General features: G+C 40.8%; 1 protein-coding gene across 2 annotated transcripts; it reads left to right on the top strand.

Moving 5' to 3' along the window:
- Positions 1 to 1,963: 1,963 nt before the first annotated feature.
- Positions 1,964 to 56,096, top strand: CA8 (carbonic anhydrase 8). 2 transcript variants are annotated; one of them, XM_074847320.1, is made up of 9 exons: positions 1,966 to 2,208; positions 2,622 to 2,813; positions 6,743 to 6,867; positions 26,069 to 26,164; positions 28,603 to 28,665; positions 30,045 to 30,093; positions 32,681 to 32,793; positions 40,879 to 41,045; positions 53,805 to 56,096. In XM_074847320.1, the coding sequence occupies exons 1-8, from the start codon at positions 2,130 to 2,132 to the stop codon at positions 41,011 to 41,013; spliced, it is 852 nt and encodes a 283-aa protein (XP_074703421.1). In that variant the 5' UTR covers positions 1,966 to 2,129; the 3' UTR covers positions 41,014 to 41,045; positions 53,805 to 56,096. The 2 variants fall into 2 exon arrangements, with proteins under 2 accessions (XP_074703429.1, XP_074703421.1); XM_074847328.1 differs by lacking the exon at positions 26,069 to 26,164 and having other exon boundaries at positions 1,964 to 2,208.
- Positions 56,097 to 72,089: the final 15,993 nt, after the last annotated feature.

Raw genomic sequence — 72,089 nt, forward strand, 5'->3', positions numbered from 1 at the left:
GTCCTATTTTCTTTTCACCTTGCACAGAGCTCACAAACGAGTACTTTCTTGTTTCATTAATGAAGTTCCAGCTCAGTCCTTCTCCTTTCACCTCACTTTCACACTGATGATAATTCCTGCTCCCATGTCAGCCCTGCACAGGAACCACAGGTACTACTGCTGAGTTGGGGAACACTGAAGCACCGTGCGATCCACACCTAGATCAAACCTTGTGGATCAACAACACAGGATCAGGCTGTTATCCTGTTGAGATACCAGAATGCAGGGAGGTCTGCTCACTGCCTTTAAGGGGCCAAGGATGGTAAGCAGAGGGCACTTCCACTGATCATGACAGCAACTCTATTTGACCGCCTCTGTTAGCTTTGCTGGTTGGTGTCAGGGATTGCGGACTGTCAGTGCTGGGTTCCCATTCCCCTTGCTATCACTGATGCAAGTGTCTGGGCCACTGCCTAGAGGAGATCTCTAATAGAGAGGTCCCTTCTGTCCTTTTTTCCCTTGACAGAATGAATGCTCTCTAGGTCCATACATGGCTGTTGGCAGAAGGAGAAGGAAGAGTCCTTTTGTATCCTTGAATTGAGGCATCCTTGTGTTGGGGAGAGACTTTAGACTTTCCTCAAACCCTACATCCTGTATATTCTGCAGGAGGAGTTGAAGCCACACTCCTGGATGTGGCCTAAATGAAGGGGTCACTGGAAAGAGTACAGAGGCCTCAGCCCTCCTTAAGAATGGAAGGGACAGAGCTGGGCTCCCTTGCTTATTCAGTGGCCCCCTTGTCCTCACTGAAGGCCTCCATCCCTCCATAGGAGTGGCACAGTGCTGTGTGGTGAGGAGGAACCACAGAATGGCTGATATTGGAAGGGACTTCTGGAGATCACCTTGTCCAAATCCGCTGCTCAAGCAGGGCCACCCACAGCAAGTTCCCCAAGACCATGTTCAGATGAGTATCTCCAGGAATGGAGACTCCACAACCTCCCTGGGCAACCTGTGCCAGGGCTTAGTTAGTCGCTTTTACAGTAAAAAGTGTTTCCCAATGTTCAGAGGGAACCTCCTGTGTTTCAGTTTGGGTCCATTGCCTCTGGTCCTGGCACTGGGCACCACAGAAGAGAGCCTGGCTGTCTCTTGTCTGCATCTTCCCTTCAGTTATTTGTACACACTGATGAGATCCCCCTGAGCTTGCTCTTCTCCAGGCTGTACAGTCCCAGCTCTCAGCCTTTCCTCAGAGAGATGCTCCAGCCTCTTAATGATCTTCGTGACCCTTCATTGGACTCTCTCCAGTATGTCCATGTCTCTCTTGTACTGGGGAGCCCAGACCTGGACCCAGCACCCCTGGTGTGGCCTCACCAGCGCTGAGGGGCAGGATCACCTCCCTCAGCTTGCTGGCATTGCTTTGCCTAATGGAGCCCAAAGCATCATTCACTTTCCTCGCAGCAAGGGCACACGGCTGGCTCATGTACAGCCGGGTGCCCGCCTGGACCCCATTCTCGGCCAAGATGCTTTCCGTCCTGGTGGCCCCCAGCCCGGAGCAGTGCCTGGGTGTTCCTCCCCAGGGGCAGGGCTTTGCCCTTGCCCTTGTTGAAGCTGCTCTCCGCGGTGTCCCCGGGCGCACAGACCGCCTGTGCCCGGCTCGGGGGGCGGCGGGAGCTGCGGGGACACCCAGGCGCCCAAGTGCGGGGAGCGGCCTGCGGGGGAAGGCGCGGACGACGCGAGGGAGGACGGGGCAGCGGCGGCCCGCGGGGGACACCAGACTGGGCCGCCGGCTGCCTCCTCCCCGCTCCGCCGCCTGCCCCGCTACCCCTCGCTGGGACAGCGACCGGCTCCCGGGCCCGCCCGGCGGCAGCGCCGCGCCCCCGGCCCCTGCCCCGCCACAGGACGACACCCGCCGGCGGGGGCGGGAGGGCGGAGGGAGGGCCGAGGCACGGCGGGGAGCGGCGCCAGCCCGCCTCGCCCCCTCACACCCGCTCACACACCCGCTCACACACACCCTCACACCCGCTCACACACACCCTCACACCCGCTCACAGCCGCTCACACACACTGACACCCGCTCACACACCCCCTCACACTCGCACACCCGCTCCCGCCGCCCGCCCGGCCGAGGGGAGCCGGGGCCGCTCGCAGGGCGCCCGCCCATGGCTGACAGGAGCCTGATCGAGGGCGCCGAGCCCTTCCCGCGCCGGGAGGAGGCTCCGGAGTGGGGCTACGAGGAAGGTGAGGAGCGGGCGGCGGCTCCGGCGGGGAGAAACTTTCGCCGCGGCCGGAGGAGGAGGAGGAGGATGGAGGAGGGGGTGGCGGTGGGAGGATTTCAGTGGCGGAGCGGAGGGAAAATCGCCCCCCGGCCGCCCGAGCCGCGGGGAGCCGGGAGGTGCCGGCCCGCAGCGGGCGGCGGGTCGGTCGCGGCCGGCGGGGGCGGCGCGGGGCGGCGGCGGCCGCGGGGCCGCCCGGCAGCGGTGGCCGGGGCCGGCGGGCCGAGGCGGCGCGGAGCTGCAGCCCCCCGCTTCCCGCGGCGGTGGGCGGCAGCGCGCGGGCGGTGAGGGCCGGGGGGAGGGTCGGGGTTGCCCGGGAAGCCGCGGCGCAGCGCGGGGTGCCGGGTGTGCCCGTGACGGCTCTCCCCTGTGTCTCAGGAGTGGAGTGGGGGCTGATTTTTCCTGATGCTAACGGGGAGTACCAGTCGCCTATTAACTTGAACTCGAGAGAAGCTAAATACGACCCCTCGCTCCTGGAAGTGCGTTTGTCGCCAAACTACGTAGTGTGTCGTGACTGTGAAGTGATCAACGACGGGCATTCAATTCAGATTGCCCTGAAGTCCAAATCAGGTATGCTGAAACACGGCCCTTGCTTTACCCCCTAAAGCTGGCGTTGGCCTGAGACTCGCTGTACGTGTGTCCCGGAGCGTGGGAACAGCAGCTGCTCCCAGCAGCGAGCGGGTGTGCTCGCTCGGCATCGGCTGCGGCCGGTGAGAGTCTTGCAGTTGACTCCGGTAGGAAAAAGGAGCAAGCTTTGCAATGGGAGCTGCAAGGGTCAACGCCAAACTGTGTGGTCAGTCAGATTGCTTCACAGCAAGTCCAGAATTTCCTCTTGTGGTGTGTCATCCAATTCACCGGCACTGACTGCTGTCTGCATTCAGAAGCAGTCCAGCCTATCGCTAAGACAGTGTGATGCCAAACTATTTTGTACAGCTGGCAAAATTTGTCCTTGATCCAAAGACCGTGTAAGTTAAAAGAGCTTTTTTCATTAATTTGAGTGGGTTCTGAATACTAACTACAGAATTGGGCAGCTTAAGAGAGAAACTCCAGTTACACATGCTTACAAAAGTGATGAAGAGCAGGTAGCAAAGCAGTCCTAATTTCTTAAAGGAGGTGTTTTGTGTCATTCATCAAATCAGAATCAGCCCCCCGAGCAAATAATAAAAGAAACAATTCCAACTTAAGTGAAATCACAGTATCTCATGCTGACCTTTCATCTGGGTAAACTATTTTGTATGAAGGAGACAACTGTCAAGAAAGTAGGGAGAGAAAATTCCACTGTGCTTCCCAGCACTGTGGTAGTTCTTACCATGTGTTTGGAAGAGCATTCATGTTATTCTAACCAATCTTAGCTAGTAACAGCTTTTGGGGGCATTTAAACAGCTGAACATTGTCAAACCGTGAGACATTCCAACTTTTGTTTTCTTCTGAGATCCCAGTAGTCCTGGGAGCTACAGCTGTGCTGAGAGTGAGGGAGTCAGTTCAGTTTTACACTGAATTTTTTAAAAAGGAAAGGTTTGTTATTTTAATAATGATGCTTTCCTTTATAATTTCCTTTCCATGATAAATTCCATGTATTATTGCAACACAGAACATTTCTGTCCACAGAATTTTTCGGATTTGCAATAGAATAGAAATTTTGTACTTCCAGCCAGTTTTACTGCCTGTATTAGAAGCAGAGCTCATTTCCCAAGGAGTAAAGTTCTCTCTGCAGGATCAGGAAGGTTCTTGAATTCTCCTGTGGAGGATGTGAGTGTGACCGCAAGCGATGTCATCGCTTGCGTGCCAGAATGCAACTCCTTCAACCCTACCTTTCCCAAGAGCAGTTTGTAACTTCGTAGCAATAATTAGTAAGATGGGACCAACACACCTGAATGCATGTGCAAAAAACCATTGAAGACTTAAGAGAAGGAAAGACTTCTTTTTAAACTTGAAGGCAGTGTGATGCCAGACTGACGAGTCTTGAAATATAAGCAAATGTGAAATAGAATAAGTTTATGCCTGAGGCCTGGAATTATGATCTAGGAAGTCTTAACTCTGGTTTCAGCTTTTCCTTAGATTTCGTATGATATCACTTCCCATTCTCAATTTATAAACTGGGGATAATTTTTCCATATTTGGGAGGGGGAAGAAAACGTCTGTTATCCCCACCGAGAGGAGAAAAGAGTTAACAAGCTGTGTATGACCTAGTATTCTGGCCAATTTTCAGGGATTGCGGAAACTCCTGCAGCTTCTTTTCCTCACAGGGGATCTCTGATGACAAATCCATTTAGCCAGATTATTTTAATGGGAACTGTTGAGCACTAAATGCTTTTGAAACTCTGTTCAGTGAATGTGGAAGAGATCCTCATCTACTGTAATATTAACAGTCAAAGAAAAACTTCTTTGTGCAAAAAAGTAAACTGATTAAGAGATATTAAAAATCAATTTGTCATTACTGGTGATTGATTTTATCCTTTAATTCAGGACATGCAGTCCATCTGGAATTCCTAAATCCTTCTCATTATTTAATTGCAAACATTTTCACAGGCTGCTTCCAGTTTGATCATTGTACATGTGTTATGCGTTAGGTGGAAGAAGCATGACCAACTGTGTAATGGAATTGTATATTGAAAAATGCTTTAGAGGATATCCTGCTAACAGAGGGACTTCTCTTAAGCCAGCAGTGGATTGCACAGTGGATGGTGGTTTCAGAATAATATTCTAATGAGGATCAAAAATTGCTGAAAGGCAAAGCAAAGTTAAACATGTTTCATGCATTGACAAGGATCAAGATTTCATGAAAGGCAAAGGAAAGATAAACGTGCTTCATGCATTGAAATACTTTTATCACGGGATCAGTGTTATAATTTAAGCTTCAGAAATAAACTCTTCGAAGCTCCTGGAGACCCAGAACTACATCATGTAGAGAACATTTGTTCTAGTTACACTTTCTCCAGGAACAATATTTTAAAACAGAGGAAATGCTTCATTTTCCTAAGAAATAGTACTAATTGAGTATCATGGGTTTATTTGAGTAGATTTCCCTAAACACTTCAATTGGTTGTTTCCCCCGGTGTCCACCAGATTTGTAGATTTTCCCTGTGGGATACAGGTGTAGATAGAATACAGATAAAGCAAGTTTAAGAAGAAAATCTGAATCTATAACTAAATTTAGGACATTTAATTTTAGAAACCTTAGTTAGGGTTAGCTTAGTTGTGAAGAATTATTAAAGGAGGCTTAATTTGAATATTTTGCCTTTTTCTGCAATGTAACTGCTTATGAAAACCATAACTGATGAGTTTTCTTTCAGGTTTTTTATAGTTCTGTACTTTTGTTTTTGTGTTTGTACAGTTACAATATGATTCAGGTGCTAAATCATGTTTTAGTATTACACTATGTCCTGTGCTCCAAACTAAGGCCATTTAGTTTGTGTGTCAAAATAACTTTATATTATGGAACTTTAATTCCCTAAAGCTGTAGGTTATACAATTAAATAATCCTTATCAAGTATCAGAGATTGTAAAAGATTCATTCAAAGTCTATGAAATGTAAGCTAGAATTTAATGGATTCTGGGGAAGACTCTGAATGCTCTTAAGTAAAAACCAGCCCTGCCTAGAAGCCAATATTCAGTGATTTCAGTGGGAAGTTACCTACAGCTTGTGGAGTAATATTTGATCCGAAGCAGATTCAGAAATCCCTGGGCAAAATGTTTCCATTGATTAATTTCAAAGTAGATTTGGCCTCATAAGGTACAATTGCTTGCTTTTACTACTTATGGTGGAAGTCTCTATTAATGCAAAAGTATCAAGCTACTATATAAATTTTTTTGTGTATGTGTTGCAATTGTGGACAGATGCTTTTAAGAAATTCTGGATGTTTAAAAAACTGAAGTAAAAAAACAAGCCATGGCTGCCTACAAGCTGTTTTTAAGTAAACAAAGTATGTTGTTGCTCCTGTGTGTAGGTTTGATTATATTTGGATATGGAGGCATTCTGTATCTCAGAAGCCTGACAGGTGGTATATGATCGAACACCTTTACCTGGCAAAATATTGGCAATCAAAAGTTTTCTATCAGTTTCTGTGACTCATAGCAAATATAGGTGATGGAGATTAAGCATTCGGACAAGTTGGAGGTAGTCACCAGTTCAATTCAGAACCCTCACCATCTGTTTAGAGCACATAGCTACTGTCTTGATAAGAGCAATAAATATATTCACTCTTCCGACTGATAAAGGTACAATGTTTTTATTTTGTGTTATGACCGGCTGTTCTGCCTCATAAAACAGAGAGTGCAGCATGACAGCAGTTTCACTGTTGTTTGCCTGACTTCGCATTCTGTACCTGTGTGGTACTTCAAAAGTAAAGATGTCAAGTTTGTCAACTTTACTCTTCTCCTCTCTAGTACTGCTGATAATAACGAAGCTTGCAACAATCTCCTTATTCTATTTGGAGGATGTATTCAGTGGCTTGTCTGCTTTGAAAGCCAAGTTCTTTACCATTTGTCTTCTTTCACAGTGTTAATAGGGGGGCCATTACCTCGAGGACATGAGTTTGAACTACACGATGTTCGATTTCACTGGGGGAGAGAAAACCAGCGTGGTTCTGAACACACGGTTAATTTTAAGGCCTTTCCCATGGAGGTAAGAGTAACACTGCATTGCATAACACCTGCTGAATGCAAAAGATTTGATTTCATAGCCTGAATTCTTGGTAGTTCAAAAGAGAGTTTCTTTTAACTCAGCATTTTATTGCTTTATATTTCAACCACAAAGTTATCTTGTTGAGGTGTGCTTTACTGCAGGTAAATTAGGATATGCATCTGGAATAGAATGCCTCCAGCACTCATCACATTGTGTGATTAATTGGTCGTAAAGTTAACTTGCAGAATTATTAACTTCTGCCTTAATAATGTTAGTGTTCTAACAGGATCTGTCGTTTCAACACTTTCTGTGTCACCTTGACTAATAGCTATAGATGGGGAGAACTAGCCACTGGAAATATTTCAATGGTGAACAACTTCCGTAAATTTGGAGTAAGTGTAGAGCAATTTGTTCATGAAATAGCTTTAGATACCTGAAAATTGAAGACTATGTGATATTCTCGGGTATGTTCTGTAATATCTCAATGAATTGCAAAATGATGAAACACAAGGAAAGTGATAATGCAGTCTGAAAAAAATCAACTGTTCATGGGGTGTCAGTTTGAGCTCCTAGGCAACCCAAAATGGACCTATTTCTCCTGCCCTCCAGCAGCCATTCATCATATTATTTCACTTCCCACTGTCCCGGTGCTTACACTTGTCAAGGGGTGGCTTGGAGTATTCCTTTAGACTCTGGACTGCAAGACTAATTTTAACAGAAACCAACCCTGATGTTTGGTGACTTCAGCTTTGCATCTTTTATTTCATCTGTTGTGCACTATTTTTTTAAAGAAATTCAAGACTTTTTCAGAGTTGAGTTATTTTTGCCTTACTTATCTACCATAATCCCTCATGAGCCTGAAACTCTGTTTCCTTTTTCTCTGTGTTGTTCAGTGATAGCAAATTTGTTATTGTAGCATTACATTCATGAGTGCCAGACTACTGGAACAGAACTGCTTTATGGAAAAGGATATAAAATGTATTAGAGCAACTCCTGCACAGCTAAGTGTAAAAAGCTGGTGGACTTACACCATCAGTCTAATTCTTAGGGTTGTTCAGGTACTTTCTTTAAGAGTTGTGGGTCAGATTTTGGTCTCTGCTGTTTGCTATTTTGCACTGGTCCATCAAAAAAACATATACAAAAAAATATATAAAGTCACGCAAAAGGGCTTTGAAAGTTGAGTTGAGGCAGATCATAAAATCATAGAATCATTTAGTTTAGAAAAGACCTTTAAGGTCATTGAACCCAACTGTAAACCGAACACTGCTAAGTCCACCACTCAACCATGTCCCTAAGTGCCACAGCTACATGTAGATCCTCTTTGGAGGTTGATTTCAGGCAGTGCCTGGCAGTGCAAGAGAATTACTTGAATTGGCAAGGCTCATCAAGCAAAGGGAAAGCAGAGGAATCACCTCTGCATCCTGGTTACCTGGCATAATATATATAACATGATTTATATGGGCAGTAAGACCTTCAGGATACTGCAGTGTTCCTCTGAGGCAGGAAGTAGCTTGTTCTTTATGAAACAGCTCGCTTAGTGCTTTTCCTTAGAGCTGATCTAGCATGTGGTGATCAAGAAATATTGACATGAACTATGTCAAGAACTGTGCTTAGGAGTCTATCAGGATCTCCTTCTTTAATTAGGATCACTTTGCAAACAGACTTGATGGTATGTGGCAACAGTCTATCTGCAGAAACCCCAGAATTCTCAATTCCAAATCAGTCCAGAGAAAAATATACTTGACCCAGAGATTCAAAACAACAAACTTAAATCAGTCATGAAGGGATTTCCTTCTTCACCTGCTTTAAAAGCAGCACAGCAGCTGCACAAACAGAATTCTGGCACAGTTGAAGAACATCACCTGGAGGTGAGCAAGCTGGTGTTATGCTGTCTCTGCATCTGAGCAGCTTTCTGGAAGACCCTGATCTCCAAGAAATAACTACTGATGCAAAAATTCTGTAGCAGACAAAAAATGACTCATAATACACTTTAAATACAGTGTGAATGTTTGATTTTGCAAACAGATCCTGATGCAGATTAATTCTTCTGGCAGAAAATGACAGCATAGCTTGTGGTATCCAAGGTCAGTTGCACACAGGTGTATTGGCTGAGCCAATTCATCATCTTCTGCCCCATGTTGCAAGAAAGTGCAGGGCAGTTTGTTTGACAGACGAGCTGCATTTCCTTCTGCTATATGCACAAAGAGCTGCTATATTAACTCCATCTCAAATTGTCTAAATCAAATATACTTGAGCAATAATAAAACAGGTGCTTGTGATGACTATAAATGTTTATGAGTTAGTACACCTGAGACTCCACAGTGGAAGATTTTCTGTTTCCATTCCAGGGATGGCCCCATCTAATTTTTTTTTGTTTTGTTTTGGTGGAGAACAATAATTTTGATCAAGAGACTGGGAAATCTTATTTTCTTAACTTTTAACATTAACACTGGTTTACACAGTTGTTGGAAATCACCATATTCTGAACGCATATTGGGTTTGATTTTCACTGGGTTTGTTAGTTACTGAACAAAAATGGCGATGGGTGCCTATTTTGGCTATATACAAGCAGTCTGGTGTAGTTTATGCTTTCGTCCTGTACTAATACAAAATAAGCTGACAGTTGTTTCTGCACAAATGCATGCCTAGAAATGTGTTGAGCACCAAGTGCATAAGTTTTGATCTTCTGCCAGCGGAGCAAATCTAGTAGGATATTTTCCTAAGAAACTAGAAATGATTTACAAAGCAAGTGGTAAGGATTTTAAGTTCTCCTCTCTTTGTGGGAAGAAGACAAGTCAAAGGGACAAGCAGTAGTGTGAAAACATAAGTGCTTGGTTTAAGTGTGTACATTAACAACACAACAAACTAGGCCCAGATTAAATATTCCATTGCACTGTTATAAAACCTGAGCAGTTCTACAGAAACCAACTTTTGAGTTTGAAGAGATCTATCTGAGATGACTATCTAAGACTGTTTTTTGACTGGAGCAGCAGTCTGGTTTTTTAAGACTGAAGACTGTAAGGCTTCATTTTATTACATTGGACCAAATAGTTGTGGAACAGCTTCAGATTATCAGTGTAATGATCATTGTAAAGGATGACTAAAAAAGAGTGTTATTTTTCAAAGTTTGGAAGAGCACTCTTCAGTTACTTCCTTAGTCTCTTCACCTTTGATACTGTAACTGCTTTTATAGACATTGGGCAATATCCTGTATTAGTTGAGTAATATCCCATGTCTCTTAGTGCAAAAATCTATTATTTCTTAGTAGACAGCTGGGGCCTTTGCATGTGGTTAGGATATATAGGTTCATGGTAAAATGGGTTAGACTACTAAGCATATGGAACAGCTGGAACAGCTTCTTGAAATAATTTGCACTGTCGAAAAGCTTTGTTCATGTGGCTTGGAGGCTGAGTTCGTTGTTATTTTTATTATTATGTGAAGTTCAGCAAAGGTGTTTTTTCGATCCTTCCTTGACTGAAGAAACGAGAATGTTGACAGTAATACGCCAGTGTTACCATTTTCACCAAAACATCTGTGTTTGCAATCAGTCAGGAAAGCAGGAGAAAACAATAAATAGTTGTCAAAGGTAAATACTGTAACATGTCTTTTTAAACAAAGGAAAAACAGATGGCTGTGCATATCAGTACAATACTCCGCTCTCTGTTCCATTAAAACAAGAGCATGAAGGCTGTTCTTGTCTTTTGGCCAGAAATTGGAAGGAGACATTTGTGCAGCTTTCTCCAGAAATCTTTCTCACCAAGTACTGCTACTGCACGTAAACGGTGTTGCTTTGTCTTTTGGCCAAAGTAACTTTGGCCACCACTTGTGCTAAATACGTTCATGATCTGAACACTGAGACACTATTTCTTGCCAGCAAATGGAACAGGGTACCAAAGATTAGTTTGTGCTTTACAGTACACATTTCCACAGAACAGTAAAATCCACACCTATATATGTGACTTACCTGAGCCTATTTTAGGTGTAAGAAAGAGAGGAACTATTTGACACCTTTATTCCTCTCATTCAGGCCAAGAGTATGGATTGGGGAAGGAAGAAGAACAAATGAAGATCTAGTGAATCTCTGATTTTCTCCCTTACCATTGATGTGTAACAGGGAGATAGAAGGGAACAGGAATAGCAAATTACTGCTATTTATTTTTGTTGTTAACAAAGTTAAGATAGAGGCAGCTAAAAATGGAGTCCATCGTACCTAATATCTGTATAAACACAGCATACTGTAGTGCCAGGCTGAATCAATTTACAGTCAAAAAAGACAGGAAAGACAGCAGTAGAAAGTGAACCATATGATGGCATTAATGCTGTTTTATGGAAAAAAAAAAGTTTTCACTGCTTCTGAAGTGAAGGAAAACAAGGAAAATTATGCCTTCAGTGTGTCTCTTTCTCTTAGTTACAGAATCACAGAATCACAGAATCATCAAGGTTGGAAAAGACCTTGAAGATCATCTAGTCCAACCATTAACCTAACACTGACAGTTCCCAACTACACCATATCCCTAAGTGCTAGTTACTCAAGAGGTGGTGTGACCAAAGGGACAATCTGACTATAAGGGGACAGTTGTTTCCAGGCCGCTGCTCTGAAACTGTATCTGAGAAAATAAAAAGGTTCCTTTCACCACTTTTAATACACAGGAGGATAATTCTCTGTAATCCATCCTCTTTAAAATGTAGGATTATATTAGCTGTGAACCATGTGAAAGCTCTCAGTAGAAGAGGATTGGCAGAAAATAATTTAAAAAGTGTTGCCAAGGTGTGCAGGAAGATTAAAAGCTGTATTATTGTCTGTCCTACAGTTTTTGAGTGAAACAGAAGAAAATCCAGTTGCCTGAGGACCAGAATCAGTTCTGTACAGGGAAAAAAAGATGTTCCTTTCTGTTGTGTAGTAATAGAGCAGACTAATTCATTCTGTAGACTATTTCAGAGTTACTGAAATACCTACTGCAGTGAAGTTAAAGATAATGCAGAAAACATATCCTACCCTCAATCTATTTAAACCATTAAGTTTTCCTTTGTTCACGTGAAATGGTACCTGCCTAAGGACCTCATCAAACAGGTTTACAGCTTTAGGGCTTCAGGTTAGGCTGTCAACATTACACTTACCTACTCAAGTCCATACAGTCTTTGGTGTGGGGATTTCTCTGTGCCCGGCTCTGAAATCGGATACCTGCACACTGTGCATCCGCTTTCTGGCATTTCTTAGAGGAGGTGTCATGCTTTCAACATGGAAATTTATTCTTTGCCAACTTTTTAATAATCTTTGCCAACGTTATTTAATCTTGCCGCTGGTTTTAATCAGTTTCTTATTACCTTATTGGGTTACAAAAATAAAACAGAGTATTTGTAATTGTAATAGAAGGCCTGGGAGATAGATAGTGTGCATGCAAGCATGTTTTTCCTTTTTTACGCAGAGACTTAAGAACTGCAGAGAGACTGAGTAGGTGTGAATGGCAAACAGGATTTAATCCGTAATGACAGTAGTTTCTAGTATGTGAGCTCATTTCTGATATCTGTGGATTTTTGCCAGTAGCTTTAATGGGACTATGATCCCAGTCATAAACCCTAGAATAAAAAATTTTAAACCAAGGAGTAAATACTGTTGCCTTATCTGACTTCATTGATTACCTGCTTGTGAAAAAAAAATTAATACATTCTGCTCACTTTGGCAGCACAAGACCTATCAATGACAAATATCTTGCTTAGGCAGTTGTGAATTTAAGAGGAGGCAAAAAGAACAGATTCCCGAAGGGTTTACATAGCTTCATGCTGAGGTCTGGAACTCTGCTCAGGAATTATCCAGGTTTTCTGGTGGAAAATTAACTTGTTACTCAAAGGCTTGGATGATTTTCTAAATTTTTGGATCATTGCAGATGAATACTGTGAGCCATGATTAAAACAGTGTGTCTTATATGAAAATGATGACATTCATGTAATACCTATATCCTTGGCAGGTTATGAATAACAGATTAATAATAGTTTAAAGTAGACATGCCTATTGGACATTATCTAATTTTTGAGGACAGAATTGTGGAAAAACACAGGAAAATCAAGTTAATATCTAAGCAGATGTTTTCAGTTTTGTTTTCCAAATTGGCAATGATTTATACATAAACGATTTTTTACACGTTATGTAGATGCCATCTATGAACATAACAATAATACTTAGCTTTACACAGCACTTCATGGGCAAAATTGGTCATAGCACCAATTCCAGGGCTGTCAGTGAATTGTATTATGTGGGGTCCTAGCCCCATATGTGCAGGTGTTTAAATATTTTTCTGCATTTTTCTATGTACCGTACACTCTGTGGTCCCCTAATTGAGGTGACTTCTCTTTGTTCTTTTTGTAGTGGTACAACGCTGGGAGGTCTCCATCCCTTCCCAGTATACTGGGAAACAGAAATCCAGCAACAAGATAAAAACAAAATTACAGTCATTGTAAAAGCACATGTGAGCAGCTTATGACTCTTGAGATTGCTAGTTGCTAAGGTCTTTCAGTATTATATTTTTATTGTGGTTGAGGGTTAATTTGACCTAAATAGGCACATGCAGTCTCTGAAGTATACTTTGTTTCTAGGTAATTTGTCAGTATGAGCTCGGATTGGCCCTTGTTTTGCTCAGTCACATATAGTTTGAATTTCTCAGGGAATGCATTTATGTGCTTTGTATTGTGTGGATTTGTGAAAGCAGGTGCAAAAATGGGCTGATGTGCTAGCACAAACATGCTTCTAGCTTGGCTAGTGCCTGAGAAATGCTCAGTTAAGCTCTGTGGAAGAACAGTACGCATCTTCAGAGGTAGCAAATGTGATTTACGTTCTGTGCAAAATCTGCAATTTATTTATTGGATTGTGGAAGATGTACAAGCTGCCAGACACCAGGTCAAAGAAGAGTGGCATTAACAGTCTATACTGAAGCTTCTTTATCTTTTTGTCTCTCTTTAAGAGTTATCTTATTTACAGCCAGTTATGTGTGGAGAAGCTTTGTGGCTCATATACACTTAAAATTCTTTTAGGTGGCAGTTGCAATAGTCTGTGATTTGTAACTTCTACCAGGATGGAGAATTTCAGTATCCTTTTAAGAAATAAATGGTCCAAACTACAAATGACTTAGCAGAATAGGAAGAACTCTTCTAAGGAAAAATGTTGCAGATGGAGAGAAGTTGGGTGAAGGAAATGAGAATGAGAAGAAAATGAGTGACTCAAGAGGGGAGCCCTCTTGGCTAAGTTCCATCTTACCTGGCCTATTGGTTTAGTACTGCCAGAAGTTGCAGACAGTCTTTGTGCTTTACCTGTAGTAGACATTTTACACCAAATTTTCTTGCAGTTGTGTTGGGCTAAGATGCAATGTTAAGTTGCAGCCTGTAGTAACAGGTTTGGTGGCACTGCATCCTCGTGGAGGCAGGCAAGTAACCTTAAATAAATGGCTCTTAGCAATCCCTGTCTACAGTGGAAGCAATATAGCCTCTGATACTTTTTAAAAAGATGTGAATCTTTTCTACTCCTTGAGCAGAATGACAGCTTTGCCTTCTACTTACTTTACTTTCTCACACAAGTGTCTTGCTGACAGTGCTTGTACTCATGTATATAGAGGCTGCTGTCATGACATCCCTTATTGCAAACCACATTCCCAACTCTAACAAGATGGCTACTTATGTTTTCTCTCTGCTGTGGGAGAGGAGCTTGTGTAGTCACTTAGAAGATGGGACTTTCGAAGAGGATTTAAACCTAGGTTTGAGTGCAATGAGATGGCTGCTCAGGTCTTTTCCTTGCCATTTTTCTTGGGCTGTGTGCCCTTGACATGGTTTGCTTCAGTTGTACATAATTTTCTAATTTCTGCCATGATCATTGCTGGCACTCTGCTCGCATCTTGCTTCAGCTTCGTGGTGCCTTAGTTCTCCTGTTCGGTTTTCCTTGGCACGTTGCCCTAACCACTAGGCCTGAATGTTTTTCTAAGACCTGTCACTTGTGGAAGAAGCTGGGAAAGGAGATTCTTGATTTTGTTGTTTTCCGTGCTGCATATGCTTGAGTCAGGTCCAGTTCAATGGTGCACGCATGGCTCTTAAGAGGTAAAGGATGAAACTTGTAGATCATCTAAGAGCTGAAAGCCGTTGAAGGCTTCCACAAGTATTTGCTGTCATGCCTGAGTGCTTCACAAGCACAAATAATGTAGTCTTTAAAACGTCAGTGAGAGGGAGAAAAGTTCTGCTATTGCCAACGAACCAGTAGAAGACAAGTTCAAAGGGATGAAATTGTTTGGCTGTGGTCACACATGATGCCTTTTTCAGAACCAACAGAGAACTCACTCATGATTCCTAGATGCTTGAATTCTAGTAAGACTTTCAGACACTGTAGTACCAAAATATCTAGTTTAGGTTGTAAATCTCAGTTCAGCAGTTTAACCACAGGGCTATCTGATGCCCTAATCCATAGACAGCACTGTTGTCAATTAGATAGCCTCACCAGTCATTCATGCCTTCTTGCTGTGCCAGCATTAAGCCACGTAATGAACTGGACTGGGAAACAGTTAAAAAGTTTAACAAAATTTGGGGAGTTTATGGAGCTATGGGAGAGAAGTATTAACACCATTATGCAGTCTGCAAACTTGCAATTCAACAGAAAAGTGTTGGAGATGCATAACAAGGTTTATTATTTCAATGGAAGCTTAGCCAACATTACAGGAAAAAACCTGACTGAGTTTCCTAGAGGAGTGTAGTGTGGAAGAGCAACTGGTCACTGGAGAACTGTCAGGATTATGTTTTAAGAAGATAATACGCAAGCTGCAGATTCTCATCTCTTTAGAGAGACCCTTAGCTTTGAAACAGAACTGTGGGATTCAGATCAGTTCTTAATAAAACTTAGTAAATTAGAAGGGAAGGAGTGTTTTTTATTCTGCCCTCATTAGAGAATCTATTGTTGAAAATTAAATCAGTGATTTAAATCCTTCTACATATGAACAGTCTGTTTTTAAATCCAAGACAACAGATTGCAGCCAACACTCTGTGGAATTGGACATGCTTATATTAAATGCTTAGTCATATAAATACACTTCCAGAATTAAATACTTAACCCATAGCATTTTGTGTTTTCTGTCTTCCTGATGGCATTGCTAGTCTGTAATACCATCAACTATTCATCAGGGGTCAGTTTTCCAAGCTTCACTCTTTCTAACTGTGGAGCTATAAAAGCACATGCAGACACACACATACACCCACTCAGGTTGGCAAGAATCCAGAGTAAAAGTAGGCTGGAGAGTCCTGCACTGAAATTCTTGCTTTTTCCTTCCTGGCCTTCATAGTTGAAGGGAAGGAAAAAGAAAGGCTTGTTCCTGATAGCATAGGTAAGGGCAGACCCAGGGCACCTCAGCCTACATGTTTGCTGGGGCCAGACCTAGTATCAGGGAACAATAACCTGCTCTGTGGTGCTCCTTGCTTCACACACTGAGCAGAAACTTGGCACAGTGAAGAGCCTGATCTATGAATCTGACAGTAATAACTGTGTAGGTTTTCATTTTCTTACTGGTTAGGTTGATACCGCAAGTCAGCAATCTAGAAACAACGGTGTTTTGTCTTTTTCCTTCCTTTTCTTAGCCTGTATACTTTTTATTACAGTTGGAAAAATGTTAATTTTTGATTAATTCCTGTTTTCATCTCCTGTCCATGCCAGTAGAAATAAGCAATGTTTGTGCTTTCAAATGGGAAGAAACAATAAATACATACAAATTATAAATTGCAGCATCCTCAGCTTCCCCTATACCCTTTGATGTTTTGCCAGTGATTTTCCTACGAAACAGGCAAAGCTCATGTTATGTGTCAGCAGCTTCTGTGGGCAAACGAGGAGGTATTTTGATCTTCTGTTCAAGGCCTGAACAAAAGGGGTGGGGTTTGCAAAGCTTTCTGCTGATTGGTGTCCCTCACAGAAACTTAAGATAGGTAGGCATTGGTGTTTCAGTTGCATTAGCCATAAAGGTAGTTTATGCCCGTGTCTTGCCCACTCGTGAGGGCTGAGAGAACTGCTGCGGTGTTTGGCTTTGTGTCATCTTCCTTGTGTCCCCTTCCTGTTTCCTGACCTTGTATACAGTGGAAATGAAGCCTCTCTCTGAAGCATTAGTTCATCTCTGGTTAGAAGAGGGACACAAGATTTGACCTGTTTTTCCTTTTTTTATTAAATTTAAATTAATATTCTTTTTTTTAAACCTTTTTGCTTCTTTTGCCAGAACAGAAAGAAGAGCACTCAGTTGGATTTGTTATGGTTCTTTTTATGGTACTTTTCTTTTTAGCTTATTGTTCATAGCTGTAGTCTTTTGAGTCTTTCCATATACATCAGTACTTCCTGCTGTTTATTTCATTTTTTCAATGGACTAGTAGTTCTTTGTCTTATATGACATGAGGCTACTGCATGTGATTAGACTGTTCAAAGGGAACACAGATTTGTGTTTAATATTAGCTGTTGCCATGTTTTTATTACTCTTTTTTAGTATGGCTTACCAATGTAGATACTTCTTTAGCACAAGTGTATTTCAGTAGTCCCACTAGTCCTTATCTTTTCAGTGGCATACCTGAGGGTATGCCACACAATTGCCTAGACTACTTGTGCTGTTGCTTGGCTAGCTTTTTGGAAAGAGAATAGATTTTGGAAGATGGCTTTGCAACCCTTCCTTTTATAATCCAGCTAAAATAATTTTATTTACAGCCATGTTACTGTTCCATCATTGAGAGGAGAGCACCACTCAGCAAGGGTTCTGGACTACGCTGATGTCCCAATCAAGCATTTGTTCTGCATGTTTTAGCTGTGAATTTAGCTTTTGACCTGAGACATATAGTGTCTCATACTGTGACTGCAAAGCTGTTTGTTTAAGCAGTATGTCCAGGATACCTTGTACTCTGCTCCAACTTGATTTGTTTGCACCTAATTTCTCTGATTTTAGATTACAGACTTCTTTGTTCAGGGAATGTCATCTTGTTCTGTACATACTTGGAGCCTGATGGTTAACCCACAGTCTAGACCTGCTATATCTTTAATGATTTCAGTAAATTGTAACAAGCAGAAGTGCAGCAGAAGCTGTGCTTTCCCTTCTCCCATGTTACATTAATCAGGAGGTTTTTAACTCTAACAGTGTTGTCATCTGTGTTTCTTGGCACTGCTTTCAGCTTGTCTCTCTTAGTGCTGAAATTAATGTTGCTTTCAAAGATAGGCAGAGTTCTCTATGTCATTATTTTATGACAATGATCTGTGTATGAAATTTTAAAGAATATTTAATTTCTACTGAAATTCGGTGGCATTTTGGCACATATCCACAACAGAAGCATTGAAAAATTCAAGTCTACAAGCATAAACCAAGTACAATGATTAATAATCTAACTCCCTTGGCTACTTCCTCATCCTCTTCTTCTTCTTGATTGTGCCCAGAGTTCATGATCTAGTAATTTGCTTTTGTTTGCATTTGCATTTTCAAAGGAAGCATATTTACCTTGACTGAACTGTAATGTTTAACCATGCTGGCTTTGTTACTTTAGGGGTTTTTGTTTCTTTTTTCATGGCATGGAGTACGTACATGTACTCCTGCTTCTCCTAAGACGTATTCAAACAGCCTCTGTATTAATTCCATTAACTTTAATTTCCTAAACCTCTCCTTCAGGCTGTTAATAACTAACTTTCTATTTTTTAAATCACTTTTCTTGAAGCTGTATGCCCTGGTCATATCCTTGGTTTGGTCCCCTCGTGAGGATTTGGAACTTAATTACTGTATGTTATGGTCACTGCCAGCAGCTTACTCAATTGCTTCCTGAAACAATTCAGTGCCAAGTCAAGTATCAACTCATAAATTCTTGTTCAGGTATATAAAAGTAAGACACAATTTTTTCACATTTTGTCCTCCTGAGATGTTTATGCAATATTTGTATTGTTGAAATTACACATCATTATTGTACGACTAGGCTGTGTTGCCTTCCATTATTACTAGCTGAAATCCTCAGCTCCATTTCATCCCTCTCAAACCAGGAAAAAGGCTTTTTGCTGGCCCTAGTTAGGTAGCCAGAGTTTCCTATTTGTACTGTTCCCTCCTCAGCTTTTATGGCATGTTGTGAATGGCATATTGGAATATACTGATCTCTGACAAACTTGGGTGAGTCCAGGAGAAGAGTTCTTAGCTCTACAATCTTTAGCAGAGCAGCTCTAAAGCTGCTTTAATTTACCTTAAGGGAATAGATTCATCCTCAGATGGCATTTACGTGGAATCAAAACAGTTTCAGCTCCACTCTCCTTCTCAGCAGTGACAGAAATATGACAAAAAGGAATATGCTCAAAATTTCCAGACTAACATGTTTTAGATGCAACTCTGGTTAGGATGTGGTGATGCAGTATTCACTTATTAGTCTTTTGAGTTACAGCCTATATGAATTGAAATAAAAGTTGGGAAGATGTGAGAGCAGTAACATATCTGTCATCCTTAGATGCCTTCTTGTTCTGTAATACTACAAGACTAAATAGACTTTTCTGGACCTTGTAATTGCTAGTTGCACAGCTAACAAGAAATAGCTGTATAACCTAGTTCTGACCAAGAAACAAAGCTTTCCAGAAGATTAATTTACACATGATGCAGCATGTACTGAAGAAAGAAGCTTTTGTAATAATTAGCTTCTTAGTAAAGAGTAAGAGGGTAGAGAATGAAAAAAGTACAATGGGCAACTGCAACAGCAGCATAGGTTCAAGCAAGCCTAGTGACAATAGCGTCACAGTCTAATGTTCTCAGAGTTTAACGTGCAGATCTGAAGAGGAATTATTTAAAAATGACAGTCTTCTACTGTGCGTAGAGCAGGAGCAGGAGGATCCCCCATGTCATAATGTCTTGCAATATGGGCTATGGTTGCCAATTAGGTTGAGGCAGGACCTACACCTAGGCTAGGCAGGTGCTTCATGTTGCCTGCTGCTGCCTCAGCTGCGAGTGGTTTTATCAGGCATAAGTCCCCTGTAGGGCCTGGTTCAGGGAGGTCAGGAGTTCTGCTGTTGTCACGTTTCCCCTTGACTCCAGTGGGGTGTGGGCTTGGTGCCTTGTTCCAAACTGCCTGGCTTAGCCAGTGGAAACACTGTACATTGAACAGTGTTTTATAGGGTTTCCCGTAACAAATGAGGGTTTCAGTAGTTGAGCAGTAAGTACTCATAAAGAAAGCAGTTGCAGTATATGGACTTCTTTTTATGGTAGCAAGTAATTCCAGATCGTGCAGGTTTATAGAAAATTTGTAACATTAAGGTTATGTGAGAGTGCAGAAATGTTGGAACAGAGTCCTTCTTCTCCCCTTACCGTTAATCAGATGTGTCGTTACAAAAGATGAGCTGTAATTTATTTCATAGTGTATTTTCTATGAGGAATGAACCTGTCTCATATTTGATCTGGCACTTGGGTGACAGAGGCACACCAGCATGTCTCAGCAGGGGACAGAGCTAGTAGCAACTTTCTTGACATTGCAAGAGTTGGGTAAGCTTAGGTGAGAGTAAGCTTAGGTGAAACACGGTCATTCACATAGGTGGATGACTGAGAGGGTCTGAGAAAGAGGTGTCATTCGGGAGTCAATCAAGAGGCATCACTCTGGCAGTCATGGACAATTCGTGCCTGGGCTCCTGAGCAGAGACACCTGGGGAGTGTGTAAGGGTGAGAGGCAAGGGACACAGGCTGCAACAAGAGAGATTCTGATTAGGTACAAGGAGAAAAAATTCTTCACTGTGGAGGAGGTCAAACACAGAACAAGTTGCTCAGAGAGGTTGTGAGATCTCCATCATTGGAGATATGCAAAACTTAGTCCAACAAGGCCCTAAGCAACCTGATCTGACTTTGAATTAGTAGCTAACTTTGAAGTTGGTGCTGCTGTGAATGTGGGAAGGAGGAGGTTGAACTTCAGAGGCCACTTCCAACACAAATTACCCTGTCATTATATGTTTTTATGTGTGAGCTGGGTATAAAGTAAGGTCAGCAACAGAGCTTAAAAGATCATTTTTGTTCTCAGTGAGCTTAGGACCCTGCAGATTTCCACAGAGCAGACAGTGCCCCAGACAGGGGAAAATGTACATGTTTTTGTGACTCTGTTTTTTATTGAGAGAAACTGGCTTCCAGAACTGATAAATGTGCTAGGTCATATACAGTGACCCCGATCCTTGCCAGAATCTGCCACCCCAGGGAATCTGTGTAAAAATCTACCATCCCAGGCCTTTTCTTTTTGTATTGACATAAAAGGTATTTCTGTGGTAGAGAAAGGAATGAATTTAAGTGGAGGGTTTTAATTTCTGTATTGATTTTAAAGCCAGAATCTCACGTCCTTACTCAGTTTTGAGAAAGTCTTGATTTGAGACAGTCCCCTTGTTAATGTCAGTGTCAGCTTTTCCTGAGCAAGAACAGCAGGGCTGGGATCAGTAGGCTTTTGGTGGAATGGGGACTGGATGAAAATGGAGAAGATTCTTAGCATATGTTCCATACAGAATAATCCTTCTGTGGGGTTTGCTCTGCTACCTGGAATAATTTCTTAATCTTGCCTGTGAAGGAGAGTCTCTCCAGCTCTTTACAGAACAAATCAACTTTATCAGCACTTTATTATCATTTGCCTTCATGAGTTTTCAGTTTATCTGATTTTAAGAAAGTCACTGCTACAATTCTTTCATTTACATCTAGAATGTTAAAAGGCTCCAAATTATTTTTTTTAATCCAAGAAAAAAATGTATTTTTGTGAGTGCTAAGGAGTTTCTCACAGCTTTCTGATTATTTTGTAAAAATATACTGTCTGGCATGCCAGGTCAGCCAACGATAATCAGTAACAACATAGCTGACTCATTTTTGGTTGAATGGAACCATCATAACTACTGAGTATCAAAACATTAGCTAACAAGTTGAGCAGAGCCTCTCCTGCCATACTGACACGTGCAGCTTGTTTGTGCTCTGAAAACCACACAATGGTAAGCTGCCAATATGCTGCAGCTGATTATTGAAAAAAACCCACATGGCTATGTTCATATTGGAGGCTGGCACCCCTTGTGAGTATGCACTTTTTATATAGCTGTCTCAAATCAATATAAAACTGAAGGTTACCAAAATACGGAACATTAATAAGCCTCTCTGCCTGTTGCTACTTGTAAGATACAGATGCATGGGTATGAAGTTGTCACTGTGCATGGGCGTTACATTGACAGTTTCAAGATTTGTAAAAGCCCTGGAGTCTTTCCTATGTGCACATCTGATTCCTATAAATATTAACAAGAGTTACAGGCCATGTTGTTTGTGGACTGTATTCTCTAGAGTTCAAATTTTGTAATATTTGTAGTCTTTTGCCATTTTTTTTCTAAATGATTATCTGATGTTTTCATCTGATGTCATATTACAAATAAAAAAAGAGCAAAGGGCAGAGCAGCTCCAGAAAACCACCCAAATACACAGGATCAACCATGATTTGAAAGCAACACTTTGCTACAAACACTCAGGCCTTGCTAACATTTCCCTTTCTGAATCACCTTTTCATGTACTTACCCAGCCCCCATCTGAGCTACATTTTCCCTGCTCTGTAGAAGAATTAATTTGATTTGACTTCCATTTATTTAAGTGCATGTTGACACCCATTTATTTATTTCAGTGTGCATGCATGTGCTTATCAGAGTTAGAGCAAAAAGTGTGAGGCCTGTTGGCCTGTTGTTAAGAAATATTATGGTATTAATTATTATTTTCCATTAGGTTGCCTGTCTAATTTCAGTTTGCAAATCCCTAATGACAGAACCTTTTCTGTGAATAGCTATTCCGAATATCACCTTGATTCAGAACATGGGAACATAATAAATACGCTGCTGGATCAGGACAGTGGTCCATCCAGTGTGCTTCTTTAGCAGTGTCAGCAAGGGATGCTGTGTAGGGAGAGCACATGAGCCTGATCACCTTTTGTTGTACACCCCAGTCATCTACCGTCGTAGGACTAGGAGTGCTAGAGGTGGCATCTCCACCTGTTCTCCTTAGTGTCTGTTTTTGGACTTGCCCATAATTTGTCTAATCCATTTATGAACCTGCTGATACTATTTGGCACCACAGTGTTTATGACACCAACTTTACAACCTTCTGTGTTAAAAATAGATCACTAATCCACTGTAATTATCACCACCTCTAAGGAAGTAACACAGTAGCACCTCAAACACAGACCAGAAATCCATTCTACCTTAGGCTTTAGCAATCCAGTACAAAATGATGATTCTTGTTCCAAGGAGCCTACTATGTATTTTAAACATCTTTGAGCAAAACCTCAAAGTTACAGAAACCTTTGGACCAGAAAGTGCTAACTGCCTACTTCAGTACCTTTAGTAACATTGATTACTAAGCCTGAACATAGTTTAGGGGTGTCTACATTAGCCTTAAGTACATCCCTTTTTTGTCTTTGTGTTATGTTTTGGTTTTTTTTTTAGTAGACCATCCTGACTTCTGTTGAGCTGATGTAAAGGAATGAGGCCCGGAGGGGATGCAGAGACCTAAAGATACTCTTAAAATGTGTAGCTAATACTTAACTTACTCTCCCCATGACCCCTGGAGATGTGGGAAGAGGTGCTGGCCAATAGGTATTTTCCTTGTAAAACAGTTCCAGCTGCAGGGTGTTGTGCACTGTGGTCCCCCTTTCATGCAGCAGCTAAGTGTATTTTGCAGCATGTCTTCCTGTCAGGCTGCTTATGCTGCTGCACAGACTAATTCTAGACCTCAATGTTTTTTAGTATTAAACAGAGGTTTTGGTGTAATTTTTCTAGCTGATATATAGCCTTATCATAGGAATGTCTCTGCCTGGATGAGCCTGCTGCCCAAGATGGGACAACAGTTTCTGAATGAACTGGGGTCATTGCTGGTACAGTCTGACGAATGTCAGATTAGACTTCACCTCCAAAGGAGCATAACACACTGCTGAATGCCATGGCAGCTTTAGCCAAGACCCGCCTGTTGACACAGTTAAAGTCATGGTCTCTTTACATTTGGCGATCACCCTCAGCGCTATTGTTCCAGCCAGCAAAGGACAAGCTTGCTTTGACATTTCCAACCAACCGAGTCGTGGTGCCCCCTGTTCCTGCTGCACCAAGGACATTGCCATCCCGACAGCAGTCACCCCAACCCTTTTGCTTTCATGTTTCCTTCTTAACGTCAAGGTTTTGGTGAGGCTCGTGGGACTCCGTGGGCCCCCTCTAGTGGGTAGCTGCTGTAAACACCAGGCTCGACTCTGGGCGAGCTTTGACTTTTATCTTGAGTGGGGACAGTTCTGTGTCTGCCAACGTGAACTTTGGAGACTGAAATCTCATTATTTGATCCTGTGGTTTTGTTCCTTTAACAGCAAATCAGATGTGTAACGAACCTTTTTATAGATGATAAAATACATGACACGAAGTAAATCCATGGACAATAGATAGCTTAGTTCTAACAGGGAGCATTTCTATGTGTAGAAGTTTTGTAGCTGTGGGCAAGTACATTTGTATTAAGTGTTATCATGTGCAAATGAATTATTATATTTTTTTAAGAAAAAGGTTTCATGTTTTAGCATAGCAGATGCCTTTGATCAGCATGAGTAGAATTATTTGTATGATAATTTGGAATTTAATTCAATTTAGAATATGTTCACTTAAAATTTTATATTGACTTTTGAAATGCTGAACATCAAGAGTAATGCCCAAAATTCTCATGCGGGATGAAATAAAGGGAGAGTGATTGCTTGAGGAACTGGTCTTCTGAAATGCTGAGATGCCCAGGTGAACTGTTGTCTAAGGGGCAATAAGTATTTCACAGAGGCTCTTACTGTGCAAAAATAAAACACAAAATAGGAAGACACACTGTCTGTTTTAAAAGCTAATTTTGCTGAAGATAGAAACAATGTTAGAGACCAGGGTGACATTTTAACTTCTTAGAGACATGACTGAGCAAAACACTGATCATGATTTTACAACAGGAATTAAATCTAAGAGTTTGTATTTTTTTAGCTGTTTTATCTATGTGAAATGTGCAAAAGTTGTTAGCAGATAAACTTCAAAGCAGCTGTGCTTAGGATGTTGAAACTCTGCAATGTTATCAGACCCAGCCACAGAGATTACATTTTAGCATTAGTGCTGGAAACACTCGTGTTTGAAATGCATATTACCTCTCAGTAGATAGTGCTGTCCATTCCTTCCTTCCTTCCTTCCTTCCTTCCTTCCTTCCTTCCTTCCTTCCTTCCTTCCTTCCTTCCTTCCTTCCTTCCTTCCTTCCTTCCTTCCTTCCTTCCTCCCTCCCTCCCTCCCTCCCTCCCTCCCTCCCTCCCTCTTTCCCTCCCTCCTTCTTTCTCTCTTTCCAATGGTCAGTCTGTTTTCCAGCACTTTTCTCTTTCCCCTCTTCCCCCTATCTCCCTTCCCACCCTCCTCTTTCCTCTCCCTCCCTCCCCTTCCTCCCTCCCTTTCCGACCACCTGCTAGTCTGTCTTCCAGCACTTTTCTCAAGCACCACTTCCCAAGTCGTGCTGTGACACCTCACCAGAACAGACTTCATGTTTACCATCCGATGCCTGCTTTCTGACATGTATTCATGCATTAACTCCTACAGGCCCTGCTACCTTATGGAATAAGGCAGCTGAGGGCTCATATTTTACTCTTTAGCATCCCTTTCACTGCTGTCCCTAAGGTGGTCCTCCAGCCATTTTATGTTTAACCTTTCCTGAAATCACTTCGCCTACTCTTACTACTGACATTTGAGTGATTCATCTTCAGGGGTGATATGTGAGGCAGGTGACAATAAGATAGTACAGTCAGCCAGTCAAACGTGTTTGGACAGCCTATGTCCATAATAATACTTCTGCCTTGGAAGAGAGCTGTCTGGCTGAGAGGCAACATTGGTGGGTTTAATGAGCTGACATTATTTCAGTATTCAAAGTGAGGGAGTTGGTAAATCATCATTAGCATTATTAGCACAGTTATTCACACCTTTGTTGTAGATATTTGGTAACTGGCTATACATCACTTTCTCTGCAGCTGACCTTTTTTTTTCTTGAGATTCCTGGTGTTTATAATAAGAATCCACTTATATATACATGCACAGTCATAGGCATGCACATATGTATATTCACGCATGCATACACACATGCTGAGATTTTGTTAATTGACCTTAACTGCTGGTGTATTTTTATTAAAAAACATATTTCTCTATTGGTCTATTTGCACTGCTTTGTTTTAGCTTCATCTAATGCACTGGAACTCCACACTGTACAGCAGCATTGATGAGGCAGTAGGGAAGAAGCACGGCATAGCTATTATTGCTTTGTTTGTGCAGGTAAGTTTCCTGTGTTGCACTTGTTACCATGCATTATCATTTGTCTGAGGAAAATGAGTTCCTTTCCATTTTCTTTCATTTTTAATGATTTCATAAAATAAAACAATGTATGACTGCTGGTATTCTATTCAAAAGATACTTCTCAGTCATGTCTTCTGTATATGTGCTAAGTAATTATTTTTTAAACAGGATATTTGAATTCTGCTAGTTAAAGAAGAGATAATACATAGTTGGCCATCTCTCTGTGACTCCATCTATGAGCAGACACCCAATCTCCATTCCTCTGAGGGCAGAATGAGGGCTGTCAGGACGTACAAGTGCTTCACTGTCTCTGTAATGTGTTTTTCTCCATTCCTGGCCAGGCTTGCTGTTTGGGGGTTGAGGAAATACACAGAGGAGAGGAGGAAAGGGGAAAAAAAGCCTACTAATTCATTGGCACAGCTGAACACTGGTAGTAGGGTTATGCTTTTCTGAACACAGGGATGGACAAGTGTGTTACTTCACACAGGACAAATGTGAGGTGGGGTCATATTACTTCTTCAGAGATGCCAGATAGAGTGGAACAAGTCTTGCCACAGACCCTCAGAAAAGCCTGTGACGAAGAGGCGTAAAGCTTCCTGTCGAGAAGGTGAAATGCAAGCTGGGAAGTTAACCCTGTAATCTAATTGCTGTTGAACATTTTTCACCCTATAAAGAAGATTTTCAGTTTTAGTCCTCTAACACCAAATTCTCATCCTCCTCACGAGAAATGGCAAACTTTTATTTAAATGGGTTTGGAGGAAGAGGGTTAGAGTTTGTGCTTAGGTCAAATGGATTTTCTTGCACAGTGATATTATTCATTTGTTGTATTTCATAATGAGTTTCTGAGTGCCTTTGAGATTTACCTCTGTTTGAATTTAAAGGTACGTTGGTTACAGCTCCAACACTCAGGTAGAACTGCTAAAAATGGAAGTTATAAAGTCTTCAGTTTTGTATCCTAGAGGGCTGTGTGATAATTGCTTATGTAAGTCACCTTCTAATTCCAGCAGAGGTAAGCTTTGAGTTAGCTAGAAAGTTATATATAAGTTCTTAAATAAATCTGAAACTTCAATGATACATTCTCCAGTTCTGATCTCTCACCTTCATCAGAGTCCTTAAGCATTCCAAAGGGCTTTTTCATTAGCCAAGAAAGGCATCATATAATTACAACTGACCAAGGAAAAATAGTATTTATCCTGTTTAATAATGAAACAGGGAGACGAAATTCGGTGACCATTTTTTTCCTGTTGAAGGCATGGAAATATAATAGTTTTGCACCACAGTTCTCAAACACATCTCTTTAAGGTCAGTGAGAATATTTTCACTGATTGACAGTCCTTGGTGATTATTAATTTAGAAACAGCACCTTTGAAGTGATTTTGATATCTTTTATGCACTTGGAAGGTTTTAAATTGAAATCCCATTCTGAAACAAAAGAAAATCCTCTTAAATTCCTAGAAATAACAAAGTACCTTTTGCTGACATTTGGTTGTTTCCTTCCAGAGAGTACTGTGCCATTCTATTGCAAGAGAAACAAAAAGCAAACAAATTTTTCAGGGTCTAGCTCTCCCGTTCTCACTCATGCCCGCTTCACTCCTCACCTTGTATGTGTACATGTTGGCAAAGAAATCAATCTGAGTCTTCCTGTTTTGACAATATTTTGTTCTGAAGGTAAAAGCTAGGGTCCTAGAATGGGTGATTTAGATCAGAAGCAGCTGAAATTGGTGTGCAGAGCAAACAACGAACAACGTTCATGGAACATAAGAATCTCTTATTTCAACAACGGGTTCCTTTTGAAAGCCCCATCTGTGTCTTAAAGGCATTTGGTAAAGTCAGTGCTCCAGGCTGCTGGGAGCCTGGCTTTTGCCAGCAGGATCCCAGAGACGCTGTGAGGGAGGGGATCTGCCATTCTGCGCTCTGAAGGCAGGAAAAAAATCCCTCAAGCTTCAGAGATACCTTGGGCCAGATTTACAGCACTGTGGGAACACGTTCAAAAAGTGTTTGTCATGATTGTTCACTCTGTTCCTTTCTGTGTACTTTTCTGACAAGAAGTGGTAAGGTCAAACTGTATCCTTGGCATTTATATGCCATAATGCTGTGTGATTTTGACTCCACATGCAGTATATACTGCAAAGCAGGATTAGTCAAAACTTGCCAGACTTAACTGTGACTCTTTCTCTTGTTCTGTGAGTTTCTGCCTCTGGTTTAATGTTATTTACACCTCGTTTACTTCTGACTGGTGGCTTTATAGTGATCTAATTGTTTGGAGTTGCCGTGCATCAGTGTATGTGGTTAACACAAGGTTGTGTAGCTTAACTAAAAACAACTACAGAATTTACTGTTCTGGTTGACTTCTGTCTTGCCTCACAGTTTCTGAAATGGCAAAACACTGAAACTCATCTTTGCTTGCTGTATTTCAGATAGGAAAAGAGCATGTAGGCCTAAAGGCTGTAACTGAAATTCTCCAGGACATCCAGTACAAGGTAAGGCATTGTCTGAAGAAATGCTTCCTTCACTGACCAGAGAGACAGTAAGTGAGAGAAGGGTCTATATGAAGCCAAGAGAAGGATTTCAGGTGTGTCTGTAGTAAAACCATGTGTGGAAGCCATCATTTGATGGCCTGTATCAGAACCTCAGCATTTTACAGTATCCAGATAATATACAGTGTTTGTAGTTACTTCCTTTTCTGGTGGCCAGAAAGTTTGATCTCCTATATCAGTAACTGATCGCAAATACTACTTTTTCAGTGATTTATCATGGAGTCAGTGTGAATGCAAGCACTACAACATGCTTAGTGAACACCAGCAGCAGTATCTCCAAATTTAACTGGTTTTAATTTGTACAGGAAAAGAATAGATGAACTGAGCACCCATATTAACTTGCAGTGGGAAATCAGCAAAACCACAACGCTATCTTGTCAGGTGGATTATGTGTGGGGATCCTGAAGGACAGATAATAATCCTAGCAGGACTGAGGACATATGAGTGCTCTCCAGAATGTTGGTGCTATCTTAAATGGCCTTGAGCAAGTTACTTCCATTTTTCTGTTTCATAGTCTTTGTCAGTAACATAGAAATAATCATACTTACCTTTGATTTTAAAGGATTTTGAGATGCGTTAATGAGATGTTCTGTATTGGTCTGGAGAGATTAGCCATTCACTTCAGTGGATGCTGAGGTAGAGAAATTAGAAGCTGTTATTAGAAGGAAATTGAAAATCCTCTTTTCATCAAATAATAGATGGTAAACTTAAGTCATGATGTTTAATATTACAAGCTCATTGTTTATGAAAGTGTCAGAGAAAAGAGTAGTGTGTGGAACTCTGTAGTTGCATTACTGAAAGGACAGCCAAGTAGAGGAAGGTCATGAAAGGCCTCATCATTGTGAGCATGTTATACTAATGACTTCCAGAGGGTCAGCATCAAACATACTTTTGGCATACATAAAATTTTCTTGCATTAAATACGTGGAACCAGCTTTATTTTATTAAGTGTTATCCACGCTGGTCAAGGAAAAGCTCACTTTGGCCTTTGTTTTTTAAACTAATTTTGTATGGAACCCCTGAATTTCATGTAGCGAATTTCAAGGCTGCGACTTGGAAGGAGTCCAGGTACTAAAGGCAGAAAGTTAACAAATTGCTGAGATAACCTTAGAAGTAAAATATAAAATAGAATAAAAAAAAAGTGTTTGTGAAGCTGCAAGGACAAATGCAATGATGATTAGATGCAGACTGTTTAATGAGGTTGCTTTGCACAGGAATTCAAGGCTTAATGTTATAAGAACACACAGTATGTTTTACCTCTCCATTCATCATAATTTTAATAAGAAACTAGAGATGAGATTGATTTGTATTCATTTTTTCAGGGAAAGTCCAAAACAATACCCTGTTTTAATCCCAACTCTTTATTGCCAGGTAGGTGCCTTTGCTTATTTTTGTGTGTGTGTATTACTAGCTAACTGCAGAGGCTGAGACAATCTTGATCCAAAGCATAGCCTAATAACAAGCCTGAGAGTGCGTAATGCATTTTGTGCCTAGTGGTGCGAACAGGGGAAGGGATGAGGTCCCTTTGGAATTTAGGATAAATCCGCACCTTCGTGGTGTGAGTGGGATGTGATACTGTAGTCCATGAACTGCTGGCAGCACTGTGGCTAGATTTCGTGATGATTTATCATCCCACCTAGAGGGGGAGCTGTGTGTACTCATTTCTCAATTTTGGCATAAAAATAGGAAGTGTAAGGTTACCCACTTACCAAGGCAGCTTTTTGGCGGCATCAAAAGACATTGCCATAATGCAATGACAGTAGGGACAGGAGTAGTGAGAATGAGAGGCAAATTCAAATTCATATAGCTAAAAGTTAAAGAGTAACAGTAAGAAACAACCACTTCCTCTACGTTGTCTTGAAAAACAAAGTGACTTTTTAAAAAATGCATTTCGACAAGATGAATGTGTCTGCATGGAATCCTTCTGAGCTAAACTGCATATCATAGTGGCAGGATCTTTAATTTTGCAGAGTAATCCAGGTCTACATTAAACATATTAGTTATATCAAAAGAGTATTGTTTAGGTTGCAAAGTCAAGTGCTCAGCAATTAGGAATTGCAGGAATTAAGGCTGCCTGTGCACCTTCATGCATATGTGTTATAAAACATATGTTAATTGCGTGACCATAAGTTATTTTTTACAGGACCCCTGCCTCACAGTTCCTGTTTGATGCTAATCAAGTCACATAAACCAAAATATTCATAAGTCATCTCTAACTATGTGTTCCTCATTTTCTAGGTGCCCGACTTGAGATCATGGGGTCTGATTTGCAGAAGTGCTGAGTGCTTACACCTCCAACTGAAGTCAATGGGAGCAGTGCTCTGACTGCATTAAGTGCTATAGAAAGTTAACTACTCTGAGAAATCAGGTTCTAAGCATCTCATATTGAACATCTCGAATAGATGCATTTGACCTTAACTTCTCTGTGCCTCAGTTCCCCAGCTTTAAAGTGTGGGGGTAATCTGTCCTTCCTCACCACACCGGAGTGTTGGAAGGATAAATTCATGTTTGTGAAGCACTCAGACACTGAAGAAATGAGTGCATTAGAAATATGAAAAATGAGAAAATGTGGTCCTTCTAACAAGCAGGATTTGAATAACATGGGAAAAAGAAGACCAAGGACCACATATTGTGCTAAGAAATCCAAATTCAAAAGAAAATCATCCATCTTTGCAAGTAAATGATGAAAGATTCTCTAGAAGAGACATACGTGATCATGTAACAAGATGGTGGCACAATGCATGCACAGGATGGGCTGAATTAATTCTTGCAGTTCTTAACTTTTGAGTGTCTGATAATGCAACCTGCTTTCAGTGGATTTGCTATGTAATTCCCTAAGTGAGAAAGAAAATTACACCATCAGAGCAAAATCCATTCACTGACAATCACAGGCTTCATTAGCAAGATTTAATTCTACTGATACTCCTCTGAGCTAGTAGTGAAATGGCAGTAACAGGTTAGGTCAACCAAGCAAGTTTATTTGTTTCCAGTCTCCCATTCTGTCCTTGTCAAGCTAGTCACAACCTTCCCCCTAGCTCTCCATGCCATAATTAACCACCCTTTGTCTCCAGTTCCTCTCTAGGTTTGTTTTTTGTCACCTCTTTTACAGTCAGGCAGTTTCCTCTTAAGCTGTGTCAGACAGTCATTTGTGAGTATGGCCTATAGCAGCAAAGGAAAGCCCTGTGTAGCTCACTTACAAAGTACAGCATGACTGGAATCTTTGAGGAATTAAAATAATTAAAATCAAGCGTGTTGTAGAGTTAAAACTCTGCTTGGACAAACCGTTGTACATTTTCTCGAGAGACAGCCGTTTATTCTAATGGTTATTTATAAATCTATTACTAAGTTTATAAACTTACTAAAATAAATTTGTTCTTAAATAAACCTTGATTTTTTTCCCCTGTGAAGTTCAACTCACTTTTCCAAAGCTAGGAGGCACCAGTGCATCTCAAAAAACATGTCACCAGAATTGCGAACTGAAAACTTTGGCTTGAGCTGTTTTCACTGAATTTTTCTAAAAAATGAAATAAATTAATCCTTGAGACATATCCTAAATGTAGAAGTCAGTTAAAATTTGATCACCACAGCCCCTCTGCCTTTAAAGTGGGATGTCTCTTGTAGCTTTTGACACTAACAGGAGTTCTTTCCCACCATATTATTTATTTGCTAGTTTAAGGAGTTGTGCACATGTTATTTTTCACGTCTGTAAAGTAGCATTTCCATCTTTAAACTACTCATCTGCAGGGGGAGGTTGCTGTAATATAATGACCACAAGCTCATGTACATTCACATGCAAAAGTAGTGGACAGTGCTTGGCAGGTTATAAATTCACACCGTAGCTTACTGCATACTAACTTCATCATATGAGCAAGCCCATGGCTCTCATAAGCCGTCATAATTGAAAGACACAGTTATGTTCCTTAATGTCATTAAAATTCCACATTTCTTTTAATTTCAGATCCTCTTCTGCGTGACTACTGGGTGTATGAGGGCTCTCTAACCATTCCACCCTGCAGTGAAGGTGTCACCTGGATATTATTTCGCTATCCTTTGACTGTGTCCCAAGTGCAGGTAACAGCTGTGCCTAAAGTGACCTTGGAATATGGTTATGAGCTAAAGGTTATAGCGTGCAAATATATATATCAGGACATTATATCTGTTCTCCTTGAAGATCCCATTAGATCAGTACATGGCTTTTCAAGTAAAGGTTAAGCCTTTTGAGTCACTGAAAGCAATGCAAAGGTCAGAGATGAAAAAGCTTGTTATCATTTATCATCTGCATTTAAAATAATTCTTTATTTAAGTGAAAGAAAAAGAAAGAAGTCAATGGGCAAAAGAAGTTCAATTCTTTGTAATTGTCAGCTTTCAAATATCACTGCTTTTTGATGTTAAAGGAACAAAAAAGCACAGGGAGACACTATGTCCTGGAGAATGAAAAATGTTAACATAGTACAGGCTAGCTATATTGCATTGAACTATATTTAACTTATCTTGCTCTTTTTTAATTCTGTTTTGTAATAAATGTCTAATGGAAACTACCTATTTAAATTTGATTTCACATGTATGTATTTTAAAGTGCTTTTTTTTAAAAAAAATTATATCTAACAGTCATGTGAGCCTTTCTATAGAAAACATTTCAAATCTGTCTACAAATAATCCCAGTAAAAACATTGAAAACTCCTGATGAATATTCTCCCACAGTCTGTGAGCCCCAGATGGAGGAATGTGGGTTTAATTTAAGTGAAACTATCTAGAGTTCCTGAAGCTGAATGCATTAATTTTCATTGCCTGCTCTGAAGCATGTGCAAACAGAAGGGGAAAAAGTATAAAAGGTGATAAATTCAGATTTAAATTTTTTCGTCTTTAATAATCTAATATTTTGCTAGTAATCCCAGCACAATTTTTTGACAATTTTAACAATTTGAAATTGGCAGTGTTCCTTTTCATATGAAAACTGTATTCTAGTTCTAGTCATAGGATAAAAGCAATAGCTCCCAATAAGCTTATTTGTATGGTAGCTGCAACTTCAATGTATCCCATCATGAATCTGGTATTTATTTGCTTATGAAAGGATAAGTCTTATGGCTGCCTACTGCTGACTAAATGGAAACAGAACTCTGTTGGCATTATTGGATTCAGAATAACTTTTAAAGGCAGAGTGCATTTTGTAACTTGGCAGCTAGTTGTCCAGCTATGATATAGATAAATAAGAGGACTTAATCAGAAGTATAAAGACTGTAGCTATCACACCGAGACATTGTATGATATTTTATTTCATGCTAGTTGCAGATTTTGTAATCTCTATTCCCTTTTAATCCAGTCAATGCATAGAGAAGGGCACAGTTCAAGCCATCCACATGTGGGAGATGGTGAGAGGGTGAATGAAAGAGGAATTAAGCAGAGAAATGCAATTTTAGTTAATATTATTATGTACTCATTTACCACAAGAAAACAAGATGGTGGAGCATGGTATGAAGGGGATAAATCTCCAGAAGAAAATACTGTGCCTGGGGAGAAGAATGACGCATAGTGCCTGGGGAAAAGAGTGTGACTCATAACCATGGCCTTCTTTAGGTGAGGGGTGGCTGGTTTGTGTTGCTGCATTACTTTGATTGGTATAAACCCAATCCAGCAAGAACATTGCAGTGATAAACGGTGGACAAGTCATGGAGGGTTTTTTTCACTGCCACTGACACAGTATGCAGGTGAGATGTGGCACTGGAGCAGAGTGAGATATCGGAGAGGACTTCTGTGATCCACCATACTTTGTACTTGTTGTAGATCAGCATCAATTAGAAAGAAAATCCTCACTGCTAGCTATGAATGCAGTAGCATTAAAGTCAAGGTTGTGCAGAAAAGACGTGAAGGACTTTTGCCAAGGTGGGATAAAAATTTTACTTGCATCAGATACTGCTTTCAGATGTCTATTAAATATGGGGACAAGTAAGTGAGAAACAGTGATTCTGGGATTCTAAAATCAAAAGCAACTGAGAGTTCTCCAGGATGCCCAAAATAAGATTTTGGGGGTGCCAGAATATTTTGCTATAGCCTAGACATCCAAGATTTTAACTTGCAACTAGCATTTCTTCCTAAGACTTTTTTTTTGCTGAGACTTTTTTGCCTCAGTCTTTGCCGGCAAGGGCTCCAGCCACTCTGTCCAAGATGCAGAAGGTAAAGGTGGGGACTGGGAGAAGGAAGAACCACCCAGTGTAGGAAAAGATCAGATTAGAGACCATCTAAGGAACCTGGAGGTGCACAAGTCCATGGGACCTGATGAGATGCATCTGCAGTTCCTGAGGGAACTGGCAGGTGAAGTGACTAAGCCACTAACCATCATGTTTGAGAAGTCATGGCAGTCCAGCAAAGTCCCTGCTGACTGGAAAAGGGGAAACATAACCCCCATTTTTAAAAAAGAAAATAAAGAGGACCCGGGGAACTATGGGCCATTCAGTCTCACCTCTGTGCCCAGCAAGATCATGGAGCGGATCCTCCTGGAAACTACTAGGGCACATGGAAAATGAGGAGGTGATTGGTGACAGCCAACATGGCTTCACTAAGGGCAGATTGTGCCTGACAAATTTGGTGGCCTTCTACGACGGGGTTACAGCATTGGTGGGTAAGGGAAGAGTGACCGACATCATTTACCTGGAGTTGTGCAAGGCTTTTGACACTGCCCTGCTGACATCCTTGTCTTTCAAATGGAGAGACGTGGATTTGTTGGATGGACCACTCAGTGGATAAGGAACTGGCTGGATGGTCGTACTCAAAGAGTTCTGGTCAACAGCTCAATGTCCAAGTGACAAGTGACATTCCTCAGGGGTCAGTATTGGGACCAGTGCTGCTTAATAACTTTGTTGGCGATATGGACAGTGGGATTGAGTGCACCCTCAGCAAGTTCGCAGATGGCACCAAGCTGTGTGGTGCAGCTGATGTGCTGGAGGGAAGGGATGTGCCATCCAGAGGGACCTTGACAGGCTTGAGAGGTGGGCCTGTGCAAACCTCATGAAGTCCCACAAGGCAAAGTACAAGGTCCTGCACATGGGTCGGGGCAATCCCAAGCACAAATACAGGCTGGGTGATGAGTGGATTGAGAGCAGCCCTGCAAAGAAGGACTTGGAGGTATTGGTTGATGGAAAACTATGAGCCAGCCATGTGTGCTCGCAGCCCAGAAAGCCAACCATACCCTGGGCTGCATCAAAAGAAGTGTGGCCAGCAGGTCGAGGGAGGTGATTCTCTCGTTCTACTCCGCTCTCGTGAAACCCCACCTGGAGTACTGTGTCTAGCTCTGAGGCCCCCAGCATAAGAAGGACATGGACCTGCTCAGTTGAGTCCAGAGGAAGCCACAAAGATGATCAGGGGGCTGGAGCACCTCCCCTATGAGGACCAGCTGAGAGAGCTGGGGTTGTTCAGCCTGGAGAAGAGAAGTCTCTGGGGAGACCTTATAGTGGCCTTCCAGTACTTACAGGGGGCCCACAGGAAAGATGGGGAGGGACTCTTGATCAGGGAGTGTAGTGATAGGATGAGGGGTAACGGTTGTAAACTGAAAGGGGATAGATTTAGATTAGATATAAGGAAGAAATCCTTTACTGTGAGGGTGGTGAGACACTGGAACAGGTTGCCCAAAGAAGCTGCAGATGCCCCCTCCCTGGAAGTGTTCAAGGCCAGGCTGGATGGGGCTTTGAGCAACCTGGTCTAGTAGAAGGTGTCCCTGCCCATGACAGGGGCCTTGGAACTAGATGATCTTTAAGGTCCCTTCCTACCCAAACCATTCTATGATTCTGTGATATGATTCTATGATTTTGGCTACAAGTATTTGTCCTCTTTTGTGCGTGTAGCCATGAGTGCCTATGAGAGTTTCCATTTAAGGAGAGATTAGAAATGCATGGGCTTTTGTCTGTGGGAAATAAGAGGATGTAGTATAGCATGTACCATTCTGAATCATTCATGGAAGGCCGGTAAAGTAATTTAATTTTATTAATCCTCCTTGTGGTATTAAAGCATAGATTTCAGTGCAAATGCATTTCTAATGGATTTAAATACATTATTTTTACATGTGTCATTAACTTGTAGAACTTTCTTCTGTGGAGTACTAATGAACACAGCTTATGAAACTTCAAGTGATTTATATAAAGTCTAGTAGCATCTGTGGTTATAACTAGTAAGATACAAATTCAAGGCTTTCTGTTTTCATTTTTCATGCCATAAAATAATCAATTTCTGAGTGTCAGTAACAAGTAACAAGAAAGAATGACACAGTCTGATACGGAATAGGTTTTATTGCCTTCCTCTGATGAAGCTAGTTAATATATTGGAGACAAGATACTCATTCACATTCTGATTTTCTGTAATTAACATAGCAGTATTGATTAGCTTAACAAACTGTGGGTCATAAGGAGAAAAAATGAATAAAACTGCAATTCTAGTTCATGGTCACATCTATATATTTTCACATTTGCTTATTTTGAAACAATGGAGAAATAACTGTTTTGGCATAGGCATTAAAAGGCTGACCATTGCAAAGTAGAGAACCTCTTTCTGTTTCTCCCGAAGACATTTATAGATAGTAAAGTTCAAGTGAGGAGTTGATTTGCTACTGATCTAAGTCAATGTTAAGTGAAAGGAGATTCATCTCCATATGCACCTCACTGCAGCAGCTGGGATCTGAGTGTGTGGGTTATAGGAGTAGCAAAAGAGCAATCCAGGACTGCAGCATCAGGATGTGCTTCCTCACTGGAATTCATTTTCTTTGACATGAGGCTTCACTTCCATCAGAGAGCTCTTTCCTTCACGGGTCTTTCTGTGAGGTCTGGAAAAAGTGTGCAGGTAACTATTCTCCCCTGGAGAATAAGGGCTTTACAAAATGTGGTTCTTGGAGTTTTTTTAATGACCTCAGTGGAAAGGAGCATGCCTGGAAAGCTGCACCCTGCAGTGCTCTTTTTGTATATTCCTACCTTCCTTTTGTGGTTTTATCATCCTCACTTGTCTTATGTTGAAATATATAGCCCAGAAAGAACTGTGTTGACTGCATTTGTGAGACACCTCACCCATGCATGTACACTGCTGAAATGCAATAGGAGAAAATCGAAAACTCCCTCCTATTAGGCCAGTAAAGAGCAGGAAATAATTGAAAAAGACTTGCTTGTACTTCTCTCCACTATATTTAAAAAAAATTGGACATTTGTGAATAATGTGCTTTGTGGTTCACTGAACCCAGAACAAGTACATTGTCTAAGCCACTCAGAATAAGGATTTTAAACAATGACGCAGCAAGGAGCTGTCGTTCTGCTGTACTCATTGTTAGAGTTAACTGGTTATGTATTGAATGGTGATGTCTCTAGTCCTTTTGTCTACCTCATTCAAAATCAAGACCTCCTAAAGGACAGAAATAGTAACTAGCATATGGAGCTGGAGTGGGAATTGTGCAAAATTTATGTAGTCGGTGAAGTAAAGCACTACGAGAGGTTTGTGGTATTCTCTTTACTGGGAAGCAGCTCTGTGTTCTTGGAAGGTGTCACAGAGGCATGTGAAATTTTCAAGCAGAAGGATGTTTCTTCTATTCCTCATATAGGAGAAACATTTGTAGAGAAAACATGCAAAATCTTTGTTTTGTGTGTTCTGTTCTTCAGCAAATATTTAAGTGAAAATAAAGAAAGCAGTGTTCAGGATCTGAATACAGGGAAGTGGTAAAAACATTCTTGCAAAATTCTACAAAATACTGACTAAGTGCTTTTACTTAGGAGAAATATGACTGTTAACATTGTGTTTTTACCCCTTAACTGGTTAGAACTTGATCCTGAATTTCAGTGTGAACAGGCCCAGGTCATCCTTAGTGTCTTCTGGGCATGAGAAGAGCCTTTATAAATGTCTGTTTGTGTTGAAAGTGTATGAACAACCAAGGATGCTTGGCTGTGTGCCTCTAAAATACCTATTTCCTCGCAGTCCTACAGGGTTGACTTGTGAGGAGTTGGTTGGAGATAGTAAGTGCTTCCATATGAGATGAAGCAGAATAAGTGGGGCACACGTACTGCTTTATCACGTGGAAATTTAATAGGGAAAGTAATGTGAGCACAGCCAGCATCCTTCTCTGACAGAACCACTTCTCAGGAGTGAAGCGGACCACCATGTGTATAGAGGGACTCTGTCACAGGGGTCTGAACCATGATATGAAGGACTAAACAAGGAGGCTGGTGATCTCAGAAGCAATTCCCGCTTGGAGCAGGGATACCTTCTTGACTTCCCTGAAGACTAAAGAGCAGGCATGGGGTCAGTCCTACTTTCTTGACTGAAGAAACTGGAAGCTGCTTTGTGAGGAGTACCTCCTGGAGAAGGATTTCACTGTGGGGATTGTGGCAGAGCATTTGTAGTTATGGTAGGAGACAGCTCACAAATGCCAGCTTTGCAGAGTCTGTTCTTCCCTCTCCTTCATCTGTGTTTGTTTGAAGTCTCTCATTCTCAAAAGATCAAACAAAAGCCATGTTCTTGTAAAATGCTACTTCCTAAACTACAATTATTTCAGTCTTTCCAGAGTTGATTCAGGTGGTGAAAGAGGCTACCTTTACAAAACCCATTCAGTGATTTACTAGCACTTGACTCCTGAAGACTTTTTCAGTTCCAAGCCTCTGGTGGGTTTGTTTTCAGCTTGCTTTAAGTAAACAAACAAAATAATCTTCCAAAACAGGGTTCTGCCTCTAAAAACACCTTCAAGGAGCTTTACAGTTCGTTCTGCTTTTCATCTTTTGAGTCTAAGCTGTTGCCTTATGTCTCGGCTGCAAGAAGTTTAGTGTTGATTTCTAAGCACACTGTTTTTTGAGGAAAATAAAGCAAGTCAGAGCTAGCCTCTAAATTGAGTAAATAAGCTTGTATCAGTTCTGCTGTAGAGTGGAAAACAGTGAAGGCAGTTGTCTTCCAGGTTGCAGTAAGAAAGTATTCTCTGCAGGCAGTATAAGAATTAAATGCCATTACCTGCTGTTTAGTACCTCATTTCTTTTAATTCTGGAATCATACTTGCATTCTCCCTGTAATCCTTCATAGGGTGGTTTTCATGGAGAAATTAATTCTCTATAATCTCTTAGATGGTAAAAAGATTAAATACTTCAGGCTCCATTTTGCTTTCTGTGTAGCTTCAGTTTCAAGTTATAGCTGAGCTGGATACTGAGGCATTACAGGGTCAGTACAAGTAAAAAGGCTCCTGCTAGGGAAGTCAGCCTTCAAGTAGGTTTGCTGTATCCAGCTAAGATAGCTTGTCAATATGCCAAAGCAAAAACAAACACAATTTTCTAGTAGTTGTAACTACTTATTTGAAATACCAGACTCTTAAAAACAGCACTGTTGAACAATAAGGTGTAATACTGCTGAGATATGCATAGATTTTCTTAGTTTTTTATCGCACAGAGCTTGATGCTGATACCATGGATGGAGATGGAGCTTCTCACATTCTCCCCTACACCAGATTAGATACAGAAAAATCTAAAAAGAATCTACAAACTAGAAACATACGTGTTTTGGACCAATTGAAATGCTTTATATTGATTTTTGACTGTGTTTGACTTTCTAAGTACACTTAGCACCTACATCTGCAGAACTTTTGGAGTGTTTTTTTTTTTTTTTTGATTGGAAAACCAGTATTTTTCTGTATAAAATGTCAACAGACTTCTAGAGCTGAGAGTCTGTTCAGAATTCTCCTGGTTTAGAAAATAATTTTTATTTAAATGAAGCAACAATTTCAGGCAATAAATAAATAAATCACTGGAAAAAATTCAAAACAATTTATAGTCAACCAAGCTATTTCTGAAATGCACTTCTTTGAAGAAAACCAGAATGATTACTCTCACGTCACAACTGTGAGATTGATTCATAGAATGTAGTCTACAATGGCTAGGAAAGTTACAGATCCCAAAAGAAGTTATGAAAAAGCAAAGGATAAGTTTGCCAAACCGTGTGCATAAAAGTTCCTGTTTTTCTCTGTATGTTAAATGTTTTGACAGTGATGACAACTATTTTAAAATGTTATTAATGATATATTAATGATATATATGTTAGTATATGGTACCTGAACAGTCCAAGTTTCAAAGCTGCAGAAGTGGCTGGATTTTGATCATTAGTCCCATAGTGAAGAATATGTCTCATCTTCTTCATGTCTGTTTTTCTGCCTTTCAGATAGAGGAATTTCGTAGACTGAGGACACATGTTAAAGGTGCTGAACTTTTAGAGGGCTGTGATGGAATCCTAGGAGATAACTTCAGACCAACTCAGCCACTTAGCGATAGAGTCATCAGGGCTGCATTTCAGTAGCAGAAGAACAACAAAAAGAAATCTTTATTTAGGTAAGTAAAAGCTTAGCAGAAAAAACATTGAAATAATATTCATAGGGGAGATTTAGCTAAAGCAGAAAATGAACTGAGTTCATTTCAGCTAATGTTATGATGTATTGTCACAATTGTAAATTTTGACACTGTACTGTTTTATTTTGTCCTGTGGTATAATAATTTGGTTACTATTGGTTCTTTAGTGGCTGGAACAGTTTGGCTACTATTAGGTTCTTTAGTGGCTGGAATATAATACGTGATTTAGTGAACGGAAATATTTGTATTGACCTCAGTAGGCAGTGGATCACGCACAGTTAGATCACAGTTACTTCTTGTAGCTTCAAATTTCTCCTACTGCAGTGAGCAACAGCACAGTATGCCTAGGTTATGTGGTAGATATCCCCAGTTACTGAGGTTCACTGGTTGATTTCTTACCACATTTTTAGAAGACCAGTCATTGGTGAATCTTTCTAGTTTTATCTATTAAAAACCAGGCTAGTAGTTCTGGAAGAAGGCCTTTAAATCTCAAAGGAGGCCACCTTTTTTTTTGATACCTTCTTCTTGCTTTAGAATGTTGTTCTTTACCAACAAGGCTGAATCTTGGGCAAAACTAATGCAGATACAAGAGGAAACTAATTAGCTTTTGTCATGGATAATTTTTCATTCATCAAAGTAGTTGCTGCTACTTGTCCTCAGCAGTGTTTTCAGCCTTCATTGGCTCACAGAGCAAGAATTGAGGGATGATGTTGGATTCAATGTGTAAGAGCTAGTATACATGTGAACCTGCATTATCCCCACTTCAGTTATTAAAACCTCCCATGTCATGTTCCCCTAGACTCTCTCACTTACAGGACAAATTCCCTCAACGCTCAACAGTTATTCCTAAACCTCATTATACTTAGTTAATCAATGTTTTAGAATAATGAAAAACCTGGTAATGGGATTCTTAGAGAGTTAAAGAAAATTTGCTATCAAGACAACTAGTTACCTTGAAAGTAGTGAGTCAAGACACCAAAATTTATGGTTGGTTTTGTAAAGAAGTGGCCCCACTTTGATACAGATAGTAAGACAGCTAATCTGGGAAGTCTTCAAGAAAAGAATGAATCTGTTCACTTGCTTTCTTTAATATTTCCTGCTACTTTTTAACATATTTTTTTTTATCCACTATCCTACAATAAAACTTATTTAAATAATGAAAAGATGGGGTATTCCCCATTACCCTATTTTACTGGTAGAATCCATTATATAAAAGCATCAGTTTTTCTATCTGCACATTTAGAATGATAGAATGGTTTGGGTTGGAAGGAACCTTAAAGATCATCTAGTTCCAATTCAAGGACACCTTCCACTAGACCGGGTTGCTCCATCCAACCTGGCCTTCAACACTACCAGGGAGGGGGCATCCACAACTTCTCTGGGCAACCTCTTCCTGTGCATCACCACCCTCACAGTAAGAATTTCTTCCTTATATTAATCTAAATCTACCCTCTTTCAGTTTAAAACCATTACCCCTCATCCTATCACTACACTCCCTGATAAAGAGTCCCTCCCCATCTTTCCTGTAGGCTCCCTTTAGGTACTGGAAGGCTGCTATAAGGTCTCCCCAGAGCCTTCTCTGGGCTGAACAACCCCAACTCTCTCAGCCTGTCCTCATAGGGGAGGTGCTGCAGCCCCCTGATCATCTTCAAAGCCATATACTTGCAAGAGAACCAGTTCATCCAGAGTTTCACCTGGAAGCATACTGCTGAAAGTTTTTTAATAAACACTTTTGGGTAAGGACATTTATTTCTACATTAAATTCTTGCCCTATCTAGGTCAATGATGGAACTTCTTAATTCACATCAGGCTCTTGTGAAGTTAAGTCTCTTCAGAGCATGCTCTAGGTCCAGCCCCCAACTTCATATGAAGTTAACAAATGATCGGGCAGCAGATAACCCCTAAAGGAGAGTGATAATTCAGTGCTTCCAAAAATGGATCCATTAAAACTGAGTGGGGAGATTATTTTTCCTCCTGCATGTGTCAGAAGTTATTAAATGGACTGGGACAGTGTCCAACAATTTCATGGCCCTTCCATATAGCATAAGCATTCAATATAGTGTATGCATCTAAACATTTCTGAAGTAAGGGTTATTTGTATTTTATAAGCCTATTTAATATCTGCATCCCAGAAGTTAAGCAAAGAAAGCAAAACATTGGTCCTTTTATTAATACTGTTTTCTTATTCCCATATTTAATTTTGGGCACATCCCTAAGCTCAATTCTCAATTACATGGTTCTCTGCAGTCACCAAATGTCATCACTTTAATCTTGAAATGGATGTTTCAAATTCATCCTGGTTTCTGCATAAAAATTACTTGGGAAAATCATAGCGATATTAAAGTACAGTTTTTCTCAGAGAGTGAATATTGCCCTCAGGCCAATGGAGGTAATTCAAGTCTGTAACAGTGAAATTACTTGACACGCTGAGTTTGAATTTTAAGCATGAAAGAGTTTCCTTTACAATGCTGGAATTGAAATGTAAAAATTTCCCTTTTGCTTTCATGTTTGAAATTTTTTTGCATTTGTCAATACTTACAAAGATTTGTTTTAAATAATAAGATTTATCTTGGCCAAGCTTCACAAAATAATCTGCAGTTTTAATTCCCAAATGATCAAATTTTTAATGTAAAATGATATTCCTCACTGTAGGGCTATGCTAAATACAGACTCTCAAGCACTGAGAAAGAACTTTGACTTCAGGCATTCTGTAGCCCACAGAAGAAATGGCACTTGGCTCTCTACACCTGATTGCATTATTTATCAGAAATTCATTTGGGCAGGTTTTCTTTTTAAGTTTTGGATACATAAGTGCAAATAGCACTGAACCAATCAAGGGTTCATAATATATCCTTGCTATAGGGTTTGTCTCTGGGCAGCTGGAAAAATGAAGTGTAAAAAGAAATTGTGTGGCTTTGATCACCTTTCTTCTATGCAAAGAGGGAGAAAGGGAGGAAAAAAACCCCGCCTACTTTGTAGTGATTTCCTCACACAGGTCTTTCCAGGAGGAAGGTGTTGAGGAACAGCAGCTCCTCACACAGACCCCAGAGCCTCAGAAAAGACACCTCTCGTTCCTAGGAATGGGTAATGGTCCTTAAGCTGGGACTGCTGACATCAGCTGAATATTACCATGAAGACTCAGTAGCAGATGGGGAGGTAATAGTTTGTAGGGTGACATCTACATAGTGATCCAAGAGGGAGCATTTCTTCCTTTCAAAGAGGAGATTACCTTTTATTTTAAAGTTTTGGTATGTCTTGAATATTACAATTACAAACACACTGGTGGAGTTCTTTTTCTGACATGATGCCCCTCTGCCAAGGCTGTTGGAACTCCTGTCAGTAAAGTTTTCAGTATTTTCTTTTATTCCAAGCCAGTGTGGTACAGCCACTTGCAGAACCTTGAGGAACATTAGTTTTCCATGACCTCATCACTCAGGGAAAGAAGGAGACAAGTATTTCCATGAGTGTTGTATACATAGGAGAAAAAAGGGGTTGCTTAGAAGGTCTAATTAGTTTTGACTGAATCAGAATGCATGCCATGTTCACAGATCTTCAGAATATCTGCTCTTCAGCCTTAATTTAAACCTTGACAGGACTGAACCCTTTGTGGCTTATGATCAGATGGTGTATGTTGATCTTTGATGCAATTTGTGCTAGTTTGTCAAATTGAAGGCAGAGTTGACACAAACATGGTATATCATGTCGTGTAACCTCAGGTAAAGAACTGATAAAGAACTTTTTTTAAAAAAAATGTTCCTCTATCATGGGAAAGCCCAGATCTCAAAATACCCTCCTCCAGTCCTAGAACAAAGTTTGGTCAGGCTCTGAAGGGAGCCTTCAGGAGGACAAACCAGGTAGAACTTTGTAGCTTCACTGCTCTCTTTAACCCTCTAGAATAAGTTTGTTGCTATCTAGTTGGCCTCTTTTGGCTCTGCTTTTCTGCTAAAAATGCATCTCTCTTCTATAGCCTGGGGTTAATGAGTCTTTGGACTCTGTGTGTTTTTGAAATATATCCCTTATGTAACAGCCTTTACATCCTTTCTCTCCTGCAGTTGCCAAAGTTTTCACATATGTTTCTTTTGAGAAAGCCATTTTTTTTCTTATTTCTAACTTCTTTAAATCATATCCAGTAGTGATAGAACCAGTCAGTTGTTAAGGAATTTGGAGGGAAAGCTCAGTACAGATTTGCTTTCAGCCATGGAAGGTGAAAAAATTTTCAATTTTAGACAGTGAAGAACAATAGAATCACAGAATAACTGCGGTTGGAAGGTGCCTCTGAAGATCTAAAGGTCCAATCATCTGCTCAAAGCAGCATTAACTGCAACAGGTTGCTAAGGGCCGTGTCTGGCTGGGTTTGGAATATCATAAGAATGAAGACTCCACAAATTCTTTGAGCAACCTGTACCTATGTTTGACCATCCTTGAAGAGAAAAAGGTTTTTTAAAATTTTAAATGAAATTTCCTGTATTTCAATTTGTATCCGTTGCCTCTTCTCCTTTCAGGGGGTACCACTGAGGAGTCTGGTGCCATCTTCTAAAGTATTTATACACATTGATAAGATCCCTCTTAAAACATCTCTTCTTGAGGCTAAACAGTCCCAGCTCTCTCAGCCTATCTATGACAGGTGCTGCTATCCCTTAATCATCTTTGTGACCCGTTGCTGGTCTCACTCTGGTATGTCCATGTTTCTTTTGAATTGGGGAACCCAGAACTGGACCCGGTAGTCTGGATGTTTCATCAGTGCTGAGTAGAAGTGAAGGATCATTTCCCTTCACCTGCTGTCAGTGTGCTTCCTAGTGCAGCCCAGAAGACTGTTGGCCTTCTTTGTTGCATGAGTGCATTACTGACTCATGTCCAACTTGTTTACCAGGACTCCCAGATCCTTTTCTGAAAGAAGAGAGAAAGGATAACATTGTGACTTCCTCAGTGTTACCACTAGGTTTTTTTGATACTTCATACTTGACTCAGAGCCCTTGCGATGGGAATCAGACTATTTCTTGATAATCTCAGGTGATTTTGGAAAAAGATTTGTAATTCTTACTGTTGTACAGCAAAGCTTAACAATGGGGACAACAAAAGCTACCACTCCTAGAAATCAAATAAGAAAAAACTTAAATCTTCCATTTTATTAAAGGCTAGTTTTTTGGCAGTTTGAATCCTGACTCACTAATTTTAAACATGTGAATCGTGAGTATTCCAACAGGCTATTTTATTGCCACCTTACCTAATGGGTAGTACTTTTTCAGTAGTGTATTCTTTACTGAAGACAGCATCATTTGTCGTTTCCAATGGATTTATTAACCTCTCTTTGATCCTTGTTGCTTTACATGTAACTGATTTGATAGACATGCCTTTCTCTATTACGTCAGTGGAACAGCTTTATCTGTGAATGAGCAAGATGTCTGATTTCAAACACTTGAATATCAATTTGAATTGATAATGCTACTGAATTCAGTATGGCATGCCTATATGTCTTCTTCCCTTTATAAATCAGGGTGTCTAAGCATGATTCCATGCATAGGATAGTTAAATGGCATTGCTCCCATTTACTAAGAGGAGGTCAAATAAGTGCTTGGTACAGAAGTCAATAAAATCAATGAGATTCTTTTAATAGAAGGCGGTAAGAGCTAGTTCTAAAAAATAACTTGCTAAAATAATATTGAAAGAGTATTTTCTTTTGAAAGTGATAAACTTTAATTTACTTTCCACTGAACATAATTAATAAAGTATTTGATCTCCAGTGTGCTGTCTCAAAATTGCACATCCCAGACATTATTTTGTATCCATAAATAAAGAATTGTGCACCAAGTGTGATGATGGCTTATACCTACTCCATCTACCTATATGTATTACTCCAGTTCTCCTGAATATTTTTTTTGTGACTGGTTCAGAGACTGCTGAAAAAGCATCAATTTTTTATATACACAAATGCATGTACACATTCATACATACACACACATCTTTGGTAGACCTCAGACTGTAAGTAGCTGCAAGTTTATCCAATGTCCTGTAAATTATGATAGCAATAATTAATTTGGATTAAAGGCCATTCTTAATATAATTATCATTTTCCTAGTTGTACATTCAAGATTAGAGAAAAAAAAATAAATTACATCATTAAAATACCAAGGTTGTGCTAGGCCTGAGGAACAGGAAGGAGTAATTTAGGGTGGGAGGAACAGAGACTGCGTGCCTGATACTGCAGAGACTGTCTGCATGGTAGTGAGAGGTCTGAGCAGACAAGTAGAAATTGGTACAGTCTCACTGTAAAGAGAGAGGGCCATATGGTGACTGTATCTGGTGCATTTAGTGAGTGGATAGTGCATATTACTTGCTTTTGAAGCTGCTGAGCTGCTCCAGTGGCAGCAAAACTATGCTGCCTTTCCACAGGACGCTGAACAGGGGATCAGTGTTGCCAGTGAGAATGAGCTAGTACTGAACAGGTAATGGTACACTGCCCTCTTTGTGGCATTGCACATTGTGTGGTAACTGGGTTATAGAATATGAAGGGATATTCAAATACAAAGTGAGCTATGGAGCTGTGCCTTGCCTTTGAGAAATGGAGGTAAGAGTGGCACGATGATATGGTCTGTATTTCTTTGCCTAAGCAGATCTCAGTGTGCTTTGCATTTGAGTGGCGGTTTACATTACCAATCAATATGTGTCTTTACTCTCAGTTCACTAGTAGCCTTTGTAAATGTTGAAGTTCACAAACAAGTTGCTCTGCGAAAGTTCCAGCACTTGGACATTTTATCCTTTCCTGTTGTGTAGATCCAGAGCTGGAGTGAGCTTTCAGCAGCCATGCATCATTAGGCTACTATGACCATTCTTCTCTTTTTCCTGTTTTTTTTAAAAAAAAACCAACAAGCACAAAGATTATCAACATCAGTTCTTTAGAAACACAAACACCAATTTCCTAGCTTTGATGAAATATGAGTATTTATGCTGCTTCTCAGCAAGTGATTTTTCATCTGTCATTGTTTGTCTCCATGAGTTTAGGGTTTGTGCTTAAAAGGCGGTTGGTTTAATTGTTAATTTTCAGTCTTTGAAAGAAACTGAACTTCATGTTATCAACAAAAACGACTATTGTTATCCCGTTTTTAAGAGCTTATGTATAGTGCCCAACACTCTGCTGCCACTTCAGAGTACTTGAGAATGTGCTTACATTTGAGTGTGTGACTACAGGACAGAGGGCCAAACAGCTCTGGTTGTGAGCCACACACCATAATTGGAGACCTACTGGAAACATACCAAAACTTTTGGAACATTCAGGGGACCAAAAGCCTCAGGAGTGTCTGAAAGATGGTGCCTTTTCAGGTTACTTCCCACTACTTTATTGTAATGGCAGGGAATGGGGGTGTGCTCTGAGATTGTAAGTGATCCCTGTAATGTCAGCTTAACACTTTTTCCCACTGCTGAGGATTCAAGTTGTGAGTAGCAAAACACTTTTTTGCTTGTGTGATGTACCTCTGACACAGGAGCCACAGTTTAGGGATTTGGTAGCCACAGGCAGCCCAGGAGTCACTGACACAGGAGGAATTTATGCTGTGTCCAGGCCAGAGCATCAATATAGGGACTGATCAAGCCCTAAATGAGGAAGAAAACCATTTTGAGTTGTAGCTGTTTCCAGAATTAGTACCATATTGGAATTATCCTTGTTCAATCCTTTACTGAGCTCTTAGAAAGACACAAATATTGGTGGAGGAATGGAAAACAGTCAAAATCCCTTAACATGTAAAGAAGAAGGAAAAAAGAACAAGATACTGTGCTTCCTTTTCAAATCTAAAAAAAATCACAAGGTAGCCTAGGAATCAACCCCCTACTTATGCTTCAAATAAGATACTTCATGCTGACAAAGGCTCCCAAATTTCGTGACCTGTGACTCTCTATCAGCATCACATATTCTTTGCTATCCACAGTGCACTGTTATCATCAGCTTTTTTATGAAAAGCATTTTGAGAATGTAATTTCCTGCTGCTTACCATAAACCATGTATGGTTTGTACACAGCTACTTGGGAAGTGATAATGTAGCTGGGAGTGCCTGTCATAAAAAACACCCTCACAGCACATTTATTGGTGTCGCAGATGAAAATATTAACACAGTAATGATTTAGCAGCAAATCAAGATTTATTAATGACTAGCAGCACTTAATCATTAACCAATTTAAAGATTTACAAAATAATTCAGTAAAATATGTTATAATTAAAATAGCGACTTAACTACACATGCAAAGATGGCTAAATTCACACTAACTTACTGTGTGGTACCTTAAAACAATACATATCTACATGTGCATTCAAAACCACAAGATGTATAAACACACAGACAAAAATATTTGGATCCAGTGGAATAAGCATGTACCCACAGTAGTGAAAATAACTGTGTATACCCAAACACATCGGTTAGCAGAGAGAGAGTGGGTGAAAGAAAATCTAGCTCAAAGTTAAAATTTCCCTCTTGAGTTTAGAGTAAATAATCACAATGTGTTGGCATTTCTCAACGGGCAGTAACTGAGACTTGAGTGGGTCGACTTTGCCCTGGCCTCCCATCGACTCCAACAGTGGATGGTATCTTAGGGGTTTTGGTACCTGAGAGGTGTCCGAACTCAGAGGAGATGCTGGTCACAGGCCCCCTCTGGTCTGGGAAAGCTCAAAGGGTCTCACTTGGGGTCGCTGTTTATAGGGTCCAAGATAATTTATTTTCGTCAGGTAATTTTCACTCTGGTCCAGCTGGAACAATGAGGTATTCTGGTGTCTTCCACCAGTTGCACAAGAACTTGATGAGTGTGCAATTCTGCTGTTGTTCTCAGTTGATGGGGAGAACAGGAGCCAGGCTGGTCAAACGGGCACCTTAATGCTCTTGTTTACTTCTGTTACCAGTCCTTAACTCCCCAGGTTGGTATGTGGCCCAGGAGGGGGTTAGAATCACACCAAGCACCTAGTGGCCCAGCAAGGAGAAGTGGGGGGGAGGAGTTGCACCACCGCAGTTGGCAATTTCAAGACAAAAGTTAGAGTCTGAACACCCACTGAAACGCTGTCATGTTAAAGTTTCACTTATGGGGAAAATGCTGCAAATTAGTGGTGAGGCAAAATGGTAGGAAGCTTAAGTCCCTTTGATAAAACTACACCTGTTTTTTAAAATACAGACACTTCAGGTTAGTATGTTTGAAATATAGTAATGTAACAGCTCTCAGATGTCAAGGATATTAGAAAGATGTACAGGTACACAGACAGAGAAGAAAGCCTGCAATATGCATTCCTCCTTCAGCAATGTTATATATGTTAGGCAGTGGGAGTGCACTCTTTTACCTAGATGAAATCACCCAGGGAGTTTTAAGCAGAACATTATTACTCCATTGAAACTGAAGATCAAGGTAGTCTCAGCTCCTCACTCTTACTGGAATTTGTAATTCTAATGATTTCATATGGATGAAAACAATGCAATGAAAGCATGCAAACAAACTCTTGCTAAGCAGACAGCAATGTTTTAAAAACAAATAGCACACAAGACTAAGTTATTTGGGTTACTGAAAATGTTTTTGGAATACCAGCAGTGGCTGTGGTTAGCAATGTTTTATGACTAACACCACAGATGTGGTGTTATGACAGAACAGTGCTACAAAGCAAAACTTACTGTAACTTTTAAAAGATTTTTATGCATCCCCAGAGCTCAAGAGAAACAAAGGTACACTTTAGTGAGCTAGATGTTGTTAAATGTCCACAGAACTGGATGTAGACTCAATAAATTGTGACCTTTTCATGGAGGGAATGCAAAGTGTTTCAGGAAAGATAAGGATTCATAAGGTAGTCAGTTCTCTTTCTGAGGCACTCTGAATCCGTGCCTGACCATACTTTCAGGTGCTGTTTTTAGGAAGGTATAGGACAATGGTATTGTGTAGTCAGTGTTAAAGTGGTTTTTGCTGTTGATTTTTTTTAAACTCTTAAACTTTTTAGTTTAACCTGGTGTTAAGGAGGAGAAGGCAAGATACGTCTATAGGGAAAAAAACCAGAGGCATTGTGTGAGACAATAATGGCAAGGAATATGGTAAGACAAAAGAGGTGGAAAAGCTCTCCAGAAAGCAGACTGACTACTTTTAAGTAGCAGAAGAAGGTTTTTGATCTTGTGTAGTGATCTTGACCTAAGGCTGCTGCAGTGGAGCATCTTATTTCCTCCCTATCAGATGGAAAGGCGTATTATCGTGGCCATCCTATTTCATTTCTCTATAGTCCGTTTATTTGCACTTTCTCAACACTTTTGGAAGACTTTGAAAAATAATCCTTTTCCTTGAAGTTTTCTTATATCTTCTCTTTTAAATGTGTTCTGTCTATTACTATGGGAACACTGGGACCTTTGGTTCTTAAGAATACATCAGTTTGGCCCTGTCTTTGCTCCTGCTGCTGCTCCTTGTTTCTGAGATAAAGTTACAGTCTTGCATTTATCCCAGTTTTGTACAAGAAAATTTATTCTCTGTGAGGAATCTAAGTACATAAAATTATTCCATGAAAGAATTAGAAATAAATATTCTTGGTATCATAATGATTTTTTTACATTCTGAGGATGATTTCTGAATTTTGGTTGACCTTGTTAATATCTTTTTTTTTTTTAACCATGGGTATTGTGATAATAAATCTCAGATTTCACAGGTATTTACACTTTATGGCACTGATCCTGAAAGCATCTCTTTGGGAAGGGTTGTCTGATCTGTAGAGGACTCCACCAGAAGCAGTGGGACTCTACTATATGTAGTACTCAACCTAAGCAAAAGAAATTTCAGAGGCAGAAATATAATCTATAAACAAGCAAGGCATCTAGGCAGTTTTCTAATTATAATACACATGCCCACTTGTACAACTGTAGCTCAAATATAACATTTCCAGAAACTTTTCAGAAGAAAAGCAGGCATCTTCATGCCTACATAAACCTTTAGCCTAGTGTGTTACTTGACCACATATGTTATAGACCACTGCTATTAATTTAGCATGGCAGAAAAATTACACTTAAACAAGAATAAAGGGTAAACATGAGTAACAACGCTACCAATATATAAAGTCTTTTGTCAGACAATATATTAAGTATTTCTATAACAAACGCCACTGAATTCTTCAGACTGGCTCATAATTAGGCTCCTTTCCAAATGTAATCCAGTAATACAATAGCTGCCCAAATCCCAGTTCAACTTAATTTCACTGACTTTGATTTTTGGACTAAAAGCATTAAGCTTGAACTAGTGAAAAATGTACAAGATGTGCATTCAATTAAGGAGCAATTAGATACTCAATCACCCTTACATTACACTAGGGATTATCCAAGAAAGAAGAGAGATACTACTCACTGCAGTGTATAAAACAGTTTTCTTAATTAGTTTAGCACTAATTGAGATTGAGAAAGTGTCACTGTGTCACAGCATTAGTTTGCCTACACAGAACCTTAAGAACACAAAGTTTTTGGCTTCTGCTGAGCTTCCTCGCTCAGATTTTTCAGTCTAATTCCCTGATCACTTCTGTCCGCACAAAAGGAACGTTTCTGTTCACTTGAAGGAGGGGTTGGTCCCTGCATCCTCCTGTCAGTAGCCCATTGAGAAACATGCCAAGAGTTTTTCTAGAGATGGAGAATAACTTGTTATTATTTGATGGTTTTTTTATGTTACACGTTTATACCAAACCCCAGAAAGAACTGGGAATCCTTTGTGCTATTACGTAGAGCGTAACTGTGGCTAAAACCAGCTGCTCTGTGAAGGGCTTACAGCTTCTTTTAGGAGGCAGCTGGTAGAAAGTTCTTCAAGTTGACCATCAAATGGTCCTGCTGCCAGACACCATGACTTTTGGGGGTATTGGATGGTAACCAGGGAGCACATGGAAATCGTGGCACAGATTCCGAATTCTTAACAGCACTGCTGGTGACTGACAGCCTCTACACTCCCTTCCTCCCTAAAAATATGAGGAAACTCTATAGAGATGTGTTGACTCTTCCTGCAACCAGTTGTAGCCCCAGGTGACCGTTTGCACCCAATCACAGATTTTTTGTGTGTACTTACTGAGCTATAGTTAGCACTAAAATAACCTCAGGAAAAAATGAGATTATTAGTAAACGAGAATGAAATGGTTTGGCACTCTCATACCTACCACTTCTGAACCGAGAGCACTGGGGCAACCTGAGCAGCTGATTTCCTAAGGTTATGCTGAAGCACATGCATATGTGTTTGCATGAAACCAAGTATAGATTTATTTCTGCTGCTCATGAATATTACTGCTATTAGGAGGGACAAATTGGGTGATTGCTTTCTATCTCCTGAGCCCACCTGACTCCCCTGAGAGCTGTCTACTTGGCACTTAACTTGGTAGGGCCCATAAAACTGTAAACAGTAAAAAATTCTCTGTGACTAGTATATTTTCCTTTCTAGTTTATTGCCATGCTCTCCACATTAGAATCAATTACCCGATTGATTCAGAAAGCCAATTGCAAAGCTTTGTTTCAAGTTAATAAGTTCAGCACTGCATTTAACTTTGTATTTTTATTGCCATTTCCTCCATTGCTAGTAAATCCTCCATCACTGGCTTTACCCTAAAAGAGAAGAATCAGGACCATTATGTCACTGAAGTATATACCCTGAAACTGCCCCCACCTGCTGTCATGAAATCCCAGCTTTTAGTTTTCCCTGTCTCCCTGGCTGGACATAAACAGTCTTTCAGACCCACTGCAGAGGAATTTCAGTAACATAATTGTTCCATTCTCTTTTCAGAGAGGGGGAAGACAATGCTCCCACAGTGCCTCAGATGAGAAATGGAAACTTTTGAGGCTGCTGCTTCAGTTGAACCACAAAGCCTGTATTGTTTGTCTTCATCTAATTCAGCCTTGATAGACAGCTGTGCCAGTTGGTCTGTCCGCATGGTCCAGTGAAATTCTGGGAATGGGGCTGTACATTAAAAGAAGAAAACACATTAAATCTTCCAATTCACACTGTTAACTATTTTTAAATGGTAATTATCATTGCTTATATAGTTTCTTTGCCATAGCATTCAATAGTGGTCTGTGATCCAAATAGTACTAATTTTAAGCTTGGTATGAATGTTGATATGTAGAAATACTCATTTTTGTTTTGAACGTTAGATTTAATTTTATTCCGTATCATCTCTTGTACTTTCAGTAACCATCTTTTCTGTGGAGGGGAAGTGCATTCCATAAAGCTAATAAAAACACTGTTCACAGAGAGTATTATACAAATTCAGAGTTAATTTTTGGGCAGAAAGAGCACTTCTCTGCCAAACCTAGGCACTTAAGATGATTTATCTAAATAAGACTGAATGACATTTGCATTACTAGGAATCTTACTGAAATAAAGGACAATTTTGAAATAAGGAAAATTAACTGGTATAACAGTAAACAGGATCATCTGGATTATTTTCTACTTGGTGAGTCATGGATCTTTGCAAAGAAATGTTCAATTCAGGCAGAAAATGATCAGCCTTTGTTCTCCTGTGAATTATGACAGTTCTGTTTGTTCTGTACATTGCTGAGGATGGTGGTCTGGGGACCTGCTCTGCATGTCCTGAGCTCACTGCACAGCATGGGGGTTGCCACGCTGGGCCACACATGACACATCTGACAGAACAGATAAGGGAACGGTAGTTTAAGCCAGCTAGTCAAGCTCATAGCTTCTGATTCCTGCAAGACAACAAGATCCGAAGGACAGAGTCAGTGTTGTGGTGGGCAGTAGCTTTTATCACCATAGCTGTCAGTGAGGTCCACTTTACTAGCACGAGGAGGGCAGGTTTATGCAGAGACCTATGTGAGTGGAAGAACACCGGAGGCACAGATGTCAAGATCCAGGCTGGGGCACGATAGAGATGCAAACCGAGGGTTCACAAAGGGGAGGTTACTCCCTTGGAGCAGATCCCTGAGTCATCAGTCACAAAGTCATCAGCAGGCAATGGTAAATGCCGTGTCAGAAGGCATGCTTCATCCACCTCGTCAAGGGTTACGGGAGAGCTGCTGCTGAACAATGAGCTGCAAATCCTCCCAAGTCGCTTACATGTATATTAGGGACAGCAGCAACAATAGGACAAACCCAGACACCACATGTGAGCTGGGTGAGGGGAGTGGATGCTGCTGACTACTTCATGTGTTCATAACTGTGTGTACTGCAGAAACACATGCTTCCTTTGGAGAGACACACAGCTGCCCTTGACAGCGTGCATTGCAATAAATGTGTAGAAAATTTGCAGCAAGCAGTGCACCATGAAGTCATCTGTTTATTTTGGGCTTAGCAGAGTAGCAATTGGCAACTTGTTCTTTGGGCCTATAGAAACTTGTATTTCTTAAGGTTATGTTTAAGGAAGTCCTTCACCTCCTTCCACCCAAATTTAATGAAATGTAAGTCCATTATCTAGTCCAGGGGTTCAAGATTTCAGTGCTGGCCAAAACCAAGCTTTCCATCTGCAATGTCCTCAGCACTTCCATAATGTCCATGTAGCAGCTTCACGGGCTGCTGCCCCTCTTCCTTCATCAATGACTCCCCAGGCAGCTGCAGCCAGAGCCCAACCCCAACACGCTGGTCACCAGAGCCTGGCCTCCCGCCGGTTCACATCTTGCCATAGGGCAGGGAGGAGTTTCTGCGTAAAGTCTGCTGCAATGGCCTGCTATGCCTAGGCTGGACTGTCCGCAGTTTTTGACAGGAGCCTGATAATTTGTCCTAACGGTCAGGTTTGGTATTAAAATCTTGAATTAAAAACCCAAAACAAAGCCCCGTGGGGTGGAAGTCAACTGGTTTCTGCCAGTTAAAGACCTATTCCTATCTCCTTGCACCCAGCAATGAAGGAACCCTCCAAATGCAGAGTGACCCGCATTCTGAACCTGGCAATTCCCAGGTTATCTGCACAGCTCATTCGGAAGATCTTTTCCCTTTGCACACCACATATTATTAACTACTGGGTATTAACTGAGAGGAACTGTAGTATTAATATGGCAAATATTGACATTATGATGAAATCTGAACTAGATTTATTCTCTAAATAAATGTGTTCCTTATCTTGGAGCTGGCTGATATTATTCTGTCTGTGAAATACAGATACATTGCAAAGCAAATGATGTAATGTCTCCACCAAAAAGTCCATTATTTCCCTTCCTTGTGCTGCCTTCCTGTGTTTGCTGTTCTTTCCTGCATTGCCTTGTGCAATGAACTTCTAGTCATATAAATACTACTACTGAGAAATTGAGATTAGTAAATTTGTCTCAATATTTGTCAGAATTTTTTTTTTAGGCCTGGCTTTGAAAGAGAAAAAAACCCCACTGGTAAAAATACTTATAACTGTATTTTTTTCTTTAGAACTAAATTTAATTGTAACAGCAAATTCATTCACAAAACACACCCATTCTAATTACAGATTGGTCAACCCACGTTCATGGTGTGTTGGGAAAAGCTAAATTAGTCTTTCTGGTTTTGGTAGGAATCTACAGGGGGAATTTGCAGGAAGGGCTCTCTGTGTATTACTTCAGTTACACTGCACTGATGAGAGGTTTTATGGAGTGTGGCGAGGCTCTGCTACTCTCTGATTAGAATTCCACATGCCTGCCTTTGTATTAACATTTTTAAGAAATCATAAAAACTGATAAAGGTGTTCTGAGGATAGTGTAAGGCCCTAAATGAATAATTTCCTCTTCATGCCTACAGCCACTAAAATTCTTCTGAATCAGATTGCTATCTGCACTGGAAGTATTTTTAAAGGTAAGTGTGAACGTGTGTGATGCTCCACATTATTTTAAAGATTTATTAGAAATGTGAATTACAAGTTTCCAAGAGGTGTTGAGCAGTTACACACTTGTTGATCAAGAAATTAATGATATAATACTTAGAAGCAGCTACGTGCCTCATGAGGCAAAAGCTGGCTCTGCCGCCTTCTGGTAAACTTTAGGAAGGTATGGGGAACAGGAAGAAATCCAGCTCTTGGGAGAAGGCAGGTGTGCTGGGGCAGGACTTCTGCTGTTGATGATCTTCCCTCTGCAGGTGATGTGTTCTTTGGGCTCCTCTCTAGTTTTCTGAAGCTCCCAGGAAAACTTAGAGGCTTTAAGCTCTCAGCTTGACTTCAGACTGTGGTGCGATGCACTTTGCACCCCAGGGTATGATCCTGGGCTCCTGCCTGTTAGAGGACTCTGAAAACAGGACAAATTTTGGCCTGCCTTTTCCTCCTTGGCTGGGTTTCATGGTGGGATCAGCCATGGAGTTTTAGCTTTGAAATGTGTTCTTCCTTTATACACCAGTGCTGCCTGCTGAAATGTCAGGCATCTGGAGAACCATCCACCACATGTCCTGAGGCTGGACCATGCAGAACGTGTTTGGAAGTGTTTGTGTGCACATTTCTTTATGAAACCGTAACTGTCAGTGTGAGCACACATCTGTGTCTGTATTCCTATCTTTAGAATGCTATACATAGAAAAACTTTTTAAAATGAGGACAATTTAAAATTAATTTTAGAACTTCTAATTAAAATTAATAAATTCTAGTATGAAGACTGTGTGCCTAACAACAGGTCATCAGCACCGTACATATACTGTTGGTATTTGATTGGGTATTTTTCCCTTTGCTTAATGAACATGGTTAAAGTCCCGTTCCCTTCTCTTTTCCCTCACTATTCATTATTCAGTCCCAGGTCCTTTATGCTGAATGCTGTTCAAGACTTGCTCTGAAGACATAATCATTTGTTTTCTCATGGGGATTTCTCTCTTACAGTAGTCATTTGAATGCTTCAGATGTATTAATGAACTTATCTTTACACACACTTTGCAAATGCCGTTTCCCCCTGTATCCTGTGAGGATTTGTCTCTGATCACAGAGTGGCTGTCTGTATGATGCCAGGCATAAGAAAAAGTCTCAGCAGTCTGCCATGTAAGAGTGAGAATCTTCATATTGACCTGCAGCAATACATGTGGTCCTTGTCCAGGAGAACCTTATCTGCAAAGTTAAAAAACCAGCATTGACTCAGTAGTCATGTCACCTCTTTTGTCTTCTCCCTGATAAATTTGCTGAGATGATGACTTCTGTTGCAAGGTTTGCTTTTCAGTGCTGGGTAATTTTTTGTAGCCCTTCTGTCTAGTATCTTCAAACCCTTCTCACCAATGTTCTTACCATGCTGTGTACAGAGGCAGTGGCAGCTCTTTATTTCTGCTTGGACTTCCCCAGAGCCTGACCCCATCTTGATCCAAAGAGGCCCTTGTCCTCCCCAAATATTGGGCAAACAACTGATGATGGGGGGGTATAAGAAGGTATAAGAAGGGAAATATCATAAACTTGAAAAGAACTTGACCTCTAAAGTACACAGCGAGCTATTCAAGCCTCCAATACCAAAGAAAAAAGAAAGCATAAAGATAGCATAAAGTAAAAACAGCATAAAGAAATTTCCTTAAGTGTCCTTTTCTGTAGCAGGGACGTGGTTGGAAATATTCCTTCTCTGTTTCCATCCCAACTTGCTTGTGTTGGAAGTGGTTCATTCTGGGTTGGGTAAAACCCTCTCACTAACAGCCAGCTCCCAAATCAGTGATTAGAAACCATGTCTAGCAAGCCTTGTTCCCCGAGGCTGCTGCTCTCCTGTCCCTCTCACACCAATGCCAAGGAATTGGCTGCTCGTCCTCGGGCACCAGTCCTTATCCCAAACGCTGACTGTTCACCATGTTCCCTGTGTTGGGTTACCTTCCCCCCCTGCCCACCCACTGGAAGATAGTAAAGAAATAAGGTCAGAACACAAACTCCATTCTTTTAAAAAGTAAAAGCACTTGAGCAGGCTGGAGCTTCAAGCACTTAAGCAACTCTTGTGCTTATTATTTAAGGTGGTGTTTGTGTCTGAGATGGAGACAAAAACATCTTGATCTTACATAGACATAAACTCTTTGCCTCCCTTAGGATTTAATATAAATATACACTACAAACAGTGCTTTCAGAAGTGCCTCCCATGTAAACATCTGACAGTGGTGAGCATGAAACAGATGAAAGCTATGATAAGTCAGTGAAACACATACAACTGCATATGATACACCACGTCAGCATTATTTTAAATAGCAGGTATGAAGCAGTTCTGGAAAATGTGTGTTTAACCTCATGTGGTGAAGATACCAGATTTTTTTTTGATGCACTACAGGTCATTTGGAAGTGAATTTCATTATCTTGAATCATAATCAGAAAAAGGCTTGGTCGCTTTAGTTGGATAATCATATGTGTGGCTGAGCAAAAAGAAAAAAAATGCAAACCAAAGGTAGTGGAAAGATTTATTCATGGCTTAGAAACATGTAGTAATTCACATAGATAAGGAGATGTTTACTCAAGAGACAAATAAAAAACAAACACAAAAGACCCTGAGAGCTGTGTGCTCTTGGCAGGGAAGCCAGTAATGATTACCAAGTGCATGAGTCTCAGTGTGAAATTATAGGCTGTGATTTAGCAGATGTGCTGCAGCATTTTGAACCTTCCTGTTTTCTTGGCATTTTATGTTTTGACCACCCCAGTTCTGCACAATTTAAAATGAAATCTTAGAAACACACGAGGCCAGAGCATCTCAAAATACCCGTGACTAGGGCCCTAATGAATGGAAAAAGGACTTGCAGAACCAAAGAATCTGTTTTCAACAGGACCCAAGATATCTGGCCTTCAGATGGTGACCTGACTGCACAAAATTTTTACAGGTGTCCTATAAAGATGTTAATTGCACTATATTATCCAACCACTAGATGTCTGCATACTATAGAGCTTCAGTCAGGGTTTATTCCCCCGCATAAAAGGCAAACAAAGAAAATTCATATCTGCATTTACAAATGTCTGTCTCTGTATCATAACTTGGCATCTATTTTTTCTGACCTATGTGCCTTGGTCAAAGAAGGGTCTGTGAGCAAAGAGATGCTCTGCAAGTAAAATTACATGTATGAAAATTAAGGCTGGTTTCTATTGAAAATGGAAAGAAAACTGTAGATTAATCCATTTGTCGAGATCACATCTACTTTGATAAAATTCACAAATACTGGAAATCAAATCTAAATTGCCACTACCTAAGTCATGACAAATTTCAATTAAGTCACCGTCACGTGGCACCACGAATCAGCAGCGACCCGTAACAAAGACAGCAGCAAGTCAGGCTGCGGTAGCAATGTCACCGGAGTAAAGGTGGCTACAAGTCAGTCCTGTGGCCTCAGTGGGTGCTCAGTGCACCTGTGGCTCGGGGCACCGCTTTCCCAGCATCGGTGAAGTTGCATCAGAGATCTCCACGGTGGTGGGGATGGCAGCACCAGAGCCACCGGTGGCTTTAAGGAACACTGTGAGTCCTGGTGCTTGTTTGCCTCCAACTCTTCAGGAGTCCCACTGTTTTTTGCTGCTTCTTACTTGCAAAATGGAGCTCATCTGTTTGATTTTAATGCAATTGGTGCTGTTAGGGAATGCAACGCTGAGAGTTGTGAGCCCAGATATAGTCCCCAAGGGCTTCCTTTGTAATAATAAAGATGAGGTAATAATTTATTATGTTAAAGCAATGCACACATCTTTCCTGAACAATAGGACAGCCCAGCCTAAGTGTGCACTGCATCAGCAGATGTTTACATACCTGTAAACGTAAACATTTTTCTCACAGGATTTCCCCAAGGCACGATGATCAGTAGACCTTCCTAGGTGCTCATGGTGCTGACATGCTAAGAATGGGATGAGGAAAAAAAATCCCATGCTTTCTGGGCCTTTGCCACTGCCTGGAAAGCAAGCATTGCTTGAGTTTAGATACTCAGCTTCAGAGGTCCCTGTTATCTGTGTTCGCAGTCTGGGAATAAGTGAAGTTTGTGAAGTTTTGTGAAAATTACTGGTTTATGCAAGGCAGTACCTGCAGTACCTCAAATAAGCACCACTATAGAGGCAGATTAACTGTGTCCTATAACCCTTAAATCTGAACTCTGCCTCCTCTCTCCAAGGCCTCTTGACACCTGTATCATGTTGCTTTCATTTGCTTGCTCCAAGATACAACCTCCTATTGCTTCTCCTGATTGGATGCCTTCCCTTGCTGGTGTGTGTTTTCCAAATGCCTTTAGTAGTGGGTGGCTGCAGAGCACAGCTGCTTTTTGTGTGCTACTTGATATTCTAGTATTTACCCTTTCCCAAAAGGATTTGAGTGATGTATCATGTTCAGGCTTTCCCTGCTTCTTTACATCTCTTGGTTAGTTAATCAAGTAACAGTTCTTAAATCCAGTTTCTGATTAACAAAATTGAATCTAATATTAAGGATTCATTCTCATTTTAAAGTTGATTACCATAATTGTGGTTAGTGTTCCATCACAATTAACTTCGTTTTTAATCACTAAAAGGCTAACAAGCTCATTTCACACCCTTTTCATTTGGTAAATGCAGAGAAGGAAGATTGATTGGTGTCTTGCAGTTATGAGCTGCAAAAACTTTCTTTCACTGTCCATAACAGTGAGTGTCAAATGTGTGAAGCTGAGGGACAGAGTGATGAGGACATTTTTCTGTTTTTAAGAAGTGGAGGTGTGACCGATAGGTTGCCATTGCCACTTCTTTTTGAATTAGAGCAGAATCCTGTTGCAGTTTATGTGAATGCTAAACTGTGTCCTTCATTGCATTTCTGCACAGTAACATCTTTTTTTTTTTTAGTTCAAAAAACCCTTGAAATTATTTTGGGTGGATGATTTGTCTTGAGAGAGGAGCCCACAGTATACATAATCTTGGGGTCTCAAGAGTAAGGAGGCAGTGAAGTCCTTGGAAAATGGGTCTTTGTTTCACCTGCAAGGAAAGAAAACACTCTTTTTGACATTTCTAATATTTTTCTGAACCAGAATGAAATTTTAATTATGACAGAATAGCCTAAATTATTGATTTCAAATTTCAACAAGTTTTAGTCACCTTCTATAGGGCTTTTGTTATATCAGCTAAATTTCTCTTTTCATTTAGCCTCCAGGTCCTTTCTAGACCAACCTGCATTCTACCTTTGTTTTGTTAAGTAATTGTTTTTATTTGTCAAAGAGAGAGAGAGAAAAAAAGAAATGCTTCTTGAGAAAGTATCTGGCAGTTGTCCTCTAAATGAAGAGAGTAATAATGGGTGGTTATGTTACTATCTCTAAATAGGAGACACTTTGTGATCTCAAATACACACCTCTTGCTAATTAGCCAGTTAGAAAAAAGCAATCTGGTATTACTTTGGTAATCTTTTCATATAGAAAGACATCTGGCTATGCATAGGTGAGATTGCTTTAACAGTTTTTTAATAATTCTGCTTTCCCACCAATTCTTAAGAAGGAAGAACCCAAATATCTTCAATTTTGGCAAACTTATTAGATGAGAGACCAAGTGATGGGATACCCCTGTACCCCTCACCTTCCTTATGCCTGTCCCTTTCCCTAGCAGCCAGAAGAAGGAGAAAAAAAAAAAAAAAATCAAACCATGGTCTCCTTCCAAGCAATGAATTCCAGCTGACATTTTAGTTGTGATGGACATCTACGTGCAGGGGTAGAGCTGTTGTCACCCAAACCAAAGCAGTTGCACCTGTAAGAAAAGGACTTTTGGCTAGAGGAAGGAAAGGGGTTAGAAATCTGTCAAGTCTAAATCTGCTCTCAAAAGTTTTTCAATTGCTAATTTAGTGAGATCATGTCATATTTTTTATCTCCTTAGTCTCTTAGATTGTCTTTCATTAGATTTTAATGAGATTTTCTTCATCTTCACCAGATAGAGTCCTCCCATTTTATGGGTGCATTCTTCCTGTTTGTTTCCAGATGTACAGCCTTACATTCAGAGCTGTAGTAAGAATATATTCAAGCCCATATGTGCAATCCAGAGTGCTTCACCAAAGTGACTTGCAATTACTTACGATCAACCAACATTAAAGTGGAAAGGTTCACTCTATTTGGCCCGGTCTTCATAAAATAGACCACAGATTTTCACCCAGTAATTCCTTCATCAAGTGGAGAAGCTTGCATTGACCTTCTGCCTAGTCTAGAATTACCTTTAATCCATATTCTCGATGCTTTACATCTAGTACTATGTGTACCATATTTTCATTACATACAGTTTTGTGCATGGTTTTCACATCTCTTGTTTCACATGCTTTTTTTTTGCTTTTTTTTTTTTTCTTTTTAAGTCAGATCTCATTCTTTTTTGCTCATCAGCTTTCCTCCAGCTTTTATACTTTTTACTTTCTTCCTAGATTCTTTCTGTCACATACCATTTCTGTCAACACGGGGCACGCAGGCTGTGCTTCCACAGCATAATATCTGTGTGCTCCTGGATCATCCCATGGTACAAATCTGATCTGAGTGAGGCACGGGCATATTTCTGATGAATTAGCCAGAGTACAGGGTATGGATATATGCCAGGCTTTATCCCAACTATGGGTAAACAGATGATGTGTATTCAGCATAAAATTAGAGTGGGCAGGATGAGCTAAAAAATGATCTGTCAAGACAGATTGAAGTTGTACTAAGAATTCAAAATATTTGGAACAAATTTGAACTGACAGACTGAAGTTGTTTTAGTGTTTTGTGTCATATGGCCACAGGGTTTTTGATCTTGTAATAAGCATCTTAAAACAGGTTTACCATTTTGTCTAACTACAGCTTTAGTAACACCAATGTCAGCAAAGTAATAAACTTCCTGATATGAAGACCAGAAAGAATCCTTCGGGTAATTTCACCTGATCCCTTAATGACCCAGACAGTAGAATTTCCTTCATTAATCCATGTTGTGTTCAATAACCTCCCATCATTCTTTAATATCAAGGCCCCATGATAGAAAACACGTGAAGCATCCAGTAATACAATGTTGTGTGGCCAATACAGTCAACACATTTAGGTAGCATGGGTCGGGGATTTGTACCTCAAGTCACTCTTTCACTCTGAAACTTGGCAAATCTCTTAGCTTAAAAGCAGCCATCCTCAACCTGAGTCCTGGCACTCCCTGAGCCCCTCCTTTCAGAGAATATTTAGCCCCGCACTCTGGTCCATACTGGGCTGTAGGGAAAGGCTGGTGAGACACACTTGCCCTAGGACGTTGCTCCCAGGTGTCTTTGAGTTGCTACTTGCAACTCACCCCTTGAGCATGGTATGAGAGGGCTCTGCTGCTCTTTCCCTTCTGGGAAACTGCTTTCTAGGGGACAGGGGTGTGGGCACTTTTCTATGAACTGAGGAGGAGTCGCTCATTTGGACCTCACCAGGAGACAGTACTGTCTGCTCCCTTCTGCCAGCAGAGATGGGGCAGAGAACGAGTGTGCTGCTTGGCGCAGCTCCACAGCCCTCTGCTGCCCTGATGCTGGCAGCCAAATAGCCACCAGCAGAATAGAAAGAGAAGCTTAGGCAAGCAGTGGTCTTATCAGGGAGAAGCAGGCAGTGGTGTGGTTGGCAGTGTCAGCCTGGATGGGAGATGGGGGCCCAGTGCTGCTTCCCACATCTGGCCAGTGTCTGTAGCTTTGGGTAAGGTACCAGCCATGGATAAGAGACAGCTGTGGCTGGTGGTTGCCACACACTGGGTAGCTTCATTGACTGCTGCTTGCCAGCTGAGATCTGCATTTGGCCATTGGAGGCAGACCGCTCCTGCAAGGGGTTAGCAGGCTTGTCATATCCAGGGCTTGTGCCTCAGCAGACACAAGATGGAGATGCAGTCTAAGAAAGTACCATGGGCCCTGAAGACTGCAAAAGAGAGCAACCTAAGGAAAAGCTCCTCCAGCACTACAAGGGAAAAGCCAGAACTGATGCTGAGCTCTGAACTTTATGAGATAAAAGTTGTCTGCTCATTTACATACCTGCAGATTAGGTATACAATTAGGGAGGCAGTTGAGTGAGAAGATGAGACATAAGTCAATCAAAACAAATTCAGAATCTTTCCCGTCACTGCAATCAGGTGATACATCTTAAGCAAAGAGCGAAAAAAGGGTGCCTCATGACCACGACTGACAGGGACACAGGATTCTCTTTGTGGATGCACCAGGAGTGACAAAGATCTTTTTACTTTTAAAAGTTTTAAATAAAATTATAAAATGGGGGATTAATGACATACGAAAGAGTTTATGCATTTGGGAAAAATGTTTATCCCTTTCTACCCACTTCAGTGCATAAGACCCCTTGATACAATGGGAGGTGGCCAAAGTATAACTGGATTTGGCCGAAGTGAAACACTTTTCTCCAGAAGTGACTGAGTCACTTTTATAATCTACTAAATAGTCTATGTCTGTGCACATTCAGGCACCACCTGACAGAAATAAGTTTCCACTCTTTCTCATTCCTGTTAGTCCTTCAGCTCCGACTGCAGGATGAATGGGTCTGTTCTCTTTTTCTGACTCACAGATCTCCAGGTTATGTGTTTTTAAACAAGAAATATCTCTTTATTTCCTGTTTTCCAGGTACTGGAGAATCAGTAGGGATGGTCCAAATGCTTCACTTCTTCAAAGCTCTGTTCAGGACCTGTCTCTTACATAGGCAAATCATGTCTGAGCAGTAGGAGATGGCCCAGAAACTATTTATTGTCTGCTTACCCTGTTTGTTATATACTTGCACATGTTTCCCTCTTGCCAGAGCTGTAGTAAGACATTTCAGTACCCAGAGTATCTAATAGCTTGCCCTTCTAATAATGCAATTTCAATAAGTATTTGTTCAAATGCTTAAGTGCTCTAAATAAATAATTAAATATTAGAGTTGCAGGCACTAATTGATTGTTCACCAGCAAGTTGCTACAAAATGTCATTGGCTCTGCCTAGCCATGTAGTCAGTCTCTTGAAAAAGGAGTTGTTGGTATGGCTGGAAATGAATGGGCTCAATGGTACCTGTAATCAGATCACTTCTGTTTTGGAAGAGAAAGGCAAAGCCACCCCAGTGGCCCTGGCAGGCCTTTTGGAAGTTTCACTGCTGGATCCAGGCACTTGGGTCTTGAGCTGGAAGGACTTAATGAAGGTGCTTGATCCTTCCTGGGTCATTGAAGGAGGGCTGTAAAAGGGTACCCAAAACAATGGTTCGGCCTCCCTCCTATGGGCCCTACTTGCATGAAGTCTAATGGGGCACCTTCAAACAGGCTTGACAGGAGCATTTGCTCCCAGAGGAGCCTGTTGCTGCCATAAAAAGACAGGGATGTTGAGCTGCACTCTCTAGTCCTATCCCAGCACTGAGGCAAGGGTGGCAGATGGGTATTTGTATAACTTGCTTTAGAGAGCTTCCCATGTGAGCCTTCCCTGTCTCCTTAGAAAGCTTTTCCTTTGGGCTAATCACTCAGCTTCAGTGACCATGCCCCCCTGCCTTGTCCCATCTCTCTTGGGTCCTTCAGGGTATGGACATGGTAGTGCAGCAGGGCACCACGAGGACTGGGGCTCCCTGGGGTGGCTGGGCAGGGCCTGGCAGCCCATCCTCTCCCATCACCTCAGCCAGAAGCATCCAGGGGCACCAGGGCAGCCCCTGTCCCAGCATCAGGAGCCTCTCTGGGGACAGGGACAGGCCTGGCAGCACCCTCAGACAGAGACACAGCAATCTGTCCTGTTCCTAACAGCCTGTTACCTCAAGGCTGTGATCTCATCTTCCAACAGTCCTCTCCTCTGAAGAAACCCTGGTGCCTGCCGCCGCTATTTTCTGCACCAGGCACTTTATTTTGTTTTAATCTGTAATCTCATGGTACAGAGAAGCCACCATCCCACCTGAGAAATGAGATGCAAGTGATGACCAGATGCTACAGATCCCAACTGGCACCACTTCCTGGGGATTCCTGATGCCCCCCTCTCCCATCCTCTCTGCCTCCCCCACAGAGGTCACCCTAGAGGGCAGAAGTTTGCCCTTGGCACAGTCCACTCTCCAGGACTGAGAAACCTGCATGGCTTAATTTCATGGCCCTCATCAACATGTCTTGAGAAGAAAGAAGCTGATTAAGTAGTAATTAATCCCCCTTCATTGTTACAGTGAAAAGTAGTAGAGTAAAACATTTTGTGTGTTGCCTATCTCCTGAAGTTAAAAGGCTAAAAAAGAAGAAAAGCAAATGACTATGTTTTGGGTAGAACAGAAAACTTCTTTATCAGAAAAGGAGCTATTTACACATGCTCCTCAGATGATCATGTGCTAGCCAATTTTAAATTAATACAATTTCTCACCTATTTTGTAGCTTTTTCTTTGTTCCTTGTGCATGTTATTAGTCTGTAAGTGACACAGTCCTGCTTGCTGGCTTCCAGCGGTGAGGAGGAGCAGTGCCTGGGCTGCCTGGGAAGAAGCAGCAAGGAGAGGTGAGGTAACCTCATGGTGCTGGTTCTCAATGGCCAGGCTGTCACCTGCTCAGTCAGGCTCATCCATCCTAGTGGAAAACTGCTTCAGTAATCCTTTCTTTCTCCTGTCTGCATTCAATACAGAGAGCCAGGAGTATGTTCTCATCTCTATTGCCTCCTTCCCTGGCATGGTGTATTGCCACCTGTGGCTGTCCTGAGTGCCAGCACTTCAAAAGAGCTGCTGCAATTTCCTTGGGCACGAGGGGCACTCTGGGGCAAATGAACCACAACCAAGACTTACACAACTTTGCTTCTGTTCCATAAAAATATAATAGTTTGAGGTGGCAGGATGGCAAGGAGGGGTGCAAATGGAGAGCTGTGGTGTGATCGTGCCATCAGCCCTCAGAACTCATGCGGTGGACAGCCCCATGGCTGGTAGCCCATCCTGGGGCAGCCCATCCTGTGATGGAGGTGGACTTCTGCTCCCCAACGGCTCCTTCTGAATGCTTTTGCCCACCAGGTCTCCTCTGCCTAAGCAGGGAAAAGGAGGCTCTAATACACAGAGACAGAAACTGGAGAGTCGATTCTTCGCACACTCAACTGATGTTTCCAAGTGTTGCCACCAGAGGATGTACCAAGCACATTTTTGCTGGATCAACACATAAACAGATTAAAATAGCCAGATTTACCAGCAGAGGTAGCATAACTTCTGTATAGACACAGGAAATTTCAGTGTAAACAACAGTTCATGAAAAAGAGAATACATAGAGAGAGGCAAGAAAGGTACACACTGTATTTTCTGATGCATTTATCGCACCTGCTCTTGAATCATTAACATATTAAATGGTAAATGCATTTCTGATTTCTTTAATACATCACTAATAGTGGGAATATCTAGGCTAGGCCACTTGTAGTCTTTAATGCAGTTTCTTGCAAAGACAGCAGCCATTTTGATGGTTGAATATTTTTCATTGCAGTAATTCATCTTATAGATCTGGGGTAGTCAGCAATTTAGGCACCAGGCAGAATAAAGAGTGTTCAAAGAGACAATGGCTACTAGACTGAGGCGCTGACTCAAAAGCCATTTGAAAAATGGTTGCTATAAAAAGGAATGGTAAGAGCATCAACTGTAGATAACAAGACAGCATTTAAAATTGGTGTTTTAGAGAAATATCTGTAGTCTTCTGAAAGAGATATCTCAAAGATTACTTAGCGGTTACATCCTGTATCAATAAAGGAGTATACAGTTTTAACTGAAATAACTAATCAATCTCCTCCCAGCATTTATTTCCCCTTCTTACTGGCACTGAATATTTCTAGGAAGCCACAGGTATACTTCAAAATGTACATTCTGAAAGTGTATAATGTAGCAAAACATTCAGGAATATGCATTCTGCATTAATTGTTTTCAGGCTTCATTAATGGTCTGACTGACTATCCAGTTTCTGGTTCAGTGGCAAACCACCCCATTCAGTGGAACAGGAACAAGCCTTTAGAAATATTTTTTAAAATTAATTGTTTTTCATCTAACACTGAAATGAAAACTGCTCTTTACAGGAGTTTGTCTTCCATGGATAACTGAGTTATGTGGTTGTGATCCCTTCCTAGAACTGTCTATGACTAGTTAACTCATTTCTCTCTCTGTGTTTGTTTAGGCACAAAGTCTTATCTAATAACTCAGAAGTTATTAACTTTCTAAAATAACCTTTTTACTCAGTAGGTGTCCTCTCTGTATTATGATAAACAACCATGAAATCAGATGGATTAAGGAAAGACTCACTGGTCGATGTTGAAGTCTGAAGAGAAGAGTTATGGATATATGGAAAACTGCAGTTATTGTCTATTTGAATGGGCTTGTCAGTATAAAAATTAGCAGAATAATTTTCCTCAGTTACAGTGCTCACAACATCTGAAATTGTTGTAGTAGGAAGCAGTGGATGAACAGATTCATCCTCCATATTGTAAATACAATGAGGTTCTTTCAGCTGGCAGTGTACTGGGGTTCATTTTTTAACCAGTCATACACTTTTTCAGTTATTGGTACTATACTAGCCACTTAATCCTGTCAATTTGAACTCAGCATGCAAGTGATAGGAAGCTTGAATGTTGCAGAAAATTTGTTTATTGAGCAGCCAATTATAAAATGAGTATTTTTGTCACTTCTTCCTAATGGCAAACAAGCAAATCCTGAGTACTTTTTCATACTCTTTTCTTCTCATGGCCAGTTTTAAGTATCTGTCCATGACTGCTGGAGCCCCTGTCAGATCTGTAACACATCAGGTGTCTTGATCTCTTCCTCTGAAAGTGGGAAGTCACTCTCCAACCCCTGTCTCTGTGAGAGCAGGTAAAGAGGGAATTTTAAGCCCTTGGCAACACAAATCCCTGCTCACACTTCGGCCCGTGCAGTTCACAAGCCTGCATTGGAAGCTTCTCATGATACTTTTTTGGAAATCTCTTAGCTCTAAGAAGTTAAGATATATCATCCCTACTCTAGACTGCCTTTGAATCTTCTCTGTTTCCTTTATTTGAATAATACAAAAGGAAATTAAGCACATCATAGAAGTCTTATACATATGTATACACAACTGAGCAAGCACGACCCAATCAATATCTAAGGCACAGAGGAAGACCAAAGTTCAAATATTAGTATTTTTTTGTTGTGAGAGCCTGAGTGTATCTGTCCTCTCAGAAGTCCATTCACGCACAGATGCCAGCACGCTGGCATAGGGGGAAAGTATCTTCTGAATACAGAACCCTCTGTGCCCAGCCGTACCCCAGGCAAGTCTGTGACAGCCAGAAATACTGGGTAAGCAGACACCAGAGGCTCCACAGGGCAGCTTGGTGAAGAGATTGCTTCTAAGATTCGTGTTTATGAAAAGACTGGAGAGCCAGGCACATCTGATCTAGTCCAGACATTCCTTGTGATGAAGTTGCTGTTTGATGCCACCATGGACCTGGCCTCACAGTCCTACACCTCTTGAGTCTCCACCTGAGCCTCAAGGCAGCACAACCTCCAGAGGAGCCTTCAAACAGGGCACAGAAGCCTGCAGCCCCCTCCTCTCTCCTGCTGAACTGTACCTACATCCAAAAAAGAATCCAATTTGCTGTCCTCAGGAGCATCTGGCACACGTCTCGTTTGCCCTGTCATTATTAGCACATTGTCAACAGTGAGGTATTGTCACTTGTGCAACTGAAGAGTAGGTGACCCTCCACAGGATACAATAGGTAGCATGATGCCTAAGAAACTCTACTACTCCAGTAAATGGTGCCAGACAGAGCTGGTTAGAGCAACCTTTCATCCTGACAACACTTTTAGCTCTGTGTTTTACATACATGGCCCTAAAACAATTTCTCTCACAACTGTGATGTCAGAAACCTCCAAAATGTTTTCGGTTAGCTTGGGAGATTTCAGTTGTACTTCACGTGGTCTCCTCCTCTGTAGTGAACATATCTGGAACCAATTTCTATTGCGTAGCTTCATCCAAAACCTCATTGTAATCACTAGAACTTCTGAGGCTTCTCACAGAGTTGGCTGACATGAAGCTACCTGGTTACATGACTTTTAACACAACTTTCAGATAACTCTGAGACCCAAATGCAAAATCTGCTAGAACATGCAAGGTTGTCATGTGGATTTATTGTATTTGCTTGAGGACTCTGGAGCCATAAACCAATGAATGGATTACAATGAGATAAATGCAGTATTTTCTTCTGCCAAATGCAATTCTGTCCCGATACTTTTCATTGCATTATTTAATTGAAAGCAGCTCCCATCTTGCTCAACATAGCAATTTGAAAGTTTAAAAGATAAGCCACATTTCTTTGAATATACTGTCAAATACATTTGAAAATAAAATGCTCAATCATTATAATGTTATGTCTGCTCCTTATGTTTGTGGCTTTAAAATGTTAAACCTAATAATACTCCTTTTTTGAAACCGGGCCAATCCTGCCTCACTTGAAATCAATGGGAATTTTGCCAATGACTTAAATGAAAGCAAGGTTAGGGCCTATATATTAGCTTCAGGCTTTAGGAATCCACAGGAGCCCAGCACTTCCACTTTCTGGAAATTAAATATTTCCAACTGCACTAAGCTGTCTGACTGCAAATTGCCGCCACATCTCCAAAAAAGCATTAAAACGAACACTGACAAAGAGTGAAATATTTTTTTCATATTGCTGCCAGATTCCAAAGTTTCAAAGCAACAGTGATAAACTGGAAATATACCTTTTTTTCCCCAAACAGTTGCATTTCGCAGATTCATGAGACACAGTGCCAATCCTGCAGGCAAATACACACAAGGAGAATTGCAAAGCCCAGGTACCGTCTGCTTGTCTTCAACAAGCTTGTGCACAGCTTGTGAGCCCACCTCCACAAAGTAACTGGGTAACAGTAGCTGATACAGCTACTTCAAAGGCTTTTTGAAGAACAGTATCTTTTAAGAGGTTATTAAACAATTACGGATACATTTTTGTAGTACTGATCTTTTTTATTTTGACAGAATGGTTCAAAAGGAAGAGTGAGAAAGTTTTAAACACTTCTGTTGCCAACTCTAATCAAAATAATTTAATAAACTCTTTTTTCAGTTATTATGAAATCTTAATAAACTCAGTAGGCAGATGAAAGATGGGCCAGATAAATTTAACCTGATGTAGAGAATGGATAGTCCTTTCAGCACTCAGTTCTTTTGAATGAACAGTCAACACAGCTCATGGAAAATAGTTTCTGCATTTGGACCAGAAGTCTATGAAACCCCAAGTTATTTCAACCACTGCTTTAATTATGGTCTGAGAATGCAAGCAAACATGAAGGAAAGCAAGAGAGAGAGAGGACC

This window comes from Strix aluco, chromosome 1, assembly GCF_031877795.1.
Source record: "Strix aluco isolate bStrAlu1 chromosome 1, bStrAlu1.hap1, whole genome shotgun sequence".
NCBI classification, from domain to species: domain Eukaryota; kingdom Metazoa; phylum Chordata; class Aves; order Strigiformes; family Strigidae; genus Strix; species Strix aluco.

What these genes read in the sequence shown, in the direction of transcription:
- CA8 (XM_074847320.1), top strand. Translation starts at nt 2,130, where the DNA reads ATGGCTGACAGGAGCCTGATCGAGGGCGCCGAGCCCTTCCCGCGCCGG. An exon ending in TTAAGGCCTTTCCCATGGAG is followed by an intron (nt 6,868 to 26,068) that starts GTAAGAGTAACA and finishes GCTTTGTTTTAG; the next exon opens with CTTCATCTAATGCACTGGAA. An exon ending in TTATTGCTTTGTTTGTGCAG is followed by an intron (nt 26,165 to 28,602) that starts GTAAGTTTCCTG and finishes GCTGTATTTCAG; the next exon opens with ATAGGAAAAGAGCATGTAGG.